Genomic DNA, 58,608 nt, shown 5'->3' on the forward strand with positions numbered 1-58,608 from the left:
TGTTATTAATCTAAAGGCAAGGCTCCATAGAAAAGGCAATTCAGCTTTGTATAATAAGACCACATGAAATTATGCAGGCATTAAGAGCTTCTTTGTCATCACAGAGTTGTAGGATTAGGCTGCTTTAAGTAGCTAAAGGTAGTCAAGTCACTGAGACTCTCCAATCCCACATATCCAATCCAATCCAATCCAATCCAATCCAATCCCCCAACCTGTAGAGAAGAAACTGCTTGAGCACTTTAAAAAAAGTTACGCCAGTGTATAAGGCTGTATATGAGGATGCATTTCTAAGGAAGTGCTAATTCAAATGAGGCTTGAAAATGGTGAGAACCGGGATCAGTTTGATATATTTTAAAATAAGTGGCATAATCCAAATTTATTTCCCAAGGCAGTTTTGTCCCCTGCACTTTTACTCCCTCCCTTGGGTAGACAGTTCATTATTTTAGCAGAAGTTGATTTTTCTGGGGAGCCATGGCCACAAAAGTATGTTGCCTTCCAGAAAGTTGCAAAATGAGGTCCAACACATGAATGCAAATGCTGATCTCAACCCTGCTCCAAGGGAATTTCTGTGGCTTTTGGGTGGTACTGCCTTGGAGACCAGCTTTTGAAACAATAGCTGCTGCACTGTCAACTAGACAGATGTTTACTCCCTTCATAGGTACAGGCTGTGAACCCCAGATTTGCTCAAAAAAACAGATTTTTAAGTAAAACTTCACATGGAAACATCTTGTTTCCCTAGCAGATATCTCCATGTTGTCCTGTATCATGGAAATGCCACGCCCCAGCAGCAGCAGCAGCATGGAAGAGTCACCAATCATTTCCTGCATTCTTCACAGAAACAGGTGAAGAAAGGCTTTAATCAGCATGGTAAGAAATAGGATCTGTTGGTCAGAAAAATTAAATTTGCAGTGTCAGTGATCTTCAAGTTGCAGGAGAACAAGATCCATGGCTGTCCATTTTGGACCAAAATTACACAGAATTTCTTTTTGTTACTTCTGACATCCTTGCTGTGACACCATTTTTAGTCTTCTCCATGATGAGCAGTGCAGCAATCCCAGGCACTGATTATACTGTTTTACTGATCTGATATCTATTGATCTTATGTCTGGCTTGTCCATTAGATTTCCTTGGATTGGAAGAAGTTTTGCTGGCTAGATCCCCAGCAAACTGCGTCTTGGTGGACAAGTTTTCCATATCTGCATTTCTTCCCACTATAAATCAGGCATAAATCATTCCTTTATCTGGCAGGCACTTCAATTTACATCTTTTTTTGACATAATTCTCACATAAGTGCAGTGTGGCGAGAGCAGGCACAAATGTTGCCTCTGCTGTACCCTCATGCTCATTACATTTTGCAGTTTCTGCATGGTCCTCATTGCACAAATGTAGAAGTAATTTCTGAATACTCTGTTAAAGGGAGTTGCAGGCAGGTTGACAAAAAAATTGTTCAAAGAGCCACCATTCTGCATGGGCATCCAGAAAGGGTTTCTAGAGATCCTAAAGGCTGTGGATTTAACAGTGCAGAAAAAACAGGTGCAGCATACATCCAAAACAAGAAAAGTAGCCTTCCCCTTTCAGTGTCAGGGGTCAGCAATAAAACAAGATAAGCAATGTGACAGTAACAGAGTTTTGTAAAAGCCTCTTTCAAAGATAAAACTTTTAAGTGAAATATCTCATCTTAGTGAACCCTTCAACTTCTTTACATGTATCCTCCCCCTGTACTGATGCAACTGAAAATTATTTGTACAATTAGAGAGCTTAAAAGTACCACTACCTTCTACCACTGCTTTCAGGAAAAAGATGCCACTGTGTTTTGAATCCTGATTGAATGTTGGGAATCTGAAGGTTAGTGCTAGGTAGAAGCAATCTAATCCTCTAAAAAATGAAACCTTGCCCTGACAGTGATCCTTTCAACTCTTCTTACTGGATGTTGAAATGTACTCAGTTCAGAGCTGCTGCAGCCACTCCAAAGACAGTCTGTGTGCAGAGCTGAGTTTTCCCTCCCATACATGAGAACCCTGCAATGGTGTTAAAGCTTTACAAATCCCACAAGTTTAAGCCATTTTAGCTCATGACTCCTGAATTGCCTTTTTTCTTCATTGCAAATTTATAATTGTTTTCCCATCTACTGTTGGCAATGCCTTTCAGAGAGAAACTAGGCAAAGTGCCACTCCAATGCTCCTTCCTTCCCTGTAACTTTCACTTGAGCTGGGTGAAGCTGCTGCCCAAGTCACATCCCTCTCCAAGCTTTCTGTGCACACACTTCTGTCCCCCATCTGCCTCTGTGCCACGCTGGCTTGATTTGCACTATCCTCCTGTTGTACTACATCTCTGCCATTCCATATGTCCTCACACATCTTTCCAGACTGGATTTTGCTGTTTCCTTCTTTTTTTTTTTTTTTGCTCCTTGCAGCTCTTGTTTCCCACACACTCATGTGTCCCCTGCATCCCTGTCACATTTGACCCTGAGCATTAACTGCCCTCAGAGCCAGAGGAGGCAGCTCCAGGTACCCACAGCTCTTCAGATCCATCAGCACAGGGCACAAGGCTGTCTGCAAACCAAACTATCCTTCAAGGGTTCTCAGAGGCTTGCAGCTTGTGGAAACACCATGAGGCTGCCATGGCTCTCTAGTTAAAGAAGCAAGACAGTATTTCTTATGGAGAATCAGGTGGTCATTCTGTTTTAGGGTGCATTCAATTAACAAACAGGTTTTATATAAATACGTACGGTGTTAATCTGTCATTCAAGTCGAATGTCCAATACCTTATTTTACTACTAATGATAGTGGGAGGTTGTCTTGGTGTCCTATATAAAATTCCATATCCATACATATCCGTACATTAATCTTGAACGTAAATGTTACTTGTTGGATTGTTTTGTCTGTTACGATGACTCTTACCTATTTTATATTTCAAAATACATAAATATTTACCCTGACAAGCTGCTCAACATCTTGCACAATTCTTCAGATCTTAATTTTGAGCTACAGCTGAACTGGCCATGAGCCCCTTTGTGGAGCTGAACTTTGAGACTTTGCTTTCAGTTAAGATCCCTCTCCCAGAAGAATTTTGATTGTTTATGTTCCAGGCTTTTGTTTCTACTACTCTGCAAAGTATAGTGCTAAGTCTCCGCAGGAAGTGTGAAGATACACCACCTCCAGAAGCATGTAGTACCAAATGTGTGTTCTTTAAACACATCAACAAGATCAGGAAACAGCTGCAGGGACCGGATCGCAGCACACAGCCAGGCTAAATGAACAGCCACTCTCCTGATATAAGTTCTTCATTAGCTGACGAAGCCAACTTAAGCCTACTATATCCAGTTTTAACTGCAGATCAGACATGAGAAGTCTAATTCAGGCAAGCTATAAATTACACTACATGCTCATTCTTTGTCATAATCTCCAATCTGTTCCTCCAGTGAAATCTTGGAAATATTTCTTTCAGTACTATATTAAGCTAAGAAGATGGTATGGATTTTTGTACAATGTGTAATGATCCATTTTGCAGGCTTATGCATCTGTATAAATGCTGTATTAGCTGCCTGGAAGGTCTGTCTTCTAAACTGACATTTTCCACAGCATCTGGTGTTCCAGAAGAAAACAATGTGTCTGCTTAGGCCACATACAGTTCTGGAGAAAAATAAGATTTCCTACTGCAATGCCATCTTTGACATTTTCCTGAGGCTTTAGGATTAAATATAGCCAGCCTTGCTATGAATTCGTCTCAGTCTCAGCTTTTCCAAATTTAAATGTTCCAGAAAGTTAGCTTCGAGATGTAGTAAACCTATTCAGTGGCACTCACAGGGTCAACTGGATTTTCCAGCATGTATTAAAGTTAAGAAAAGCCTATTAAACTGTCTTATCCTGCTAAGATCAAATTCAGCTGTAGGTGCATGCTTCCCTAAAATATATAGCCTGACCTTCTCATTCTCGTCAGCCAATACTAGTCCATGCACAGAAGGACCATGAACTTGCTGGTGCACTGAGTGAGAGAGGAGAGAGCAGGGAGGGTTATTTGAGCAGAGGTGTAGTAAAAATTCCTGTTGCACTATTCTCCAGAGGCTTTTACCCTGCAAGGATCTTAATTCTCCAGCAGCTTGTTTTGTACTCACCCACAAAGCCGTTGTCTGCATCTTCCTTGCTGCCAGTTTACACCTGACTGGAATTTCTCCATCAGCCGCAAGGAGAAGTAACTAGTCTGAATTCCCAGGGATAAAGCACCTCTCTGAAGCAATTAGCAGAGCTGCTGAGCTCTGGCCAGCTATTACTGACCGTTCCCTTTCCAGCAGCCAAGGCACTGAGGGGTCTGTGGGTGAGCTCTCTCACAGCTCTTCCAGCATCAGGTTCGTACAAGCCCTCATAAATCAGAACCAAGGTTTGAAAACCGAGTGTCCCGAAAGTTATGTCTTATGCCTGGAAAAAAAATCCACATGAAGAAGGAGAGGACATATGGCACTTGACAGTAACAAGGGACAAGAGAGTTTATTCGTAGTCGATGCCAAAGACAGTTAAAAATATATTAGTTTTCTTCTGGAAGAGACTGTTTATATTAAACAAAAAATAACTCTTCTAATGTATCAAGAAGTTGTCACGTACAACTTTTTTTTAAATACAGATCTTGCATTTGTAAATACCTTGCAAAAGGATTCTCTGACCATTGCTATTCAGAAGAAGTACTGGCTGAGCTTTTATATTTCTGTTTTGCACGTGTGCTGGTGTTTTATCACTCAGGCAAATAAAAAGTGAAGTGCAAATGCTCCCTGACAATGACAGTATTTGGAGAAATGTTCAGTTGGACTTTTCAATCTTTTTATATATACTGTTAGAAAAAAACCCAAAACCAGTTAAATTAAATTACCCATGCTGTTCTGAGCCCACTGATAGTGAAGTCTGTCTCTGCTCCCCAAGAAAGAATTGCCTTTCAAGGTCCAGGCTAGGCAGAAAACATACAGAAATTATATCCTTCAGAAAACTAATTTCAAAAAGCAGTGTTTGAAGGGAGAGGATGCTAAGATTTCTCTTGAATTTTTGTGCATCAGGGGGCAGACAACTGCAAAGTTTATTGCTGGTATCAACAGCCTTTAAGAGATCCACAGTCTTCCAAGTTCTGAGTAACTATGATTTTTAAATCAGTAATTGATAGTGTCTTTCTCTCCCTCAAGTGTTCACAAAATGCTGAAGCCTTGGCAGCAATGCAGATTGGAATGTTAACTGTTTCCCAGGACAGGCTGCACTCATTTTTTAGGCATTTTATTGCAGGTCAGGGTAATTTAACTTCAGAAAAATGCTCATGATCACTTTTAAAGAGCTTATTGTCAGGAAATGTCAGAAAGCTATGAATATTTTCATGAATGTAACAGAGATGTTTCAAATCACTTTATGAACTGTAAATAAACTTTAAAAAGACTGCCAAGGAAATAGCAAGTTAGAAAATGGTGGTGATGTGACTAACTTCTCCTATTTTGTGTTCCCACCAATCTTCAAAGAACTAAAAATACTTATTTTAAAATTAACCTTCTGAAAGTAGTTTTTCAGCATATCCAATTTCTTTACAAGTTTACTACCCAAATTAGACCTTTAAAATTCTGATCTTGGAAGGAGAACAAAAAGGATAACCACAGCATTTTTTTCTGAAATTTATTCTGATTACACTCCTTACATTTATATTTATGTTTTGGTGACTTGGTACTCATCCTCCCTCAGCAAATCCTAAAATGATATCGACAGAGTCAGTTGCCAACTGGCTGGACAGGAAGACTGAAAACTACCTTGAAACCACCTCCAGTTGTTACTGGTGTGACAAGTGGCACTGGCCTTGTCCACCACCCCTCAGTGTTGCCCAATCCACATCTCCTTGACCTCCTGTCCCCTCCTGCACTGCCCTGTCCCTGTCCACAGCCCTCCTCCAAATACAAGGACCATGGCCTGCAGGTCACTCAGGGAAGTGGACCATAGTCCACAGGGCATAAACTTGGTTTTCAGGAATGCCAGTGTTCTGAGGCAACCCACCTCACAGGTTTCTGAAGGAAAGGTCAAGTCAGTAAACATAGAGGCATAGAAATTCTGTCAGAATCCTCCTGTCTCGGCAGAACATTTTGCTTGGGTTTATTTTCAATGGGAAAGATATTCCTCAGGGAGTTTCTAACTGGCTGACCCTGTACATCTTCATACACACACACCCCGTTCATGGCACCACTGGTGGAATTGGGATTTCACCAGATTGCATCTGAGAATCTGATTCATCATTCAAGGATGGCCTGGATCATGATTCTGGGAAGCTGGATTTGTTTCACTCCCTGCAGTTTGCTTAAACTAAAGAAGGTGCAGACACATTCCTTCAGAGTTCATGCTGCTGTTCTTCAGCTTTTCAAGGTAATGTCTTTGTGGCCTTTCCTTCAGCATGTGATTTTGACTCTAGGCAGCATGTTTTCTTATTAAAGTTACTGTCTACCAATTATCAACTTAAATCCTGCAGTAAAACACAGCTTTTCCTCATGCTGCATGAAGAAATCTCTGTTGCTCTCTCAGTATTACTGGCCATGAGAGAAAAAGCTTATCTGTTTTTTTTGCAAGCAGCCTTCCAACCCCCTGGTCCTTCCACTGCTACAAAACCTCTAACTGCCTCTTTACCAAGGGAAGTAGTTGAACATTTACTTATTTATATGAGTGATTTGAAATTAGGCACATGCTGGCAGATCTTCTGGAGTGAAGTTACCCACTGGTACAAATCATGTTCATAAAACCAATTTGGGTCAGTAGCTTTGCATCTCCTGTAGTTATCACAGCAAAGGCAAAGCAGGTCACTCCTGAGTTTGAACAACAGTGTTTAAGCCTGCCACACTGGAAAAGGCAATGTGAAATCTAGCTCAGTGGGCTAAAATCGGAAATAAATTAAGGGAGTTGGGAAGTTATAATTTACACAGCATGAGTAGGCTTCAGTCAAGGCAAGATATATAATTTACTTTTCTCCAACACTAGTTGTCTTTACACTTTGACCAAATTACTTTCATTTTCTTGCTTTATTGATATGTCCTTTCCTTCTGTTACTTTGAAGCCCGCATGGCAAGGACAAGAAACAGACTTGCCAAAGAAACTGCCAAAATAACACTACCCAAAGTGAAGTATGCACCTTTTTCCTGGGTCTGGATTTGTTTCAGTCTAATGGAATGAAGCCCAGTATTCAAACAGCTTGTTGTGAAGGTCATCCCACATTGCAACGTTTAATTAGCAGCATGTATACATATATATATACACATATATATGCATGTCTGTATACATATAGATCTTTATATGTATATATGAAATCTATATATCAGAGGATGGGAGATAGCAACTGGAACAAATGCTTAGTAGGAGTGAATAAATCAGCTTGTAAAAAAATGAAAGAACCTCCTCATTCTTGATTACTTGAAGCCTCTGGAGTCTAGAATTGGATCATAATCAGGAATCAGGGCAAGGAGCATCGCTGAGAGAGACTACAAGGAATTAATTGCAAGCAAGAATGTTCTGATGCAAAATTGACTGCAAACACAAAGTCATTAATTTTTAAATATAAGAAAAAGCATGACAGGATATTAAGTCTCTCAGCACAGTAGAACCCAAAGGATCTTTGTTTAAATTCCAACAGCAAATGTTTGCAGAGAAAAAATTGTTTTAGTGCTTTGCTGAACAGTTTGTATTTCATGAATTCCGCTCTGAAAATGATGTGTGAAGGGTACAGAATAAACCAGAGACAATAATTTCAGTTCAGGAAATGTAATTTGAAAAAGGGGAGTGAAAAATTGTGCGCTGTAGATATGTGTATGCACTTGTGAAAATACACTTACTAATGATAAGCTGTAAATTAATTATAAGTTATTCCGAATCATTCATAATCCATGATTCATATTTTGGACATACGTCAGTGGAGGTTACATCCAAGAGGGCAGGGGAATGAGCTGATTTGTAGGCAGTTTTCCCTTTGTGGTTGTGGCTGTGCCCTTCTCCTCTGTCTGTCTTCCTCAGGACGTGCAGAGCTGTCCTGGGGACATCAGCACTGCTCTGAAAGCATCAACCCCTGACAGCTCCAGGCCCTTTCCTGCAGGGCCATGTGGGCACTGAAGGTGCTGTGGAGCAGCTTTGCAAGGTGTCTGTGCCAGAGGCTCAAGGTGAGATTACATGGATTTGCCATCCTCAGCTCCTTCCCCAGCACTGTAGTTGAAATTTTGTACTAAAGAGCAGGACCCTAAAGAGTATCCTACATTACAGATTAACTGATGTAATCCCCAGAAAAGTGCTGCTTTGGATTATCAATATTCTATTAAAAGCCTTTAATATCTATAATTGAAGTCATTTTGATTGCACAGTGCCTGGCATTATTTAATACTTTTGCCAATAACCCGTATGATAGAAAAAGCATTAGCTGATTGAGTTTTCAGGTGGGAACGTGGGAGGAACTGCAATTGAGTAAATACAGAACTTAAAAGCATCTTATCAGAAGCATGAGCAGAAGATAACGAGATGTCTTAAGAATGAATGTATTCAAATCACTTTAATTTTGTGTTTTAGTTACTTAATATTTTAATCCCACTTACAGCAGCTTACAAGAGTAAGGATATTTAATAGACATTTTCATAAATTGTAGCAAATCACTGTGTACTGTAAAAGAATAAAGCAGACAATTTCTAATTGTGATTTATAGTCATCTGTAATACCCTGTAGTGTACTTAAAATACCATGCACTGATAATGCCCATAAATAACAGGACCATACCATCTATTATCATCTATTAAGTCATCATTCTCAATGGTTGGGGAATACTTTATGAAGAAAGATAGCAAAAGAAAAATTCTGATGAACAATTCAAATTCTAATTAGCAAAACTTACCCTCAGAGACCCTTGTGGAGAGATATGCAGGAGCCAAATCCTCCACACCAATGCATTGGCTTTATCAGCTTTCCAAAAGGTTTCTCAGGAAGTTTGCGCAGTTACGTTCCCGCCTTCCCCCTGTTTAGCAGGGGAGCACTGATTCCTGGGATCAGAGCTGTTGCACCTGATCAAAAGTGTTGAAATAAGGGATTCAAATAAAAGGATGTGTTGGCTGGGAAAATGATCCCGCTAAAAAACATGTGGACCACAAGCTGTGAGTGATCTGGTCCCTCTAATTGAGATGTCTGAGAGGCTGGGCAAGCCTTAATTGCAAATAGAGCCATTTGAACTTTAGAGCTGCTGGCAAGCAAAACAGGAGCTAATTCTGCATTATTTATCCCCAGAAAAGAACAGTTTTTGGGAACTGTTGTGTCTTTTCAAGAATCAGGAAGGCTCCTCAGTGGAGGGAGATACATGACTTCATACAGGTAGGATACTTTTCTTCCTTATGCTGCACTAAGCACATCCACTTGTCCTGAATAAAATCAAAGCAAATATTTCTGACTCACAAGAAAAAAAAAGAAATTAAGCTGTAAAATGGCATTTAATAAGGAGCGATTTTGAAAAATAGGCATTAAAGTTATGTGAGACAACAGCTCTAAAAACTATCATTTTCCAAAACAAAGCTGTTTTTGTCGGATGGTGTTTTAACAATTTATTATAAAGACAGAACAGAGACTGAATTAACATTGTGTCCCCTTGCAGTGAGAAGTGCTAATCTGAATAATGTGCTCCAGGGGAATTCTCCTTGCCATTTATATGAATATGGGAAAAATGAGAATATGATAATTATCACTGGGGTTCTTTCCAAGCAAAGATCTCTCACAGAGAAATGCTCAGCACTGATTTGAATTTTTCCTGCAGCTCCTTTTCCCTCACAGTTGTACTCTGAACTCAGTCTCAGGAGATGTTAGACCTGCAGTACTGTTTCTGACATGGGGTCTATGGCTTTCAATGCCCTCTTCAGATTTCTAGAGACTCCATCTGCTTTTGTGGGGCTTCCAAACCCACTCAACACTGAGCAGAATTCTGCCCATTTGGTAGGAATGGTGTTGGATTAACGCCGAGAACTAACTCAGCCCCCACCTTTCACATCCAGCACCGGAGCAATTCAGATGCTGATAAAACAGATTCTCTCTACTAAGCTTTTACACAGACTTTGTCCTTCCTTGTCTGCTTTCTGCCTTGACCAAAAGGTAGTAATTTGTGCTGGAAGGTGTATCCTTACTAGGGATTGCAGGGAAGTGTGGAAGGCCCTGGGCTAGCAGGCTGGAGCGAGCCAGGGTGCTGGCAGCACTCAGGGCACAGCTGGAGCTCTGAGCCATGGCTTTGTCACGGTTAGGCTCCATCTGATCTGAAGTGCATTTATAATTAAGCAGCTAGGTAATTTATAATTAATTACCTGCAACCCACTGAATTATAACATACCCAGAGGTCAAAAGATGGCAGAAAGGAGATGGGGTGATGAGAATAGACATTGTGAAACAAAAACCTGAGATATTCCAGGCACAGAGTGCTGTAACAAGCTTGGACTGGGCTGAATCACCCCCTGAGTTACCCCCTTCTTCAGCAAAAATCCAGATATTTATCAACAGAAACCCTGCACAGAGTGTGTAGGACTCCTGCACACCAGTGAACAGGCAATAGTAACTTCTTTTTCTGTTTATTGTCACTGGTAGGAGTAAAACAGCTTAGTAGATTGATCCTTTGAGGTGGTATTTGTAGCTACTAGAGCATTTGGTAACAAAAGAATGTAAAAATATTCTTTTTAAGTGAATTCAGGGAAAATCAGCAACAGGAATAATTAGGCACTGGGGAGATGCTGTGACTGTTACTTTAAGAAAGTGTTGTAAATTCTCAATATTTCCAGACAATTAGCACATAAAGGACTTTTTCTGGGACTTGAGCAGAGGAAACATGTCAATATCTGGTTTTTATTCAGAACTTCTGGAATTTGCATGGGTGTGAGAGGCAGGGGGGTTTTTTAATGCTCTATAGCTTCCACAACCAGGCAAGCAACCATGGGCGTAAACTTGTTGTTTGGCAGTGACATTTAGCACTTTAATAATACTATCTAATTTAACAAGTTAAATTTAACTTTGCTAGGTAATGAACTGAACTGCAGTATGACCATTTAGGAGATCTTGCTAACAAACAAGAGAACCTGCCTTAAATTGGTTTGGATCAGATAGAAAAAGACACACATGTGGGATCTGACCTCATAATCAATCCTTTGCAATCTGATTTTTGCAGTGACCAGAGGCCCTAAGTTTGCACAAATGCATCCAGATGAGCAAGGATGGATACAGACTGATGCCACCCATCCTGCATCCAAGTTTAACAGGCAAGCTCAGAACAGTGTTCTGTTCTTAATCATCTGGAGGAAAAAACCACCCTCTCCCTTCCTGATTCAAGCATGGACCAAAGGTCTGCACAGTCTTACAAGCAGTGCTCCCTGGAGAATATAAATTGGTGCACAGAAAGTAATTTTCTTCTTCTATAATATATCTTGCCATAGAGAACAGTAGAAAAACAAATTGTGTTCGTGACCTTCAGCGCATCATGGAATTTAAAATAACTGTCTTTGACAGTGCCATAGAAGGAGCAGAGAACTAGAAAATTCAGCCTCTATTTAGTACTGACCAAGCCAGGCAAATCCTCATATGGTCCTTCCTAAAAATATATGCATCCTCTAAGCTTTGTTTTGTTTCCTTGCATTAAAATGAAGTGAATAACAAGCTGTAAAATACTAGAATAAACTGGATTTTATAATTGGAAAGTAAGATTAACACGTCCAAGCAGTTGCCTGTGAGGAAACTAGCAGACTAAAAATGAGACTATATGATCTGGATTCAATGTGAAAACTGAAATTCTGTAAGGAACTTAGCAGGACATAAGGACTGGGTAACATTGTAAGAGTCTGAGCACAGGCAGGTCTGTGATTTGGTGGAGATTTTAATTAATCTTGCACATTCACACCAAAGATGCTGCACCTTCAGCTTCAGTTTCAGCTTTCAGCCTCGGCTGACACAAAACCGGGAGAGCCCAGCATGGTGAGCTTGGATGATGTTACCCCTGCACTCCCATCATCACTGCAGTGCCACTGTGTGTCCCTCAGCAGAAGAGACTGGACACAACAGCCCTGATGATGCTGAGGGGATCAGAAACCAGATGGGTGGGGAGGAAGAAGGACTCAAATGCAGGAAGAGAAATATATAGAAACAAATCTCCACCAAACTTCAAGAATATTGAATATTGTAGCAGAAGACTGCACTTGTCACCCATTATCCCACACAGCAAGAGCACTACCATTCCCAAGAGCACCACCATTCCCAGAAGAGCACTAAGAGCACCTGTGGAACAGCAAGTAGGGTTGGGAACAGTGCATCTAAGGCATGAACAGATCAACAGCAGCAGAAGGGAGCAGCTGCAGCTCTGAATCACTGCCACAGCAACCCCAGCACCCTGCTGTCTGGATGAAGTCAGTGTTAGCTCCTGGCATGCCATGCGGGGACAAAGGAAAGACAAAAAGATGCTGAGCTATCAGACAAGAAACACACAGACCATCACTGCTTGATTTGTGAGTGTTTAAAAAATTGCTGTATGATTTTTTCATGTCATGACTACTGTGATCTTGAGCCTGTAGGAGGTGAGCACTCACAGAGTGAACTCAGCAAAGGGTGAGGGACCTTTGTTCTCTCCAGAGTGTCCTGAGGGGCCATTCATATGGAGGTGGCTGGGGAGGTCTCATCTCCTGCTCCCTGCTCCAGACAGGGCTGCCTGCCAGGTTAGGACAGGTTGCTCAACACCATCCAGCTGAGTGTTGAGAATAGTCAGGAAGGAGATATGGGCAGCCAGTGCTTCACCTCTTCCTGAGGAGGTTTCCTGTTTCTGGTGGGGTCAACCTCATTGCAGTTTGGGTCCTTTGCCTCTTGTCCTTTCATCGTGCACTGGAGGGAGACTCTGGCTCTGTGTTCTCCAGCCCCCACATCTGCTTGGCACCACAGTGTAGTGCACAACAGTTCATCTGTCAGTCCAAAAACTGACATTTCATCTTTGGGGTGTTTCATTTGCTCTCTAATGACTCTGGGGTACTGGTGGCAAGTAGGTTGAAGAGCACCCTCAGTCCAAATCTCACTGATGCTGACTCTTCAAGTAAAAAAGAAAAAAACTAGACCAAATCAAATGAAATGAAATCAAAAGAAACCCAACTGTTCAACTTCTCAACAGCCCTCCTTTGTTAGGGTGAGGAAGCTGAAGCTCTGGATGTGAATCATTTAAAGTTGCCATGGAGTGGGGGGTTGAGTGGGCAGCTGAAGAGACCCCAGCACAGGCTGCTTGGGTCAGAGTGTCTGACACTCTTCCCGCTCAACAGTGCTACTTGTTGGAGGAGCACAGATTCCATTGCTGTTGATGTACAACAATAAATTGCTCCTCTTTGCACCACACCATTTTTTCACATCTGTTTCCCCAGCCTCCCTTGGGCTGGGAAATAAATCTGCAGTGTAGAAGTTCATTTCCATTAGCCCTAACATCCTTCCTCATTTTTCTCGTGCTCTCCTGTGATTTTTGAAGGGTAAATCTCTGCGTGTAGGCATTGTTCTGGTAGTAGGCACAACTAACTCCCTGCTTGCTGAGTTAGCAAACCAGTGCTTCAGGTAGCCCTGAGTTAGCAATTTCAAAGTATTATGTGTACATTTTGAAGGCTAAGGTATCTTGATTGTTACGGTCAAAGTTATGTTTTCATTTTCAGTAATGCTTCCATAAAATCCCTACATGTCCCCCATGGGTATGAAGGAAAGCATAAGAAAAAAGTTCCAGAGTGGGAATATCTTAAAATATAGATGCAAATAGAGCTTTGGTATGGGTTTGTTTTTTTTTTTTAAGTGAATATCAAAACCCTTGAAACTAATACTTTCTAAGGTATCACCTATTTTGGACAGCCCAAGCTAATATATGGGTTTATTTTAAAGATGGAGAGGAGGCAATTTTCTAGCATCAGCATAATTTGGAAATATGATTTGCATTCACTTTCTGATGTATTTCTTGTAACACTTCACGACTTCCTGCACGGCACAGGTTTTTGTAAAGTCAAAAGGAAAAGCAGCATCATGCTGCTCAGATCTTTGTCAAGGCAGGTGTGCGAATCACAGAGTGCAGGTGGAGCATGGGGCAGGGGAAGTTTGTGGAAAATATGCAGAGAAGTGAAAGCAAAGGCACCTTCAGGGTTTGGCTATTGATGTGTTTGTTTGTATATCCAAATATTCACATAAATATATGTATGAATAGGAAAACATCTTTCATTGCATTATATGCCCAGCCTGACGTAGATTCAAATCAGCATCATTTAGGAAAAGAAAAACTTGCTATTCTATACACACTTCCAATTTTTAAAAATTAAACTGTATTTGCTTCACATCAGGAGAAAAAGAGAGCTTGAGGCCAAATAAGAAACTTGCCTTAAATCCGTAGGTAAGAAATACAGGCTTAAGTGATTTTCAGCATTTTGAGTTACATTCTGCCTGAGATCTCATGAACAAAATCTCAGCCTTATCCCATTTGGAATGGATGAAATACTAAACCTCAGATAGGAGGGATTATCTTGAAAGCCCCATGTCACCCACAATAAATAGCTAAAGGAGCTGTTGCGGATCACTGACTTAGTGGACAAATGGGGCAACATTTAAGGGAGCTGCTTCCTTGTTAAGATTCTGTGTGTCTCTTCAGGAAACTTCTCCAGCCTGGGAAGCACTTTGGGGTGAGCCTGCTCCTCCCTTTACTGTCAAATTAACTTGCATTTTATATTCAGAAGCCTCACTGTATGTTAGAATTTGGAATCTTTTACAGACTCATTTCTGCCAGTACACACCAGTTCTCCCCTGTTACCACTCATTTTAATGTCAAGGAGGAGTTTCTGCAGAACTAATTCCAGTTCTGCCCTGGAAGGTAGATGATTAAATATTGTTGCTTATGTTGTTTTTTTCACAATAAATTCTAGGCTTGCACTGACAAACCAATTAATTTTATGCTGCTACAAGTGCTCTGGGGAAAATAAAGGAAACAACTGAATTTGGGGACAAAAAGAAAATGTATTGACCCCTGGCTGTAACACTCCCAGACACATGGTGTGATTCTTGGGGTTGTTCTGTGTAGGGCCAGGAGTTTGTGTGAGGGACTTGTGCTCTCAACTGCTCTCAACTTGTGCTTCTCAATGAAGTCAGGACTTTATTTTGCTGCACTATGTTATGGGGAAAACATGAAGAGGTCAGGGACTTGCTCTCAAAACTGACATCTCTCTACAGAGCACTGATGTCTACATCAATCCCCATCTACAGGAGCAGCACTACATCTATTTTGGGGTGTTTCATACTCCCTATCACCCTCACAGGTGCTGCTACAACTTTCTGCTGTAACTCACTCATGCAGCCAGCACCTGTGCAGGGTTTGATGTGGGATTGCTGTGGCAACCTGTATGAAAAACCCTGTGTCCATTTGAGCGGTGAATTTAAAACCTGAGGATGTCTCTTGAGACACAGAAAGTCACGCTGCATGAATATTTATCTTTATTACCCTTATTATGTTGGGAAAAATATTTTATTAGCAAGCAACAGCCTGCCATATGGAGAAAATAGTGTTGTCTTGAAGCGTACACACAAAATCTATGTTTCTTCATAGAAAGCTGTACATTCCACTTGGATTTTTCCTGAAAATAAGGGATGCTGAGGAAAAACCTAAAGACTGTTTACATATGATAGCAGGGAATGAAATGAGGTGGCAGTAAAAAACAAAACAAAAGCCCTGAAAACTGTACAGCATATTACTGTACAGTTTTCCAAGTTGCCAAGCAATTGGATTGTAGAATGTGGCCCCACGGATTTCTGGGTCCAGCTCTGCTGCTATGTCTGCCTTGAGACCTGAAGAAAGTAATTTCTTTCTGTATGTGGGCCTTTTGTCTTCTACATTTTGTCCAAGTACTTACATTGTATAAACCAGCGTTAACCCTGAGGTCAGTAAACAAGGTTTAGCCTGCGTTATAGCAAAGCAGCAGCAAAGAACAGCTAAGATTTCATTAAAGAATTGTATTTGTTGGGGATTAGGAACAAGGGTTCTAGGTTTTCTCTCAAAAAATCCAGAAAAAAAGGGAAGGAAAAGGGCACAAGGAGTTGAAATGTTCTGTGCCATTGCAGCTCACAGTGGAGAATTATATTTGGAAATATACAAAAACAATAAAACCAATTTCTTTTAAATAGATTGGTAAAGTACCATTTTTTATAAAAATATTTTACAAAAATTATATGTGCTGCAGAGGAATTCCTAGTACTTGTGGTAAAAATATAAACCATAATATACATTCATATAAAATAAGGGTGATACAAATGTATTTATGTCTTTACAAAACCATTTAAGTTTATTTCATGCATATGATCTCTGGAGACTAGACTGAACATTCCCTTTAATGACAACAAATCATTCAGAAATCATTCAGCCCCTCATGGTGAAGGAGCTGAGAGGCCTGCCTTGCTCTATAGGGATTTTGTTAATTATTTAAATGTTTGACCAGGACAACTGCTCTATAGGGATTTGTGCCTTAACATAGTCTATTTAATGTTCAGCTACAAGCTGCAAATATGCCACTAATGGGAAATTGTGGTGCTGGCAACATCAGGTCACCTCTTCTATCAGAAAGATGCACAGCTTATAGGGCCATGGGACTTATCTCCAGAAAATAGGGGTTTATAAAGGAATTGTACTTTAAAGACATGCAGGTGAAGCTAATAAGTGAAAATGTATATTATACCTTTTATGAACAAAGAAGGTTTCAGGAATAAGTTGTTTTAGGATCAACTCTCCTGTGAAAAAACATCTTGTAAGTGGATTACAAAAATGGTACCATTTTTTCTAACTGAGAGTGTTTTGTTCTCAAGGTCCTTCTTGTTAGTCTTCAAACTTCATGAAATGACACTGATGGATAGAGAACATTCTCCAGAAATGCAGCCTGCTGTCCCCTGTGGCAGTCATCCTTTCATTCTGAATCTTGGGAAGTTTCTTCTGGACTCCCTCACTCATGGCACTGCTATAAACCAACAACCAGAGAGGAAAGTAAAGCCCAAGAAAAACAAGTGATGCAAAGAAAAGCAGTTGCTCACCACCAACAGACTGTAATGCAATTCATGTTTCTTCAGAAGGCATAAACCTTTTACAGCTTTTTTGAAATACTTGGATTTAACTTCTTAATACTCAGGAAGAGTGAGGAGTTTAATGTATGCTCAAGCAAAGTCAGACCAGGCTGTCACTCATCACTAATACAAGTAACCAACACAGAACTCTTGCATTAACTGGAAAGTTCTTTTTGTAATCATCCTCTGGCAACTTTCATTAGCAAATTCAGGCCACCTACTTAAAACCTGGTAAGAAAGGGGAAATAATTTGTTAAATGGCTATTTAAGCAATACATTTAGATAGATTGTTGAAAATTGACTGAATAAATCAAAAAGATGCTCTGAGAAATCTGACCACATTAAAAAAGCAATCTGCATGTATTCCACGGGTTTAATTAATACAATGGATTGTATATTCAAGGGCTGTATATACCATCAAGATTAGCAATGCAAAGAGCAGAGCTCCTTTTGAATTTACTTCCTCCTGAAGGAGATGCTTTCCTCCTTCCATCACTCACTGTGGCACATTCTGTTCCTCTCTGCAGGCAGACAGCTAAAGAGGGAAAAGAACAGCAGAAATCAGAACAGAGCAGGAGCATTACCTTCCACTCCTTGCTGCTTGGCCATGTGCTCTCCTCCCTCCAGTGCCATTACTTCCCATTCCTGCATCAGTGCTATTTTCCTTCCTCTCCTTCTCACTGGGGACTCTGCTGCTTCTGGTTGTTCACAGTGTTCCTCCTGGAGTGAAGTCCTAAGAGTGACTGCCTGTGCCCTGCAAAAACATCTTTGGTGTCCTTCCCACTGGGTCAGCAATACCCAGCAAAAGCATAAGTCAAAAATTAGGAAAAGGGGAAAGCACAGTTCTGTTCTATGTCTGGAAAACCTTAAGAAATGGTCCATGGAGGGAATAGTTGATCTGTTATAACGAGATATCATTGTATCTATCTCACTGCTCTGAGCACCCATGCCACATCACAGGGAAGTTTTTTCTGTGATACACCCTAAAATATCAGCCTAGACAACAGTGCATTTCTGAGGCTGGATTTTTAGTGGGGTCTGCAGACATATTCCAATACCAAAATTATTCTCTCTCCAAATATTTTCCACTGAGTTTTGAAACTAGGTGTTCAGAATGGACTTTATTAAAAATACCTTATTAATGGAAACACATTAAAAACAAGGCATTATTAAAAAAAAAGAGGTTAAAGTTATGAATATCCAATCCCTCTAAGTAACCTTAAACTGAATTCTGCACAGGTGAGCTGGCACTGGCACACCCTGACACCAGCAATTTCCCTGTTCTGAGCAGTTACGGATGTGCAAAATGTACAGGGCTACTGATTCTTTATACATATATGTGTGTGTGTGTGTATGACCTGATACCTCTTGAAATTACCTTCAAGACATGACTAATCCCATAGAAAAACAAAAACAAGAGTTGGATCTGCGGATGAGTGCAAGACCCTTCCTAAATCTGTGTCTCTTTCGGGACAAACCAATCCTTGAGCCCTGAAGTTTCAGATCTAGAGAAGTTAACTCTAATTTGCATTCTTCCTAGGTCAATGAAATATCCTCCAAAATAAACCTGGAGACACTAGGCCAAAATGATCACACTCTTTTCCCTAAGTTTAGACAAACTGCATCCAGCAAATGTGTACAGATCCTGCAAGGCTTCTGATTTCTAAAATCGGTTTGTGACTCATGCAGACACTCACACCAGGCACACACTGAAAGAGAGCCGTACAGAACACAGCAGCAAAGAAGGCCTCCAAAAATACTCAGACCTCTGCCTTGGAGATATTTATGCAGAAGCTGCAATGAGCAGGCTTTCTTGTGTGCTTTGATGTGCACAGTTCTCATGTACCAGCCACCAGAAGAGGCTTTTCTGGGGTTGTTCAAAGATGATATTTTAAGGTGGAGTTATGTCAGATGACTGAAGCTGTATTCTGTGTCTCCATAAGCCCCCTCAGGTTTATGGGTGAGGCTATTTCCCCCTTCTAGAAAACACTGAGGAAGACCTTCTAGAAAACCCCTGGCTTCCTCTGGTCAATGGGAAGGAGAGATTGCCCTTTGTAGAGCGGGACAGGGAGGTGGCCACTATTATACCCATAATTGTACCTGACCCATACATTGCCAGTGAAACCAGAAGCAAAGTTAATGTATTTATAACTCTGTATTTATTCTCTGAGAATCACTTTTCCATGTTTGCCCTTTGGTGGGAAGATCATTCAGCTCAAGAAACACATCTGAATTTTATGAGCTTTCCTGGATATGTACCTTGGACTGAAATCAGCTTTCACTCCCCGGTGTTATTTATAGCACAGTCACAGTAAATAGTGGCTGCAAGTAGGATGGGGAAGGAAGGAAAACAACATCACTAAAATACACGGCTCTGCTAACTCCGGGAACGGGTTGGTGGCTCTCCTTTCTCTCCTACTGACAGAGCATCCTGGCTTGGCTCGTCTCCTCTGCCACCACATTTTCCTGCTTCCCTTGAAACCTTTTGTCAGTCTGTTAGCAAGCAGTAACTACTTTTGGATGGTTTCTTCTCACACTTCTGTGCGATGGCCACCTGTCACAGCATAAATAAAAGCTTTCTAATTCCCCAAATCTGCCAACTAACATTCTTGAGTTTTACTGAGCTGTGAGGGACAAGCTGTACGCACTTGCAAACAAGCAAAATGGCAAAGCTTTAGCTTGACTTAGTTGCCTTCAACTTCCCAGCTCAAAGAATCCTCCTCTGGGCTCTCTTGTTACAACAGAGGTGTAAAATCATCCAGGGGAGGAGGAGGGAGATGCTTTGGCAGGAAGCCAAAGGAGATTCAAAGAGAACAGGAGGCGGGACCAACCCCAGACTGAGAACTGAGAAGTGTCAGGTCGTGGCCCTCCAGGCACAGTCCCTGGTACAGTCCATGCTACAGTGATGTGCCAGACCTGCCCAGGTGAGCAGGAGGGAGCAAGGAGAGCTTTCTGCTGGCTCCTGCAAATTGAACACCCAGCGTGAATAACCCATGTTTGACAGAGGAGTGCAGGAATTTTTGGTGCACCCAGTCTGTCACACCTGGCTGAACATTCCTGCCTCTTAAAAGGCATTTGGAAAAGGATGCAACACTTAGATGCCCTTTTCTTTGCAGTGTCTCATAGTAACATTTAACCACTCTTCTCTATTGCACAGACTTTTATTCTTCCTCTTATCAGTGTTCTCTCATTTGAAATAAAGGTCAATAAGATGGAAAATGTGTTTGCTCTTTGCTCACAAAGAAACAAGCAAGGTACATTAAAAAAAGGTCTATGAGCATCAGAGGGAAAAAGTAACTTACTGTCGGATACAAAGGCAAGGGCAGAAATCCTGGCTGTTTTCTTGCAGTCCTGTATTCAGCTGAAATTCATGGGATATAAAGATAACTCAATTACAAGTTGTTTTCTCTAAAGACTTTGAGACAAAGGCAGGAAAACTCCACCTCCCATTTTTCACTGTAATTACAGTGATAAAGATGACCTTAGCTATTTTTTTTTAAATTCACCTGCTATCCATACTCCTGCACTCTTGAAAGGCTTTAGTACGTGATACATCCAAGATCAAAACCAAGTCACAGCCTTTATCTCCTCTTTCAGAAAAGGAGAAATTTGGGCTAAAGTCCATCTCTGCTTTACTCAGAGCTCTCATCATGCTATTTACAGTGTTACTCTAAACAGCCTCTCGGAGATCTGTGCCCTGTTTTCTAATGCTCCTGTAGGTGTCATTGCACAGCCTGTAGCTTCAGAGCACAAGTTCACTGGAATACAGCTGGTTGTGTGATTTTCAAAGCAAGATAATCCTTATTTGCTGACATTCTGAGCAGTCACCTGCAAGTTCTGTTTTTTTCTCCAAATTTTCTGTAAAAAAATGAAGCTCCTACTCTGTCCAGAGGCCAAACTGGCTTCATCCACCTCAAAAATGTGACACAAACCTTCCTATTCTGCCCTAAGTTGCCTGTAACCAGCATAAATAGATGTATTCAAAATTCCAAAGGCTCTTTTTGGAAGACCTGTTCCATGTCTTTAATACACATTTCCATTTTCCTTATCCTAATAATCACCAAAACTTTAAAATTACGTGCTGCATCTTCTACTCCCTATTTCTGACAGAGACTGTTATAAAACAGCTATGGATGGAGGGGCTTGCTTAGGATACTGAGATAACTTCTTGTACTGTTTACATGGCTGATATTTTCAGCAACACTTAGCTGTTGTTAATTCTACCTTCTTCTGACTCTCTGCTGCTAAAATATCCACTAAACCTGATCTCTTGTGTGTTTTTCCTACTGTCCTCACAAAAGTAATTTCTGCCTAACATACTGTTCCCTTCTTCTTCATTAAAGCCAGTGTGGAAATAGCAGCAGTAGAATGATCCAAACGTAGATTTGAAAGTGGTATTATAACACAAGATAATTCAGTCCTCATCCAGCACCCTTTGTAACAATTTAAAGAAAAAGAAAAAGGAACAGTTATGCATTCAAAATGAATAATGAAATCTTGGGGTCCCCAGCATTAGAGAGTTTGACACAGAGTCAACTGCTGGACCATGTAAATTACCTGTGTTGGCTTTTCCTATTAATGTATCAATCACCACTTTCACACAGAATAAATCCAATAAATCCACAAAACAGCACAGCACAGTGCTGAGTGACCTTGGTGCCACTACTGCACCTATGTTCAGCAATGCAAAAGGTTTCCATTCACTCATATACATGCTCATCAAAATGAGCATGATGGAGTTCAGTCTTTGGAAAACTTTATTACATAAATACGTTAATGAAAGGAGTTAAAGAAAATTAAATGAAGAGTGGAAAAGTTCAGCGAAAGAAAGGTGAAATCTTTAGCCTACCGATATTAACATCAAAGGTAGTGCTGGTTTTCACAAAAACATTATTTTATACTCTGATGTGCTGGGAGTCCTTCCCCACTAATATATTCATTTTATTCAGAGAGATTCCCAAGAATGACATCATTCTTAATGCAGTGGAGTGTTGGGGTCCCTCCTCCCGCCATGTGGTCCTGGGAGAGGGGCCCTGAGGGGAGACACGGGCTTTCCCTGCCCCTGGTCAGCCTCATTCCCCATTGATTGGTTTGTGTTCCCCTGCACGGGCAAGGACCCTCGGGTCCCGTGATTGAGCAGTTCCTCGTCAGATCCCGGCCATGCGGCTGGAGAAATAAACATCTCTGAAACATCTACCAAGAATCTGTCCATATAGATTTCTTTTCCACAGGCCTCGTTGTCTGATACACGTGTTGCAGTATCTGCACTGTAACTAATGGTGGATAATGCGAGCAGAACGATCCCCGATCCCTGAGGGTAGCGACTGTGATTTGTGAGTAAACTCTGGATTTCTCTTCTTGTTTTTGTTTTGCTGTTCCATCTCTAAACTATGGAGGAACCGTGGAAAGACTCTTGGCTCTCAGAGCCGCATATGGACATTTACCTTAAACTTGAAAAGATTCTTGAAAAATGATTTGTAAATTTTAGCTTAATTCAAGCTCAAAAGGAACTGAAACAATTCCTGGCATGGTTGTTTAAGAACTTTTTCTACATTTCTTGGGATTTAATTCTTACCAAAGACTTTTGGAAGACCGTTTGTACACAGTTAATTTCTGAGTCAAAATATATGCCGATGGAAGAATATTTTCGTGAATATTATTTAATTACCGAGACTGTTGAACAATGTCAGCTGTGTCCTGGCGAAGGGAAGCCTGCCTCAGGGACCATGCGACCCAGACCACGTGCGCCGAGCGCTCTCCGAGCAGCAGCGAGGCAGTTCCCATGTGCAGGCGGAGTGACGCGAGCTGCAGTGTCGGCAGCGGAGTGAGGCACGGCGGGAGCGGTGCAATCTGGTGGTGCCTGCCTGGCCCCGCGCAGCGCGTGGTGGAGCGAGCCCCGTGAGAGGAGTGGCACGCAGGCGGCGGTGGCGGTGGAGCGGAGCCGCACCCAGGTGAAAAGTGCACTGGAGCAGGGCACGGGGGGGCGTTGCTCGGGGGCCCGGCCGAGAAGTGAGCACGGCCCCAGGCAGCGGCAGCGCAGCTGAGAGCAGAGGAGACGGCGCGCAGGGAGCTGAGCGGCGTGGCCCAGCCTGGCCCGGCCCACGCGGCCCCAAATGTGACCCCGGGAAGAGCGCGCAGGCACGAGCAGCCCCGGCAACCCCGGCAGCACTGGCAGTTCCAACATGGGAGCGAGCGAAAGAGAAAGCAAAAAGCAGTGAGACTGAAAACAGCAGCCACTTGTAAAAAAGAAAAAATCATCGTAGCTAAGGTTTTAGGAATAGTAAAATGGTATAATGTTAAATAAAATTATGGTTTTATAACAAGATGTGACAACCAAGAAGACATATTAGTTCATAGAACTGCTATTAAAAAGAATAATCCTGAAAAATATATCCCAAGCTTGGGAGATGGAGAGGTAGTGGAGTTCAAAATTGTGCAAGGTAGAAAAGGGTGACAAGTAGCAGAGGTTACTGGGCCTGATGGTGTTCCTGTAAAAGGCAGTATATATGCTAAAAATCGTAGTCATGTTAGACAATATCTCCATTATAAGTCCCCCCCACAGTCTCCCTTTCCTAATCCCACCTTTCCCTTTTACCCTATATCCTATTACCCCCAGTGTATTCCCAATCTGTTTTTTCACCCATGGTTTCCCTCACAAAACCATGCCTTTGCCAATTGTTTCCCCAAAAATCCCTTTCCAATGCGGAGTGGGGGATGAAGAGGAGGGAAGAAATTAACTATTGTTGTTTAGAGTTTCAACAGGTACAAATGGAAGAAACCCTCTCCTGCCTCAGTTTCCCCACAAAGCATGCTCGGAGAGTCCTGTCTCCCTCCTGTCAGCCTTAAGATGTTCCAGAGAATCTGTTTGGATGTTTAAAGACTCAGGAGGGTGGCTTGTTTTGTTTTGAAACTGCCCTTGTTATTTCATGTTTATCCAGTTGCTTTCAATGTTAAGTTTTAAATCTCTTTTTGTTAAAAATAAACAGGTGAAATGTCAGGGTCCCTCCTCTCCCCTGCTGTGGGATACTGGGAGAGGGGCCCTGAGGGGAGACACGGGCTTTCCCTGTCCCTGCTCAGCCTCGTTCCCATTGGTTGTTTTGTGTTCCCCTGCGCGGGCAGAAGGACCCTCGGGTCCCGTGATTGAGCAGTTCCTCGGCAGAGCTCCGGCCATGTGGCTGGAGAAATAAACATCTGTGAAACATCTACCAAGAATCAGTCCATATAGATTTCATTTCCACAGGCCTCGTTGTCTGATACACGTGTTGCAGTATCCCCAATGTAACAGTGGAGTGTTTGATTTCAATGTCTTGCATTGGAGGGTGTCATGTCCAAAAGCAAATCAATGAACACAGACAAATTACATGGTTCACTTTGGGCTTCGGTTCCATGAAAGCATTGATTTGTTTGAAGTTAGCTCTGTGCTTATTGCTTTGTAATTTTGAAGACTTTTTTTTTTCCTTTTTGTGCAAAATGTGCATGCTTTTCCTATCTAAATTCTTTAAAAATTACAATTTTTAAAGTTGCTTGCAAAGTGGCTTTTCCCATTGAAATACTTTGGCCAAGTCAAAACCAGGGCATCTACACTTTCCTAACCTGACTGTCTCTATACATTTGGCAGCCGTCTTTAAAAGCTGTGTTTGTTGGTGGGTTTAGACAGGAAACATAATTCTGAGTCTAGTCATCTCCAGAGATTTGTTCTCAGCTCCCTGGTAAGCAAGCAGCTCTGTTGATGCTGACATGAGCAAAGAATAATGTCCCAGGCTAACAGATATTATACATTGTTTTTTAGCTCCCTTCTGCATGTGTAGGTCACCCTCATCCATCACTTATATGGGTGACAGCAGCAGAAATAATTAAAGGAGGTCTTTCTAAGATGGAATAAAGGTCCATATTTATTTCAATGGGACAATACATGGGGAAAAAAGAATACCGTGACCTGCACGATTTCTAAGGAAACAGGGCTGCTTTCTGTAGCCAAATTATTCAAAACCAGGCAGGGGCTTTGCAGGAAACCAGGGCCACTGCCAGCCTTTCCCCGTAGCAGCAGGGATGTTGGGCAACCCAAGGAGAGAATGTTTTTACACTCTGCAGAAAGCTCTGGCTCCAATGAATGTGTTTGCCCTGAAATACTTAGGTTTCATCGAATCACCTTTTTTTTTTTTTTTCTATGAAAATCACTCTGAGGGAAATGTTATTCTTTTTCCATTTCATGCCACGCATCCATGTCGCTAAGGATATTCACACTCAGGAATTATTTTAGTCCCTCACCATATGAAATGTTTCCTGTTTAAAACAAAGTGGGCTGATAAGAAGAAGGCAGTAGAATATTAACACAAGTATATAATAGTCTGTAAAGTGAGATATTAGGTAACAAAAGGTAGTTACAATTAACACATGACTAAGTTTTATGTAATTAGGAGGTAACATGAAATCGTGTCTCCAAAGCTAATACAGTAAAACACACAAGCTCCTTTCTTAACAAAGTTTTGCTGCATTTTTCCTTGCCCTTGTAACTTACCATAATCATAAAAAAGTCTCCTAACCAGGACACAGCCTGAGCATACATCAAAGTCTGGTCTACAAAGCAGAGTTAAAAGCTGAGGTCCCTGTTCCTATCTCACTTGTTATGGCCACAAAACCACGGTAACTCTCCCTTTCTGAAGAGAAATATCAGAAATCTGCCTGCTGCTTTGACTGCTAATGTCAAAGTGAGCCCTGAAATCTGTCTTTTCCCTTGCCATTTTTTTATTTTTAGTGCAGAGAAGTGCACTGAATCTCTGGGAGAAACTTAAAAGCTGAGAAATTAAATAATGCTGAGGCACTTTCCCAATGAAAGCAATAATGAATTCAGAAAAAAATGAAGCCCCTTATCTTGAAATGCTGTAAAAATATTGTGTAGTATATAATAATTACAGCAGTGTAATAGGAGCGTGCTGCCTATTGCTTTGAAACTGCTTCAAAATGTTCACTGTTCCAATGAAACAGTGAAAGCTGTTGCAAAATCATCACTAGGAAGGCCTGTAAAATAGAAGAAGTGTTTTCTTGTTCTTCACCAAAAAACTGCATATGCCAGTACTGACATGGGGCACATTTTGTGTAGAAATGTGAAGTTGTGCACAAGCTCCAACAACACAGGAGTCTCCCCTGTAGAAGCAGTTGCTTAGTCTGGCTCCCATTTCTTCAGCTGCAGGCTGAGTGTCCGCAGCATCCAGAACTTTGGGACAAGGGAGTAAAAAAGTGTAAAGGGAAATCATGCATGTACCAAGTACAGTGTGTCTAATTCTCCTCACAAACACGAGAAGCGCCAGAGACTTTCCCTTTTCTACATCCACACAACAGAAGAGTCCTGAGAGGTAAAACAGGGTCAAACACCAAAAGTTTGGGCGTCACCCGTTCTGTTTTGCTTTGATTTTTTATGCCACTGTTAATAATTAGCAGTACCTAAGCCCTTCAAAGCTGTATTGTCATTTGTATTTACTGCCTTCCTTAAAAATGCACACACTGTGTTTTCGTCACCAATACACTGCATAGATACATTTTTGGCTGTGGTGCATGTTTTTATTAGGAAAAAAAAGCCTTGAAGAACACCTTGCTTTCTGAATAAAGCATACTGAATTTCAGATGGTGCTCAGATTTTTGCACAAATCTGTTTTGCAGCCACAGAGCAGTCTCCAAGGAAATGTTTGATTCTGTACCAGTGAGTTCTGTGCTTGCGGAGAACAGATCTGCTGTGCCTGACGAACGAAGTGGTCAAGCATGATGATGGTCCTTCAGGTGATGTTTTTAAGCATTTAGAGCTGGGTCACCCATGATTTTGAATATATGGAAGATGTCTAAGATATTCTGTGGTAGACAGATTAATAAGGAACTCATAGTAGCTTATGCAGCAAAATCCTGTGCTAGCTGCTATTTTCTCAACTCTGGTGGCTCTGTGCCCAGATGTATTTTGGTGCTGCTGGGAGGTGATAAAGGCAAGCATTACCAAGTCCTTTCAAGTCTTGACTAAACCACAACCCCCCAGAACTGAATTATTATGATTTAATTCCAGTATATGATAGCACTTAAGTCATGGGATTGGTGTTAGATCTATGAATAATGCAAGTTTATTTAAAGGAGCAGAAGCAGACCAGATTATTTAAAAGACACTGACTGCCAGGGCTGAATATAAATTTTTCCAAATGTCTTCATCTGTTAACAGAGCTGTAGCCAGAAGCACAAGGAAATACTAGTTTTGTTATGTATTATGAATGACAGAGGAGTTGCTGTTTATCAGCATGGGAACTGATCTCCTCCCCCAGCAGAAGCAGTGGGAGATGCTGCTGCAGACATCACGGACGGACAGTTTGCTATAAATAAGGAACTCTGTATTTATAAACTCCAGGCCAAACTGACTTGTTTAGCTGAGCGTCTTTTAGTTTCCTTACCAAATTGCCAAGGTACAAATAATTTGATCCACAGTCATCACTGAATTTCTTCCTTGCTGTTTGTTTAATCAGACATTTCTCCTCTGGTTGAAACTGTGGCAGTTTTGGTCTGGAGAGGCATGGATTGAGCTTTTATTAATCAGAAGTGTACAGTTCAGACCTGCAGATGTGGGGCAAGTATCCTACCTGATACTGTATTTTGTAGAGATGAGCTGAACCATGGGAATGAAGAGGGAGACCTGGCTGAACAGCAAGGTGAACTGAATCCATCTGACCCTAAAGAGAAGGCTTTGAGGTGACCTAATTGTGGTCTTCCAATACCTGAAGGGAGCCAACAAGAAAGTTGGAAAGCAAGTATTTACAAGGGTCTTTAGTGACAGGACAAGGGGGAATGGCTTCAAACTGAGAGTAGGTTTAGATCAGATATTAGGAAGAAATTCTTTGCTGTGAGGATGGTGAGGCATCTTCTTCATTCAAGAAGACGTTTTAAGAGAGAGATGACAGAACAGTTTTGGTTTTTTTAGAGCAAGATATTTTGTCAATAACATCTTACAGATCGTTGGGGATGTTTTGATTTTACTACAGAGACCAAGAATTTTCACATGATGTGTATCAGAGTATTGGCATACTTTTGTTCAATATATCTGATTTCAGATGGTCCTTTTGGCCTTTATTCCACTGCTTGTAATAATCAGTCACTGTGTATAAATATTTCATTTTCACCAAGAAATTTGCTACAGTGAGGAAAGCATTCCTATTGCTTCTGTCTCCCCGTTTCCTTGCTGCTCTGCAATATCTTTCCATCCTCTGTTTGGCTTTCTCCTACAGTTCTGAAGGAAATGCTAGGGATTCTCTTCTACAGGAGCGTGCACTTTCTACTGATTTTTTTTTTAATTATTACACTGCTCTTCCAGAAAAAATGGGGGATGAAGGGGGATTTCCTTCTCACATCTTTTGCACCTTCTCAAATGAGCTGCCATATGCACTCCTCCTTCCTGCACTGGGGAAGGAAATATTTGGCAGGAGCAGCAACAGGAAGCACACCAGGTCCCTCTTTTTGTGAAAGCAAGTGGAGGATGGGAGAAAGATAGGGCAAGGTGTTAAAAAAAATTAACAGCTTCCAGGGCAAACTACAGAGCTTGTACAGCTGCCCAATGTTTTATGGCAGCACTACCAGTGTTGGGATACTGAACGTCAGTTCATCAGGGCAGTGGCTAACAGTGCTTTCTGCTTTGCCCCAAGTGTTTTCATGAAAGACACCGATGGAAAGCGTGTCATTCATGTTTATGGAGTGTTGTGATCATCACAGCAGTGATACTCCACCATCACTGTTCCAGTACATCTATTATCAGTGGCTGGTGCTGTTATCTCTGCTGATGGCATTTAATAACACCTCCTGGCAGCAGCACAAAGGAGTCCAGGCTTCACTGACTTCATTTTCCCCTTGGAAAGCACTAATACTCCTGGCATATCCAAGTTATTGCAAAAGTGGCTTTACTCATTTTTGATGAAGTTACTCAAAATGATGTACCGGTGAACTGCAAGACGCCCCATTAACCAAAATTGTTTTAAACAGAATGTGAACATTTTTCTGAAGGACATTGCCATTGAATGGGAAAACCATAGGAGCACCTCTCCTGTGATGGAAGGCTGAGAGAATTGAGTTAGCTCAGCCTGGAAAAGAGAAGTCTTTGAGGTGACCTAATTGTGGTCTTCCAATACCTGAAGGGAGCCAACAAGAAAGTTGGAAAGCAAGTATTTACAAGGGTCTTTAGTGACAGGACAAAGGGGAATGGCTTCAAACTGAGACTAGGCTTAGATTAGATATTAAGAAGAAATTCTTTACTGTGAGGGTGGTGAGGCACTGGCACTGGTCGCCCAGAGAAGCTGTGGATGCCCCATTCTTGAAAGTGTTCAAGGCCAGGTTGGATGGAGCTCTGAGCAACCTGGTCTAGTGGAGGGTGTCCCTGTCCATGCAGTGGGGCTGGAATTAGATGGTCTTTAAGGCCCCGTCCAACCCACACCACTCTATGATTCTAATTCTCATTGCTTCATTTCAGGATACTCTCCACATCCTGACATGTGAGGTGTGCAATGATCCTAATCAACTGGCTGTTTTCATTTTCAACTTTTTTCTTTCTTAGTCATTCCTTGAAAGACCTTTTATTAATGAAGCCCAGCTGAAGGGGAGAAAAACATGATTTTTTTCCCCTCTAAGATTCATATGACTCATTGAAAATAAGGTTAAAAGTTCCATTCTTGCTACTGATTCTTTAGTGCAAGTTCCTGGGGTTTTTTCTGATGGTTACCTAATCTTCCTCTGGGGAATACTCTATTTCTAACTGCTAAAATAAACCTTTACTTTCTCAAGGCTTACTTTGTGGCTGTTTTTGCTGACTTGGAGTTTCATTAACAGCTGATCAGCCTATCCCTTGAAACAGTTTTCCAGCTGAGATACAAACTGGTAACTGTCTTCCTAAAAATGAATGCACTTCAACAAAATGGATCCTTTTGTACACACTAAGTCTGGTTCTGTGTCTAATGCAATATCAGATCTAAGGTCTAATTTTGCCTTTGCCTATGACACTGACATAGGAGCTAAATCCAGGTGGAGGGGACAAAACATGGACATTGCTCTTTCAGAGGAGCAGTGCAGAATCTGGTAGAGGCGAGAGAACGCTGTTGAAAAACCTTTGAGATGAGAGGTGAGTTTGAGAGAGAAGGGAAACCTTCCTGACTGTAGAATCATTCTGGAAACGAGGGTAGACATTGCCAATGCATGACAAACAACCCTGCCAGTCAGCAACTGAGAATGTTGCAGAGAGAAAAAAACACTGGTTTTGCTCAGTCTCCACTTTTACACCCAAAATCCTGCATGCAGCAGTGACACCAGTGAGGTGCAAGGCTACGAACACGCCTGGTGTTTTGGATGGGGTCCTTGCAAACTCCAAGGGTGAGAAGCTGAAGTGATTGGTGACACCACCACCAGGCATCTATTTTACAGTTTTTCTTATCGTTTCTCACCTCCATGTTATTCCTGTGGCTGTGCTTGCACTTGGCCTTCATTGAGCCCAGCTCACAGAGGAAAGGTCATGCTGGTGTCAAGGCAGAGGCACAAAGGTCAGTACCTGGCTCTGTTACTAAGTACTTCTGAGTATATTCACATCTTCATGGGAACAATATCAAAGATCTTCTGAAAATGTTAGAAAATGAAAAGGGCAAATATTGCAAGTAGCTTATGCTGTTGTCCTGCAATCTTGAACATTTTGAGGAAAGGGGAAATAAAAAAAAAAATAAATAAAAAAAGAGAAGATTCATTGAACATCAATATTCATAGTAGTATCTTGGCTTCAATCCTCTTGTCTCATGGCTAATCTAAGATTCACTGCTGGCAGTCAGGATGGTGCTGCCATGCCTCTGCCTCTGGGGACACCTGCTTTCCTCCACAGCCACTTCCCCTCTTTCCCAGCCACTTTGTGTTTGTGTTTGTGGAACCCCACGGTGCCAACAACGCCCTCGGTGGGCTCAAGCCCACCCTAGTCACACCAAGGCAAGGAAAAGCGTCACACTGATGGGCACATTGACTGTACTGGCTCGAAATGCATCCTTTGTGAAGTTACATAAGCAGAGAGATCATGTAGGAGGACTGGAAATAATAAGCTGTTAGGATGATTTGCTGAAGCTGCTCTTCACCTCGGCTCCCACGGAAACACAGAAATAAAAGTCCAATTTCCTCCGTAGACAGAGATCATTGAGGGCAGAAAAATTACAGAATGAAAAGAAACATTTCCCTTTGGTATTTGCTGCCAGCAAAAGCGGTGCTGAAGAAGATACGGACTTATAGCCACAAGGATGTAAGGTCAAAATTAGGTGAAAACTTCAGTCAGCAAAGAGACAATGAAGCACAAAAGCAGTAACCTGTTTGCAAGCTGTGAGGATGGGAAGAACATGCCTGGCATGTACAAATAGGATGGAAAGGGAAAAGCTGAAAATCCTCCTTAGGCAATAGTGAAGCTCAAGAACTATACATTCCATAGACTAGAAATATTTTTCAAAGTTTATAAACAGCTCATGCTTCCAGAATATCCATAATATCTATTCAGAGCTTCTAAATAGTGATATCTATCAATTGCCTAAAATTAGGGCAAGCTTAATATTTACATTCACATGCTCATATATGTTAATCTTTTTGGAAAGATACATTGACCAATCCAATTTCTATATAAAGACTAAAGGACAACTGATAATGTTATACATCATTTGCTGACCCATTCCATTCTTGGAGAGATATAGCAGAGATAAAGAGCTACATCCTAGATTTTATTAACTGTAAAAGACATGATTTATTTCTTGATGTAATAAAATCTTCAATGATAACAATGCCTCAGAGAAATAGCCACATTGTGAGTACCTCCTGCTGTGTTTTCCTTGGTGAAGATAGGTATATTTGTGCAAGACCTCACAGAATTGGAATTTCTTCTGCCCTTTCTCTAAATTTAGAGTTAATTTGGATGACATTGCAAACTGCATTTACTATGGTATCCCCTGGGTAACAAAGTGAAGTGAACAGATGTGCTGTGGATAGTGAGGGAGTAGTGGGCTAAGTCTGCCCAGGAACTCAGCTAGGAATTGTTCACCCTTTAGACTTGAACCTTGCTTGAAACTCAGCTATAGTGCTCCAGCAATCTTCCTGTTCCTTATCAAATTGTGCTTTCACTTTCCTTATATTACCTTTACATATTTTAGCCATTAGACAACCTGAGAAAAACACCACTCTAAATAGTTGCCTAACTTGATATTGCAGCAATTTAACAAAATGTTTGCAAAATCAGCTTGAACCATCTTAAGACCAGGTCAGTATTCTCCTCACATACCCAGCTGTGTGTGAGGTTTTCCATGTGCTGTGTGACCCTACAAGGTCCAGCATCTTGTCTCAAACAACCAGACTCCCACCAAGCACCACTTCTGGGTGTAGCACAACAATTTTCTAGTAGATTACCTGCTAAATGGGTAGGGCAGCAGCACTGCTTACCTTAGCAGCTTCATAAATTAAGCAAGTGACCAAAATTCTTTATCATCTTCTTGGCAAACAACTGAAGTGCCAGAGCAAATTCAGAACCTGCGGTACTTTCCAGCTGAATGGCATTTCCACCAGACCATTTTATCGGGGCTGGGGATCAAGCATCAATTTCTCCTCCATAACTTGGTTAATTTGTCCTGAGTCATAAGTTTTTGCCAGCTCATCCTTAGCTGATTAGGCAAAGCATTCCAGTCAAATTCACACAGAAGAGCCTGCATTAATGCTGTTTTGTTATTATCATCATAGCAATACCACTGCCAGAAGTTTTTACTATTTGTGTTACCACCTCAGCTGCTTTGGAAGGGACTGGGAGGCAGCTCCAGTAGAGATGGGGAGGTGATTATGGAGGCTCCTACATTGAACCAGTCAGAATATGGTCACAGCACTACTGTGCTTAATTCAAGAATGTCCCAGATACTTTGTATGTACTGATACAGCACTGTCTAATTCCAAAGACCATTTTTATTTCATACATTTACCCTCTCTTTCTTGCCTACCAGGAACAAAGACCATGGTCTTAAATTAATTTTACTTTGATGGGGGAAGGTGGGGGCAGATGTTGAAAGCGGAATATTTTTCTTTGATGTTGTAGGGTCCTGCAATTTTTCTGATGAATCCTGGGCTTTCTTCCAGTTGTGATTTTTCTGATTCTCAAGGAGTCATTTAAGATGTTTTTCATGGGCACATTTATCGCTGTTGAAGTAAGTTTAATACATTGCAACCTAGCCCTTAAAAACCTTCTGAGCAAGGTTTAGCTGCGGAATTCTCAGGAAAAGGCTTGATTTCAGTGAATATTTCAAGTTTTAATGGTAGTGAAAGAGAAGGTATTCCATTCTTTATCCATCACAAATCACATTTATTGCCACCTGGAAACTGCCTTGTGTTTCTCTGGCAGGCATCTATTCAGTAGTCTGCAAGTAGCACCTGGCATTGCAGAGTTCATCTGAAGTGAGCTGACAGAAAAAGCCCTTGGAAACACCTGTCAGCACAGGGTGCTGCACCCTGCCAGGCTACAAAACCACTGGTTTTCCTGGGGACTGTAATTTTCCCTTCTTCATACAAATGTATCAAGATAAGTAGTACAGCAAATCACCATTTGCAGTTTCAGCTGACACATTTCAGCAGCACCAGCTCGTGGTCCATTCGCTATTCCTCCCACACAGCAGCTTTCCTGGTGATAACCCTTCCTACACCTACCTAACTTTACCTAGTTGCACACATTTAGGACAAGCACACAAGGACTGGAAGTCCTTGGTCTCTCCTGTGGCCACCTAGAAGCTGTGATTGGCTTCAGGAAGGTGCCAGGGAGAGTGGTGCCTTCTGGTCACTTTGTTCCCAGAAGGATTCTGGACTTGGCTTTGAACCAGTGGTGGTGGGACTCCCCATGACAAATGCTTCCCAGCAGGAACGTGGCAAGAATGCTGAAAATCCTGCTGCAGTCCTGAGGACTGAAAGAGCTCCAGGACTTGTCCCCGTAGGAGGAAATGCTGTGTGTTGAGTTAGCTGCTGCTTATAAAATCCTGCTCATGTTAGTGGCATCAAACCTCTAGTGATAAAATGCACCATGAGATAAAATCTGGAGCCAAGAGTGATAAAGTTCTGTGCCTTGTCCAACTGATGGGCAAACTTTTTTTCTCCCATCTGCTCTTCACTAAGTGGGAAAAATCAGTACACTTCCCGAGCAGGGTTTGGGTCTGCTAAACTTTCTCCATCTCAACTGGCTGATAATATCTCTGCAATATCCTCTTGGGATTGCTTTCTTCTGAATGAGGATGTTTGTTTACCTGGTGTGTTTATAGACAACCAGATCTTCTCTCTTCCCTGTTCTTCTAGACTAAGCAAACCACTCATCTTTTCCTGTGTGGTGCATTTTCATTCACTCCCTTTCATCATCTTGGAAGGTCTTCTCTGAGCCTGCTCCAGTGTCAGTCATCAGTTTTGCAAACTGATGTAGAGGATGCCCAAAGCAGCCCAAAGGAGGACTTTGCCAATAGCTTTGCACAAGTGCTAAAACAGAGATGAGACTGTCCATCCCATTATGCAGAAGAATTCACAGAGGATCTGCCCAGCTGTGTGCTCCCAAGGACAAGTGCACTTTTCCTGCACTCCAGCTGGATCAGAAACCAAGCCTGCACTGCTATACCCTGACCTCTCTGCAAAGACTCTGGGAAGACACTGAATTTCAGCTGCACCTCCTGTGGGTGTGGGGCACATCTGTCCACCTGCAGAAGACTCACAGTCCCAATGGAGAAACCCTCCACAAATACAGAGGCATATCAGCACTTCACAGCTCTTTAGCATATAAGTATCTCAGGCAGATTTGGACATCAGAGAAGTGTCACTTTTGCAAACAGGTCTTGGCTAATCCCTCCACTTTAACTAGCACACCCAGAGTGCAATACCCTCTCAGGTTACCATTATCCATTAAAGTTTCTCTGGAATGGGGCAATAATAAATTGCACGGATTATTTTTTTTAAATAATTTTCCATTACACATCCAGAAACTTTCTGATTTTCTGTAGCACAGAAGAACTTGATGGAAGTTGGATCTGCTTCCAAGATGTGCCAATTTACCTTTCACTTGAGCAATTAAAACATCCTCTATGGTGAAGCCCCCTTTTTATTTCCAGGTTCTTTTAAATGCACAATCCAGAAGTAGCAATGTAACTGAAAAATACCCCTAATCTGTTGGACATTAAATTTTTCACATGAGAATGATATTTAACGTTATTAGAGGCAAGCAAATAAATTATGAAAAAGAACAGATGTTGTTGGGATATTCCTCCATATTTTTGTTAGCGCCAGGCCATCATTCAGACATCAGCACTCCTGAGCTGCTCTGTAGAATACATTGTCTTTTCCTGTTGTCAGCTGGTGAGGAGAGACACCAGCTGACATCTGCATAAGAAAAACACCATTAAATGCTAAATTTTGTCAGGGCAGCAGGATGATAGATCTTGATTCAAATTTTTACTTCTAAAGGAATCCTGAGCCATCCCAGTTCTGGCTTCTGGCAATACTTTCAACACCTGATTGAGAGACTAAGTTACAATTAATTGTCTGAGTGAAGATTAACTTTTTCTTATCTTGTGGGCATAAAATGATTGTGTTGCCTTGTGAGACATCCTGACTCCAAGAGAAAGTCAGCCAGCACCAGACCCTGCCCCTCAGGCAGTGTCCAAGCTGGATACAGACACTGCATTCAGCAGAGCAGCTGTGTATCACAACCACAACTAAAGACGGCCAGAGGGATGACAATTTTTGGTGTCTCTGAATGTTATTGCAACATTGGAACAGGAAACAGGAGCTAAGTGTCCCTCCCCACTGCCCATGATGGTTTTACTGGGACAAAGACATCACTCCTCTGTGAATTGCTGCTGAGGTTCTCATCAGCATTTTTGCAGTCATGGCATAGGACATAAAAAATGTTCTTCTCTCCTTATATCAGATATGCAGCTATAACAGCATATATTATGCTTATTTATGCACATGAAAGATCTTTGCCTTAAGAAACATCTAGAAAGTCCTTGACTCCCTTGGCTGCAGTTCTCCAACCGGGGGCCATCTGTTTCCCCTCTGTAAAAACCTCATGGGCTCTTCACTTTAATTGCACATCACTGGCTTAACTGTAGACAGAGGTTAAGCCAGCAGGCTGACGTTTAAGTTACTCCAAAGAATAAAGCTGGCTCTCTAATCACCAGTATCACTCCTAGCCCAGCACAGCTGCAGCTGCCTGATGGATGTGGGTGACAGCAAAGTGGCCACCACCCTGCAGAGTTTCAAGTCTCAGGGTAAGGCCACAGGCAAGGGATGGGGACAGCAGAGGGGGTGGCTCAAAATGCTCACATGATTTGTGCCACCATCACAGGCAAGCTGCAGTCCCTGATCCTTCCATCTCCCATCCCAGCACCCCTAGGGGAACAAATGCCTTCCCCTGGGATAATCCCACTAACAGGCTGGGCTTTGCACTGATATGAAAATGGATTTGTTGCCGTTTCAGGAGCCGGGAAATTGCAGCAGCAATATTTGCTTGTTTCCTAGCAGCTTCCCAAGGAGGGATGTGTGAATCTTCTGTTTTCACCTTTGAAACAAACAGGGGAGAGGGTAAGCAAGCACCAATTTAAACCTGATTTTTCGAAGTGAGCTGCTAAAAACTTAGCTAAGCCAATAGAAGTAAGGCAGAGAAAGAAAAAGGAAGAGGAAATCATGAGGTACTGTCTGAATTCTGAAAAACAATTTAGGTAACTTCTTCCTCAAAAGTACGTGCCATTTCTTCACGAGCACTTTGGAAAGCTGTTCTATGGTTCTCATAGGTGTCAACATGCATATTATTTTGACAAGGAATCCACAGAATTGACTGCATCACACTGAGCTGGGAAATAAATTTGTGTTTTTTCTTTGCTGCTGGCTCAAATTCGGCTGGAATGATTCGGACCCTGCTCTCAGTAGCACTGAACAAGCTCTGCTGGAGAGCAGCCAGACTTGGTCTGAATTTCTGTTGGGTACAGAAACTGGCATCTCAATGTATGCTAGCTGCAACTGGAAGGAGGAAAAAAAAATAATAATAATAACAATAATAGTAATGATTTTGCTGGAAGGCATCACACTGTGACAGAACATGATTCCAGAGAACAACCTAAGGTCCTGTACAAAGTTTCAGAGCTCTTCCTCCCTTCCCTCAATGGGTGCATGTGAAAATATGTCTGTAGTGTTAGTAAGAAGAGCAGGCTAACACACCTAAACAGAAAGGGGAAAGGGGAAAGGGGAAAGGGGAAAGGGGAAAGGGGAAAGGGGAAAGGGGAAAGGGGAAAGGGGAAAGGGGAAAGGGGAAAGGGGAAAGGGGAAAGGGGAAAGGGGAAAGGGGAAAGGGGAAAGGGGAAAGGGGAAAGGGGAAAGGGGAAAGGAAAGGAAAGGAAAGGAAAGGAAAGGAAAGGAAAGGAAAGGAAAGGAAAGGAAAGGAAAGGAAAGGAAAGGAAAGGAAAGGAAAGGAAAGGAAAGGAAAGGAAAGGAAAGGAAAGGAAAGGAAAGGAAAGGCTCACTTATCAGCATAAATCTACAGTAACAAAAAAATCAACCCACCAAAATGTAAAAGAACACTTTATATAATCTCAAAGTCAATCATTTCCCAACTGCTGCTTGCTTCAGTATCCAGAACTCAGTAGTTCACACAACAACACCCTGAACTTACCACTTGAAGAGGATATAATAAAGAGATATATCACGTGGTCTATTTACAAAACAGTTCTGATCCGTGGCAGGTTGGCTGATGGGACAGAGAACATCATTTCTCGGGGGATGTTTGGTGTTGCCAGAGTGGTGCTACCACCTCGTGCTTACCCCTTGTGAAGTGTATGGAGTGATGTGAGTGCACAGCTGGCACTGACTGGATCAGCAGAGCATGTGGAGCAGCATAGCTGGGATAAATGGATGTTTTGCCACCACACATGCCAAGGAAGAGCCGTGGCAGTGTGGCAAAGCTCCAGCTGTTACCCTCCATGCTACTCCTGCTTCAGGCATCAGCATAAGACCAGACCTTCCCAGTTCATCCCTCTGCTATGGCACTTGAGTGCTGAAAATTAAATATATTAAAATCCAAAGGCGAAAAGAAATCCTGCATGTGTGCCTTGGGTATATTCAGAAGTATCAATGCTTTATCTGCTTGTGTCTGCTGGGCTGGGAAATACTGACAAGCAAAGCCAGATTAAACATTTCCCCACTTCAACAGTCTTCAGCGAGCCAAGGAAGCAGGAAATAAAGGGAGCTGAGACAGACACTCTGCATCTACGGGTAGCAGCTCAAGCTCAGTTCCTCTGGATTTCATGGCAGGTTTCCTCTCTCTAGCTATTTAACAGGCATGCTTGATAAAATCCAGTCATTCCAGGTACGCTGCACACACCATTGCCTGCTCCATAACCACACTGAAGCCGCAGCTGCAGCAGCAAAGACAGGCATTTAGGAATAGGTATATAAAAAGAAGAACACATACCAAATATTAAAGCCTTGAAGCTGTGAGTCCATCCTGTTGCTTTTATAGGAGAGCACATTTCTCTGAGCTCCCTTTTATGTTCCTGTGATTCACCACGATGCTGATAAAGGTGTCCTTGTTACCTGTTTGCTTTATACATCGCAAAAATTTATGGCCTCTTGCCATCTGCTTCAATTAAGAAACTTATATATAGATCTGGGTGCCTTGCCCCGTAAAATACTTTCGGAAAGAGAATTTTATAGTCTGATAATGGGCCAGATCTCCAGCTGGCATTCATCCACATGCTTCCAGTAGTGTCACTTGATTTACTGCAGCCAAGCAGTCAGGTAGGTAACATCACATCAGTAAATTCAAAATGTTATTCATCTCAGCAAAGCCTTTTAATTGCAACACTACTGACTGATGCTTGCAGCAGATTACAAAATAATCTTCAACTCCTGTTCATGTTGAAACTAATTATTTTAGTGAGACATTCTTGCAGCTCAAGCAAATATGATTGGATCTCTTCCCCAACACAGACTGCAGACAATGGCTCCAATATATCAAATATACCTTTCCATTTTGCATGGATATAAGAGAGATGTCAATCACAGCTTTCTGGGAAGGGCTTTTTGAGGTCGTTCCAGTAGCAGTAGAGTATTCATGAAGTTAAAACAAATGAAACTAGAACAACTTAACGTGTGACATCCCTACAGATTATTGCAAACTCCTCTACCTCAATCAAAAAGCTACCACTTCAGCCAAAAGGGGATAAATGCTGCATAATTTAACATCAGCTACACCACTAGTGCCACCTACAGCATCCAGCTCAGAGAAACTACTCAGACTATCAGCTGGCTCAGGTGTGCATACATTTCTAGACCACTTTTATTTGGCGTCCAACCAGTCAAGAAGACATTTTCATAGAGAAAATATGCATTTGTGCAACACAGGCACTAAACTACTTATTTGCAACATGCAATTCAGACACATAGCTCAAAAAACAGATCCTCCTGGCAAATGCCAATGGCACATTAGGAAACCAGACAACATGTACATTCAGTCCTGACAGATGAACAGCTTTTACTTGTTGCATCTATTTTGTTTCGTTTGTGCTGGAAGTGCTTGCCACCACTGGACAGGTTTTTTAAATTCTGTAGTTTTTCTGTCTCCTGCTTCTTGAGCTATGGAGCAGCTCTTCCATCAGTTATCTACAGCTGCATGAGGTACTTTCAGCTTCAGCATGGCTCAGGACACTGCATAGCTGCAATTCACAAGTGCCACGCTGATGGCTAGCCTTTGGCACATAAGCTCATGGAAAACACCTTTATTGCAGGCTGGCTAGTAATGTGCTTTTGGGACCAGTTCCCACAGCTCTGTAAGCATTAACCTTCAATGAGGCTTGTCACTTCCAAGATTATTTCGTGGTTTGGCTGATCCATTTTCTGCAGCGCTCACAATGCAATCTGCAAAGGCTCCTGTCTTTTCCATGTCATTTTTACAAGAATCCCGGGGGAAATCTCGTGTCACATCCTCTCTGAATTTTGTGCTGCATCGTTTCCTGGTCGCTGCACACCTGCTGAAGGCTTTGATGTGTGTTCCCCCAAAAGGCTGACTGTAGCTATAAATCCTGGTGAGGTGAAGAGAAACAGACCCGTCTGTACAGCTCTAAGTCTTGGCAAACAAAGATTGTCAAAAATAGAAACTCTTCTCACCTTAAAACACGCGTTGAACCAGAGCTTGTAGATAAGATCATACTAGGTGATCAAGGAATTAATTGATTTATTTTAATAAAGAATATTTCTGTGCCTTACATTTAACTACTTTCTTTAAAAAAAGAACCACCTCTTGTTTACATTTCCCTGACTGTTTCTCTTTTTTTTTGACACCTCACAGGAAGCACCTCAAAATATATGAAAAAATAGCTCACTTCCACCCTTAATTTTTTAAATAGACGGCACTGCTGAGGCTTGGGCTCAGGAAACCAATATGTTTATCCTTGTATGATTTGAAGCAGAGAAGCAAAGGGAACCCTTGGTAGGATTGTGTCACCAAGAGCTGTGTCCCTGCTTTTCCACCCTTGCTTGAGGAGCACCCAAGCTCTGAAGGGTTCTGGCTGCAGCCAGGGCCATCCTCCAAGCCCAGCTCTTCCTGAGAGAGGATTATTGATGCTGACAAAGCCTGTAGGTCTGCATGTCCTGCACCAAAGTAACGCAGGAGATTGGCAATTCATTTGAAGGACAGTCTGCTGAAGTCAGAGCTCAGGTGGCTGAGCACAGGATGTTTATCACCCTGACAAGTGTTTCTCTTGCCTGGCTCAGGTCTGACCGCAGCGTCACAGGGACAGTGAGTTACAAGCAGAGGGCTTTTCTGGCTCTTTCTGCACAACTCTGCGGTACTCAGAAGCAGCTCCGTGCCACCCCAGCACCCCTGTGAGCCCTCTCAGCCATCATGAACTAGTCTCACCTCTGACACAAATCCTGTTCTCTCTCTTTCTAACAGGGTGTGGAACCAGTGACTGTCTGCCTTGTTACCTTCTCTCCTCATTCCCTCGGTGGCCCCTCCACTTCAGGCAGACATGCTTCCTGAGCTCATATCGTGACTGGCAGCTTCAAAGAAGGAACTGCTTCAGCTGAATGGAGCTTAGATAAAGAATTTTCTTCTGCTGCTTCCACAGCCAGAGTGTTGCACAAGCACATGGTCCAGCTCGTCTCCTGGGAAAGTCCACTGCTAGTGGCACTGCAGTTTGTTCCCAATTTGAGATCAGACTGGCTTAACCCAAAATTCATACCTACGCACATATCTAGAAATGGAATTTTAAAAAGCAAAAGTCATTAGATACTTGTTTGGGATTCAAACCCAAATGAATGGAGAATTGAGCGAGATGGGTAACTGGTGTGTTCTTGACACCCAGGTTTAGGCTGTGGCAGGAGATCTACCTGGAGTTGCACCATCTCCAGGAGCTCCTCTGACAGCCCTGCTCTCAGCTGAGCTGGCTCGCCGAGCAGCTCTGCTGTAGCCTCCTGTCTCAAGGGCTGGCTGTCCCAGCTTAAAGGATATGAACAGAATAATGGGAGGCACAGGGACAGCTAAAACAGAACTCCTGGCTGTTGCTAAAGTGTCAAATTAACATTGCACACTACAGCCGATCTGGGTATAATGATCCCACAGCAGCCAAAGGGCACAAAGCTGATGGGTACTGTCTGTAAGGGAGCAGTAAATTTGTGTGTGAAGTCACAGAGGACTTAATTATAATCCCTTCATGCAAATACAGATTCTAAATCATCAGTGGGCATGTGGGGGTTCAAAAGCATCACTCAGTGTGGGGCAACGCTTGGAGAGGGAAATGGAAAGAATGCTACATCTGACGTGTTCTGACTTTGCACCAGACATCTCTTTTCCCCGTTCTTCTGTCCCCTTAGTAATTAAAACAATTCTCAGTGATAGACTGATGACCGGCTGGCTGTCTTCCCTGATGCCTTCCTCTGCCTCTCTTGCTTGTTGAGAAGGTTCAAAACACCTCAGGCTACTCCTCTGTTTATCACAAACTCAAATGTTGGTTTTCATTAAGCAGGGTGGGAGCCAGAGTGAATGTTCCTCTTCCAATCTGCCTTCCTGCTCCACCGTTTGCTAGAAAAACTCCTGTCCCCTGAGTATGGTTTCACCACTCAGCTGCTCCTAAAAGTTTTTGTGCTCCAAAGGATTTTGTAAATTGTACTGATTAATTCAAATCCCACCATGGCCTGTTAATGGTGACTGTAATGGATGTTGGCAGATTCAGTGAGAAATTCAAATATATTCAGATTAAGAGCAGAGGGTGCTTAGGCTTGGTGAGAAATGTTTGTTCCCTTGCAGTTTCAGAAGGTTTGTGTGGTGAAGAAGAGCAAGTTCATGGCAGACAGAGCTAATGTAGTCCATAAGTGACAGCTCATGACATTGATTTTAGTATCTTAATTGCTATGACTACTTGCAAAAAAAAAAAAATTTTGTTCAGCTGCCTTGAGCCTTATTTCAACCTTCTGAGGCTTCCCATCCTTACTTGGAGCTGCTGGCATTTCCCAGGAGTTAACTATGCCCTAGGGTACAGGGCTCAGGAGAATCAGACAGGGTGTGGATCTCCATTTGGTTTGGAATCTCAAAGTATTTTGCAGTCCACGTAGCTCAGAGCAGAAGTCTGTAATGAACAACAGAGCCTGTGTACATCACTGCAGAAAACAAGTGGTTCAGGAGAGCAGAAAATATTTTGAGAGGATAAGAAGATCCACAGAGGGCTGGGCATGTCTCTGCAGACATAGATACCTCTCTGGCTGGAGACTATGCAGAGCCCGAGAAATAAGTGGCTACACTTCGGACCAAGGAGCCACAGGTGCCAGAATTCTCCTTTCCACTACCAGCCACAGCTCCGACTGTTTTGGGTTACACTGCTCTTCATTTTAGTGATCTGAATGTGAAACAGGTTTCAGGAAATAAATAGCATTAATAAAAAGACAAGAGTGACCTTTTAAAATGAGTAACTATATTTAATTTAACATACTGTTTGCATTTCAGTTGGCTGGAATTAAGAACATTTATTTTCACTGGAACTGCATGCAACAGAAATACCGAGGATAGGTGCACTGTGTGAGTAAAAGTATTGAGAAATTCTGACCAGGGAAGAGCAATTCCACATCCCCCTTGGAGACATCAAAATACAACATCAATAAACTGCATATGAAACACCTACCCAGCTACATTAAAACACAACACTGTAAAAAGCTATTCTGATAATTATTTTTAACACTGCAAAATTATACATGATCATGAAGGATTGTATTTTATCAAACACCTAGTGAAATAATCCTTTAACAAACATGCAGAACAATTACAGCCCTTTCCCCTCTCTCCTCATCACAGATGACTAGTTAAAAGGTGTGGTATCACAAATTATTGTCATGTCCCCAAAGGCATAATAATACATTGCAAATTTTCACATCAGTGAGTTTTAGGTCTCCTCCTAGAATATGCAGGAGCATAAAGCCAAGGAGTTGGGCTGTTTTCACCGCGCATTTTTTGCACACCATTCTGTTAATGATGCAAAGTTAACAACCGGCCCCATGGGGCTGTGCTATCTTTAAATGAACACAAGATTGCACCAGTCTCAGAAACTTCAAACGGATAAATCTCAGCTGAAGCAGCATAATCAATGCAGCCCAAATCCTATGCCATTCCTATGTACTGAGGCTCTTTTTTTATAGTGCTGGAACTGTTTTCCTGCTGAAGTAGGGAATATTTATGGTTCTTCCTCCAACTGCAAATCAAAAGCTATAAATAGGTGCTTGTCCCAACATATGTGGAGGGAGGGTTCATAGTTGCTGTTCCACATCATCTCCAAACCCCCAAGCAGTAAATGTAAATTAGGAATATTAACATTGAGAAATAAAAGGGTTTTCTTGATACAAGCAGAAATCCTTCTTCATCTTCTGTGTTTCAGATTCACGGATTTTCAAGGCCAGGAGGGAGGATGAGGCCAACTGGTTGAAAAATGCTGCTGTTTTTCCTGAAAAAAAGCATGTAACAATCAGATGCTGAGTCAGCACAACTTGGGCATCATTAGAAAACTTTTTTCTGCAGAGGTAAAGTAAGAGCAGCTGCAGGTCATCCTATGTCTAGTGCTGGTCTAGATGCCAGCTACACCCAGGACATGGAAAAGAAACACAGTATTTCAGTATCCCAGGATTTGCAAATCATATATAAATCACATAGTCTTGGTTCTGCCACCTCAAAAAACGCAGTGGGGCCACCAATTTTTTTTTCAAACCTGAAGACTGCAGTATTCTCAGGGCAACCCAAACACAAACCTCAAAACCACAAGGCTACACAGACTCTCCAGCTGGTGTTTTCCCTATAGCATAATAAATGGGGATTGCTTTTCCTGCACACAAGAGAGGTTCCAACAACAGAAATGAAGTGCACCTTAACAGCAAGCTGAGAAGCCAGCTGTGTCCCAATTTCCCAGCTCCCAGGCAGGAGCTCTCACCACTACTCTGGTCCCTGGGGGCACACACTGATGGTAGCTAACATACACCTGGGTAAGACTGCAGAGGTGTTACCTTCTAGCATGGTTTCTTCCACTTAAAATACTGTGGAAAACCAAAGCAGTCTGGAAACAAATGGGCTGTGCAAAACTGAAAAGGCTGAATTCACTGTCCTGAATTCTGGATGGATAATCAGCCACAAAAGAGCATTGTCTGCAGCTGCACTGGAATTATGTCTGATCACTCCCTCCCTTTCAAAATATAAAATTCAGATCGTGTTCAGATTAGAGGGATCATAATAAATACTGAATGCATTTCTATTATCCTGCATTAAAAGATACTTGGTTTTTTTCCTCTGTGATTCATGATTATTATAAATTTCATTTTCCTGTTCTAGCATCACACAGCTACTTTGCACCAACTCTCTGAGGGACAACACCACCACAAGACTAAGACCAGGGAAAGCCCTTAGTCCCCTTTTATGCTGATACTTAGTTTTGGGCAGGCTCATTAAGTGCTCTATCTTACTATGATATTTCTGTATTTGTCTCACTATGTCCCCATATTCTTGCAACACCCAGCTCTACTCTGCACATGTAACATAGTCCAGTTATTTGCATAGGGACTCAGTATCACTTTTCTGACTTGGGCTGAGGAATCCTTGCACAGTAATAGCAGCACTGGATCAGACCAAAGCTCCCCAGCTGGTAGCTGGTGGGATGTTTTAGGGGCTGGAAGAAGAAGCAGGAGGATGTGCAGCAATACTTCCATGAAAAGCACACGCTCTGTGGCTCCTGAACACTGCTCCTGTGTGTGAACACCTCTGTTGTTAACAGGTCCTGGCAGACCTCTCTTCCCTGGATGAGCTCATTTCTCCTGGAAGCCCTTTGAATGTTAGGTCTCCCGTGGCTGGTGGCAATGAGTTCTGCAACTGAATTACGAACCACATGAAGTAATACTTCATTATTTTAATTTTAAACCTGCCACCCAGCAGCTTTGTGGGGTGCCTCACGACACTGCTCTTCGAGGATCAGCAAATGAGCCTTCCCCATCTTACTGACTTGACTGATGCTGAGAAGCCACAGCCTGTTTAATTACTCCTGTTTGGAATGCCATTCTTTAGGCTACCCTTCCCCAGACCTTTCTGGTTTTACTTTACTTGTACCACACTTGGAAAACCATGCACCAGGAAGCAGCCCTCCCCCTTGAAAGGACATTTAAAACCAAGTAACACCATCTGGATTTAAACACCTTCTGCTTCTAATAAGCTATGCTAAATTTTAAAATGCTTGAAAATGAATGGGTTGTGACAATCGAGGCACAGTATCAGTGTCAGCTGTGTCTGATGTCTTGTGCTTGGCTTCCCACATTGCCTTCACACTGGCAGAGGCAGGACCTATGAGCTCCTGCAGGCTCTCTCCACTCTAAATCCTGGTTAGCCATGTGTTCACCAAATCTCTCTCAATTTAGTCCAGCAGTGATTGCATACAGATGGGTTTTATTAGAGCCTGGAAAACAAACATACTAACTGGGACTGCAGCTAGCATTTGGGCAGATTTCTACCCAAAATGGGATTGCTTTCTTCCCCCTTCCCCAGTAATTCTTCCCTTGACACCGGTCCACCTGGCACAGGTTGAGATATAACCACACTGGTTTGAGGTCCCACACCTCACTCATGCTTTTTTTTCTTTGCAGCAATGAGGTAGGGGCTGTGATGCAGTAAACAGGAATCAGTTGCCATACCTATGGAGAAGACTGGTACCAGATAAAACTCCCAATTTCCTTCTTCTTCTCAAAGTCTTCATCAAAACCACAAGACTGTAGAGGCTTTTGAGATGTTCAGTACTTGAAGAACAATGAGGTTGTGGTTCCTGCTACGGCAGCAGGGCAGGGTCACTGCTGAGGCTGCTCCTGGCACAACAGCAGGGCAAGACCATGCTGTGGTGGGGCTGCAGAGCAGTTTTTTTCTACCTAAAATGAAAGGTCAATTTTACTTATCAGGGCAAAGGACATTGATGCCATGACTTGAAAATATATCCCTCTTTTAATTTCACATCTCTGGGAATGGCGAAGAGAGAAAAGTTGGAGATGGAAGATAGACACTGGTGGTCAAAGTGAAAAAATACCTGATGCATGAGAGCACTGTAAGGACAGTGTATGCACTACTGAGTATTTTGAAACCTGTAAGGCTTGGTGATTTATCCCTCACAAAGAAGAACTGGCCACTGGGTTTTTTGTGTTAAATAGCTGCTGTGCTTCACAGTCAGCATGAGAGATGGAGGCAGAAACTAAAGCTGAGGCTTCCTCTGCTTTTAGCTATGTTGTCCCCAGTGTGGGATAGTTACCTGGTGCTCAACATCAATTCACACAGCAAGGTGAGGTATTTCTAATATTTTTTTTCTAGTTTATGCAAAGTAGGGAGCTGGGTGGCAACCCACAAAAGGCTGGCTCCCTGATCATCCAAACTTTACACTAATTAAACATTTTAACAAAGGCATCAGCATCCACTGGTTACAGATTACATAGCTCTTATTAATCAGCACTCAACCCCCTGTTTGCTAGTTGATATCTCTCATGCTAATTAGTCTGCATGCACAGTTTTTCCTCCATCTGGGGTCTGTTTTGAGTAGGTGGTCAATGGGTTGGTGGTTGTGGTCTCCCACTGCCAGATTTACCTTTCCCCAAGTTACTGCTCAGTTCTGCTGACTTCACTCCTGGTGGCTCTGGTCCAGACTGCCCATTCATCTTGGGACTGTCTTCCCTTTCCCTTAAAACAAAAGATTAGCCAAGAGCACAAGGTTCACAATACAATTGCTTAATCAAAACTGTCCAGCTATTGCTACTGATTCATAACTAAAAAAAAAATTGTGAAGTTTGGCTCAGATCTTGAGGGGCTCCATATCAGTGATGCATGACAGATGTGACTGCAGGCAAAGGTAATAGTTACTTCATTATTATTATTCACTATTAGTAACTGGAACTGTGTTTAACTCTTCTACAGGCCAATCTCACGATCATCACCGTAGGGACTCACTTGATGGAAGAGTGAAGACTGCAGAGACAGCAACACTTCGGTGGTTTTCAGCCGTGGCTAGACCCTAGATGGGTCCTCCAGACTCCTCTATGGATATGCAGTAATGGACAGAGCCCCAAGGAGCTTTAATTTAAAAAACCCCAAAACCCAAGCAAAGCCAGCAATGTGAACTGCCCTGTCTCGCTGCCAGCACCTTGCCTTCTCCTTCCCAACCCTTCCACCCAAGGACCAGGAGTGAATATGATGTTTTACCCCTATTTAACACCCAATTAAGCAAGAACAAATGCACCTCCATTAAGAAGTGCTGACTGCTGTTTGATAAAGCAGAGTACATTAGCACACACCAAGACTGGTCACGAGGTTGAGTCCATTTTTCCACCAGAGCAAGCTTCACTATACTTTGCTTAGTCTTTGGCCAGATATCACAGAAGCAGCATAGCTTAAAAACTCTACTAGAAGAGATCCATAGGTTGTGCAATACTCTGGTTAATTAGTGTTTGTAAAGCACTTTCCGGAGGAAAAAAGTGCCAAGGACGATCAATATTATCAACAGTGTTTTCTTTCATCAAGTCCTTGCCAATAATCCTCTCAGTTTTTGTTTTCAGGATTAAATTAAGCACTTTTGTAGTTCTGTTGGGTACAGCCAAGCAATTATTGCTTTTCAGCTCAATCCTTCCAGGTTTGGTTTGATTTTATCTGGGCTTTGTTTTATTGCTGGCTCCATTCTGTATTAAAGGAGCAGTTGAAGCTGATGACCTTTCCCTGGCTTATCCATATTTAAGATAGTGGAAAGAAGTGACTGAGAAAGGCATTAAATTAATAGGACTTTATGGAGGATTGAGAATGAAGCTGGAATGCAAGAATAAGTGCAAACCTATACACAAGGGAACGAGGGATGAAGTATAGAATAAAATTACTAAAGATAAATGTTATCTCTTTCCTGGAGAAGAGATTGATGGGGTTTTTTTCCAAAACATGATGCACTACACCTTATTTTCTTGTGTTTGATGAAGAGCTTCGTGAAGAAATTTTAGCTAAGGCAGAGAAGAGGTTCAGCATGAGAGAGGGGACCCACTTGAAGAGTAAATGTTAACACCCACAGGTAAAGAGAAACTTCTGGGATGAAGAAAGGATCTGCTGAAGTTTTTTGTGGCTCAAGCTTAGAAATATTTATTTCATATTTTGTTTTCATGCAATACTGTCTCTCCAAAAAGAAGAAGAAAAAACAATCTGGTGAGAAAGAACTTCCTTCAGCTGCTGACAGGACTTGCTGGCAAGAATCAGAATATGCTACTGGAAGAAACAGATAATTTTGATAAATACAGTCTAATAAATTAGTTTAATTGTAAAGTGCAACCCAAAGAGGAAGACAATACACTTAGGAACTGCTAACAAAATTTTCTGATTTAATTAAGGTTATCATCAGTGGGAACTCATGAGAAGGGGAAAGACATGAACATTATGAAAGTACCAACGAGCATGCATGAGATACCTTTGTGAAGTTCCTTCAAGTACATTTCTAGCCTTCAAATTGATTAGAGGGTATGAAAATGCAAATCTCCAGTACTTATAAATCAGAATAACTTCTTTTTAATATCTCCTTATCTTTCTGGTGCTTCATTCATGTGTCACACCCTTTATATGTTGAATGTGTAGTTAATATATCCTTCTCTTTGTTAAATTCAGTTTGGAAATTGAGATAAATTTGCTGTTAAATAACTGAAGGGAGAGAATTAAGAAAAATGGGAAAAATTTGAAGAAAAAAAAGGAGAAAAGATAGCAACTAGCGGGTCAGGTCTGCATTTTCACTCAGCCCATGTGAATCACATAAGAGTGATTCAAAACAGTGAATGACTCAAAATAATTGCAGGTGACCACACTGTTATATTGTCTTCTTGTGAGCTCTGGAGGTTAAATTCCTCCTCTGAGTTTTGAATTTTGCTTACAGAAGGGATTTAAATGTATTTTTTATATTCCCCACCATCTACCTTGTTCTGAGTGTTGTAGAAGAGCAGTACTTGACATTCCAGTAAAAAAAAAGCTCTAGAATTTGAAGTTTCCCCCACAGCTAATCAAGGGGCTGTCCAAGTCATAACAAATATGAAGCAATAGAATTGAAGTGCCTGGCTGTCATGGTTTAACCTCAGATGGCAACTAAGTACCAGGCAGCTGCCTGTTCACTCCATCCCCTCTGGCCTGGTGTGGTGGGTGAGAAGGAGAATCAGAAAAAGATAAAACCTGTGGATTGAGGTTCAAAGAGTTTAATAATTGAAATAAAGTAAATTATAATAATAACAACATTAAGAATGATGATGAAAAGGGAGATAACAAAAAGAAAGAGAGGAATAAACCCCAAGTAAACCAAGTGATGCACAATACAATTTCTCACCACCTGCTGAACTGTGCCCAGCTGGTCCCTGAGCAGCAATCAAGCAACAATTAAAACATCAGTGTGTTATCAACATCATTCTCATCCTAAATCCGAAACAGTAGTGTACCAGCTGCTAAGAATAATTAACTGTATCCCAGCTGAAGCCAGGCCACTGATATTCCTCTGTTAGGTCAATTCTCCAGCTTGACATGGAGCCTTCATCTGTTTTTACTGGGCTTGGCATTTATGTGAAAGGCAAGCTGGATGTTTCTGGCTGACTGAGGTCAGTGGTGCTGGAGCAGCACAGCCCCAAGAGGTAGCAGCAGCACTTTCCCCACGGCTGATTGATGATTAGGTTCCCGTGTGACTCAGAAGAGTGGGGGGTGAGAGGCAGGCAAGGCACTTTTGGGAGAGCATTTCCTGACTCTGAGCTGAAGAAGCCAGAGCCAGCACAGGCACATCAAACACAGCCCTCCTCCCACGAGAGGTTGTGGTCAGACTGACAGTTCTTGAAAGTCACTGGGTATTCATCCTGCACTAACAGGAGGCGCTGCAGAAGCAAATAAAAACAGGCAGAAAGCTAATCAATGGGAAGAAATTTTATCTGCCTTTATTTTGAGAATTATTTGGGCTCCCATGAAGCACGAGGCTTCTCTACACCTCTGACAGACAGTTATCAAACTGTCTTAGGCACAGTCAATACACCACCACAGAAGCAAACATACTCAATTTAAGAGCCCTTTCAATTTGGTTCATAACTTTATTTTTGGAACAAAATTAGAACTTTGTCAGCCTGAAAACAGCACAATAAAACCAAGATCATTACTCTTTCTCTGCTTGATGAAAGCTTTATGGCTCACACAGCATGTCTAATCCTTTATGTCCTGTCGCTACAATGCATCTAAAGAATAATCTCCCTTTCTCCTCTATAATTCACTTGACAGCCAAATAATGTATTTTTTAAATCACACAATTTCTTAAGCAGTGTTTTATCTCCCTTATGCCCTCCACACATTTGCAGTTAAAACCTCCTCTCTGTTCCAATACCTTCTTTCCCCACCCAAACACTCCCCTGCCTCCCCAACAGTGCCAATCAGCCACTTGTCTGCCTCCAAAAAGCACTTTTGCTGGCAGCCTTGCTGCTTGCTCCTGCTTTTTCTCCTGGGGCAGGACATGCCTTCTCCAGAAACTGTCTGCAGACTGACACCTGCAGCCTAATGGCATTGAGACAAAACCACATTAATTCTCATTCTTGTGCAGCCCAGGTGTTCAGCAGAACTGAATACCTGCAGGGTACAGTGACTAGCAGTGAAGAGTAGTGCTAGAAGTTTAAAATGAGAATATTCAAGTCTTCCCAGAGAACCAACAGCTTTCTTCTACCGTAAAGAAACAGAAAAAAGGGATTGGTTTGGGGTTTTATGGGCAGAGTTTTTATGGGCAGAGAGAACAATTTCCATGAAGATTTGGTTTTAATCAGTCTCTTGGCAAAGTGTCCCAAGGATGAGCAAGATTTATTACCTTCACCTTGAGGCTGATACACAGGTAGTCTTAGTTACCTACAGCACACAGATTTGTAACAGTGGGATTAAAAGGGTTGTATGTCCCACTTCCCATCATCTCCATTAACAACCTAAAGTTCAGCAGGAAAATTCCAAAAATTAGTAAATACTGAAATATACTGGTGAGGCAGGGGTGTCCTAAATTCATTGAAACAGAGAGACATAAATTACAGAAAGCTGTGCCAACACCAGCTTCGAGTATAGGGGAGAAGCAATCCTGCCCACAAATTGTCCTCACAAAACCATACACACATCAGCTGGGCAAGTTAATAGCAGTCTAAGAGGGTACATGGTAACTACTCACAAATAATTCTAAATAGTCTAAGATGTCAATTTTAAAAAATGCACAATTATTCAGGGTAGCTTTGGGTGAGAAAGGAAAAATGGTGAAAACCAAAGAGAAACAGATCAAGTTTAGGAAGGAAATCTTTGACTATTGAGAAGATTTCTCTATACTGAAGTACCCAGGTCTGAGGCTTTACTCAGGTTCATATATATTGAAATGAACAGATATGGAGCAATTTCAAGCCCTAGCATCCAATACATTTGCAGGTGGAGCGATGTTTCTACTGGGAGCAGAGCTGCAGAGGGTCACATCTCTCTAGAGACTTGGGATGGACGCTCACAGCTGACCCTTACTCTCTGTGTATGCACACCTTTACTTGCACTAAATGGTGCATTTTTACTGTCTTCAATTAACTTTTTGACAGTTGATTTCCTCTCCAGCTGGAGAGGGAGTCTCTCACTACAAAATATTCAAACAATAACTTTCATACAGACCCCTGACACCACAGAGAATTTTCTCAAGCATAGGAGAGACAAGTTCAAGCACAAGTTCAGCTCTCCACAGCTCCTTGGCAAGACCTCAGCAGCCAATCTTCACCACCACAGCTGCAAGAGACAGTGCTGCCTTGAAGGAAAACACGCCTGAGAGACAAAACAGTCCTTCATCCCCTCTGAATGTGATCCAGCAGCTCCACCTCAAAAATGTTAGAATGGAGATGAGGGAAGAGAATGAAAGGAAAATGCATTAGAAATTTACTGTAACACTTCTACAGTAATATTACTCATAATATACACATATATAGCACCCACTTTCACAGTCAGGTCCATTTAATAAAGCTGTAGAAATTGTGTTTTAGAGTGGATGCTCAAAGAGAGAAAGAAATTCATACCTAGCTCTCTGCAATCCTGGCGTGCCGCTGGGAGCCTGGGAAGCTTTTCCGCTCTTAGTACAACTGCTGACATCCAGTTCCATGTTTTGGGCTCCAAAACACACACCTGACTCTCCCAGCACACTTTAATTGAAGATCTGCCTATCTTAGCCATAGCCCTGTTGAGCAGAAATGAGATTTTTCACCTTTATTTGTGCTGGAGGGAATGATGTGAGTAGGTTTTCGCCATTGATTAATGGGAGGATAGCCACTTTTCCCTAGAGTGTCACCTTTCCCTCTTTCTGTCATTCATTGGGTGATGCTGGGAGAGGCTTGCAATCAGTAACTTGAGGTGTCAAGAGTACTTCAACAAATCCTGGAGTTGCACAGTGCCCTTGCAAAGCCATGAGAGCCTGTGTCCTGCCATGTCCATTAGATGCAGGTGTATGTTGGCAGGCCAAGGATTCTTCTGGCAGCAGGTTCAAAGCAAGTGTTACTAAAGGCTCCTTACTCCTGAAGGGCACATCCATTCAATAAAGATATATGTGCTCCCTTTCTCTTATGCTATACCTAGAGTCTAAATCATACAGTTTTATCACAAATACAGTAAGAGCTGATATTCCTCTTAAGGTTCTATTTAATTTTCAAAGTACATTTCTTTTTTTTTTATGTTTCCCAAAAACATCCATAAAGTCCAGTCCTACAGTTCTCAGCAAAAGAAGGCCGATAAAGGAAACCTTTTTATTCCTTTTAATGAATCAGGGGGAGCTGACATACGTTTCTTGAATGCCTGAAGATGGCAAAGATTAATGAGAAAGGGAGGACAAATAAATCATAAGTCCTTTTAAGTCCATAAGTATTTTATGAACAAATGACAAAGTTTTGAAGAACTTTTCTATTCTTCATTTCAGCAACAAGATTAATTCCCAGCTCCTTCTGCAGGAATGTCCCCCTTGAGTTGCGTGGTGATTTTTTTCTGTGGGGAAGATGGAACAGAAGGAAGAAGCGGAGGAGAGGAGAAAGGAGGAGACAGTGAAATAGATTCCAGGTTTAATTTCCAAATTTTTTTTAACCTTGGCAAAAAAAGATTGGGAAGGTGCTATCAGTGAATTTCTCTTCCGTTCCCCTACTTGAGACATTTCTCTGAATCATTTAAAGCCCTCTGGATGCATTATGTCCGACAAGGAGGCTGAAGCAGCTCCTCCCAAGAGCTGTTTGGGGTTGTGGACAAGGGACATGGCCCACACCATGGACTGCACTGCAGAAGTGTCCCCCAGGCCATGACCCAAACTGCTTCATTCCCCCTGCCCAGTGCAGCCCTGCAGAGAGGCACAGGGGGAGGCCTGGGGGGTTTGTAGCCACCCTGACTGAAAACAAGGCACCCACAGGGAGCAGCTCTGTGGAGCGGAGCTCCAGGCACCAGCGTGGACATGGACACTCCAGAGCTGCCCCTGTGTCACACTGAGCCCACCACCACCACCACCTTGGGCTGGCATTGCAGGCAGAGAGCTGGCTCAAAAGTCTCACCCAGAGCACTGAAAGAAACCAGCCAGAACAGCCTTGCAGCCCTCTATGTCCCATCACTCTGGTGTTTCTAAGAATAAAAGACTGGGAAAACCACTTTGTTTCTGTTTTTAAATTTCAGAGGCTTTCTCGTGAATAGTTCTCCCTTCTCCTTCCCCAGTGCTCTGCAAGAGGAATAGGGAAGCAGGGCACAGGATTGTTCTGCTGAGAAAAGGCTCCTGCTGTGATCTTTGTGGAACTCAGACAGGTTTAGATGGGTTATTAGCACCCAAAATACTGCAGCCAATATGTATTTCATCTGGAGGTCCCTTCAAGGTTTGTGCAACTCCCTTGGAGCTGCAATCAGGCACTCTACTGAAACAGAGCCACAGCAGAACTTGACAGAGAGAGTTTCCAAGTGCACAAAGCTTCTGCAGGCCTGTGACCATGGTCATAGGAGCAATTGGAAGAGGCTCATTCACAATCCCCTCCAGGAAACTGCTGCAAGGGGAGCTCCACAGCCACCTGTGCTGCTGCACCTCCCAACAGATGCTGGTTTTTAACAGCAATTTCCTTTTCCACTTCTGAATGGCACCAGTCACCATGTAAGCTGAGACCAGTTTGCCAGTCTGTATCCTCAGGTTGTCTTTTGGCTTTCTCCCTTATTTTTCAGTGTCTTTTATTCCTTCTTGCAGTTTAAGTGTCTTACATGTAGCAATTTATATATTGGACAATGAGGCATCTAACAGTTTCCCTTTTTCTCCACTGTCTCCTTATTTATACCATGGCCTTCTCCATGGTTGCAATGTGATTTATATATATCTTTTTTTTAACTTCCAATATTTGACACAGACAGATTGCATTATTGTCCCTGTCACTGGTTTTTAAATAGGATGCAAATTACTAGCAAAACAGATGCCGCAATACTGAAATTCATAGAATCACAGAACATTCTGAGTTGGAAGGGACCCACAGGGACCATTAAAGTCCAGCTCCTGGCCCTGCACAGGACAGCCACAAGAGTCACACCAGGTGCCTGAGAGTGTTGTCCAAAACTTCTTGAACTCTGTCAGGCTTGGTGCTGTGACCACTGCCCTGGGGAGCCTGTTCAGTGCCCAGCCATCCTCTGGGTGCAGAACCTTTCCCTGATATCCAACCTAGACCTTCCCCAACACAACTTAATGCCATTCCCTCAAGTAATTCATCCTTCACTCCCTTTCTTGAAGAGGAAGCAGGGGGAAAAACAGAAGAATACTTTTGCACCCAGAAAACAGGGTTGCCCAGGGATTTTCTAAAGATTTTCCATGCCTCTCTTGAAATCCCTGGTAGCCCCTCTGCTTCCTTCCAAAAACTCTGTTGTAGTTTGTGGTCTGAAGCCATGTCTGTGACCCAGCCCTACCGTGGACAGCCTAGCAAGTGTTTGGACATGGCACCAGCCAGAACCAAGGACTTCATATTTCTGATGTCTCTCCCTGTGCATCCTGTTTTCTCTCTTTATTTTGCCTTGTTTTCTCTATTTCTTAGACACGGGTCTAGACTGAAATTGGGAAGAGCTCCACTCTACAAAAGTACAGTCACAATATTGAGGAGCCCAACATGAGATTTAGATCAAGGAATATCTTAATATGCTGTCAAATTCAAAAATACTACCAAAACGTTTCTGGATTATAAGTGCTTTCACAAAAACAAATAGTAAGTACTAAACAAGAAATCAAACAGTAAGTATAAAACAACAACTAATGTCTGGAAACTTGAGCCAGGCAAATCTGAATTAGAAACTTGATGTACATTTTTAAACTTGATTAATCACTGCAACTTACTGAAGTCTTTCCAAAAGTCATGCTTGAGTTAGACTCAATGTCTTAGGCTCCCCAGAATAATCATTGGATTACATTCTACCTTTACCTGATGATCAGAACATCTCCTCTGGTCCTAAGTGACAATGTCTGCATTAGTTGAATCAAATAGAACAGAGATTTCATCAAGACAACTTTAATATTTCATTGTTTTATTAAACCATTGGGGTGTTTGCTTGCCTTTTCTGCCAGCAGCATATTGACTGTTTTAGGATCCAGGTTCCTATGGCAGGCAGTACACTTTCTTTTACAAAGCTGTCCAAATTGTGTAGCTGTCCTTAGGGCTATGAGTACTGATCTAAGTCAGAGGAAAAAAGTTTTGGTCCAGATTCTGAACTTCCAGCCCTATGGGATGAAGGCAAACCATGTGACTTTTATATTGCACATTGGTCATTAGGAAAAGTGTTTCCAGTTGATTCTGCAAGCAATCTCCAGCAAAAAACAATTTTGCAGAACCACTGACACAGACTTTTTCTTTGTATTTAATGACATTTTATTGCTCCTGTTACACTGGGACTTACTTCTCTCTACAGTGCACAAGAGGCAGTTTTAAGTCAGTAATGGCTATTTTCTTGGTCCCTTCTACAACTACATTAAATAAAATTCCAGTTTTATTTCCCATGTTCTGTACAAGCAGGGCAGTTTACAACTCGGCTGAAGCAAATCTAGTGGCTTGGTTCCACTTTCAATGTTTAGCAACAAAACCTTTTCCCTAAAGCAGTCATTATTTATTAGAGGCAGGTTTATTCTGATTCTGAGAGGTCAACACATGTCCATTGTCCTTAAAATATTCCCCAGAGGAGGGGGGATTCTTAGATGACCAGATATCTCCCAGTGGATAAGAAGTTCTGTTAATATTTCTGAAAAAATAATAGCAATGTAAGACTCCATGTCGTGATCTCAGGTACTGAGATACCTTGGGTTTTCCATTGAGCATAAAAACCTCAAAAACCTGACCATGTTTTAAGGCTTGGTGTAAGAGGCAGACACTCAGCAGTCATTAGTTTAATTACCAGACTGTGAAGGAATTCTGATGTGCTCAGTAAAGATGGAGGAGAAAGCTCTGATCCCTCCTGCTGTCACATTTTGCTGATTTTGGTGAAGCTGCTTTTAATTAATTATGTGAAAGGAGTCCCTTTAAGGCTCCCACCATAAAATCTCACTTGATTCCTCATAAATAATGTCTCTCAAGCTTATTCATAGTAATAAAAATATATAGTGCACTGATTAAAACTGTTGTAATTTATATGCATTAAAACCTCGATTTAAAGATGTATTAAGGGGCAAAATTCCTTGACCATGACACTCTAGTTTGCATTTAATTACAAACTAAAGATTCAGGAAATGAGATTGCCATGTACTGGCAAAGAACAATAAAGCTCAATGAAATTGTTTTCCTATCCTTCTATGTTGGGAGCAAACCTTACCCTGAAAAAAAAAAAAGGCAATAATACTGTTTTCCATAGATTTGCAAAGATGTTGTCAAGGCAAGGTTCAGGAGAGCAAATAATCCACCTCAGTGTCCATAATGATGATTCAGATGGTCACCACAGTAATTTTTAAAACAAAGGCTCACTTTTCTGGTTCATGTCAAAAGTCTGAAGGGGAAGGAAATTGCAAACTCCACAACCAGCACCATGCCAGGTCCTACATCCCATCAAGCTCTTCCTGTCCTTCTAATGATAACAACCACAGAGGTGCCCAACACTTTATGAGATATCTTAGAAGAGCAACCTTTTTGCAATGTGTCTTTCAAAGCAATCGCTTTGCCTTCATCTTAAGGAGCATTTGACAGGTTTTTGCCTGTTTTGACAGTTCATGAGTAGCCCACAGCATGCAGGAGCAAAAACCCTGCATTAAAAATACTTGAGCCAAAGCTGGTGTTTCACATATCAAGGGCTGAGATGGCCAACAGTCTGAATGGCAAAAGCAGCACAAAATTCCAGGTAAGGTCCTGCGCCTGCTTCTCCCCTGGCATTATTCAGTTTATTATACCAGTTTATTTAACTGACAGACCATCACCTGTGCCTTTCATGCTTTCCATGCACTCAGGTTAAGGATATCTTTTCAGTCTGAATGACCTTGGGTTGGAACAAGCAATGCTGAGAACAGAAATAGGATTTCAGAGCAAGAATTTGCACAAGCACAGGACTCCCGTGCTGCTGCCTGTAGCAGAGCAAAATGACTTTTTCTCTGTACACAAGCAGAATCCTCAAAGGCACAAAGCTGTCGAGGACGGAAATCCATTTTTAATATGTTCAGTAGCTGTAAACAGTATTATCTGCTAAGTTTAATCATTAACTATTTCTTCCCCATTTGTTCAAAGGAAGACAAATGCAGAAACTGGAAATGCAGCGAGACTGTTCCATCAGAGAGCACTTCATGCAGCCAGCACTGTAAATGCATTTCACATTAGCTGAGAGCTCATCTCAGGAAGGCCGCTAAAAGCCGCAGTAAGCTCTCATAAAACAAAACACAACAAAGCAGAGCAAAAAGCCCCATCATATTTTACATTACAGAACATTCCTGGTGAGCCACACTCCGAGCTCCTGAACATTAAG

General features: G+C 42.0%; 1 long non-coding RNA gene across 2 annotated transcripts; it reads right to left on the bottom strand.

Moving 5' to 3' along the window:
* Window positions 1-43,050: 43,050 nt before the first annotated feature.
* LOC116441378 lies at window positions 43,051-55,162 on the bottom strand. 2 transcript variants are annotated; one of them, XR_004239047.1, is made up of 4 exons: window positions 52,710-55,162; window positions 47,246-47,337; window positions 46,314-46,537; window positions 43,051-44,092 (listed from the first exon to the last, which is right to left on the bottom strand). It is a non-coding gene; the product is annotated as an uncharacterized LOC116441378 (long non-coding RNA). The 2 variants fall into 2 exon arrangements; XR_004239046.1 differs by having other exon boundaries at window positions 47,246-55,162.
* Between the last annotated feature and the right edge of the window lie 3,446 nt (window positions 55,163-58,608).

This window comes from Corvus moneduloides, chromosome 3 (genome assembly GCF_009650955.1).
Source record: "Corvus moneduloides isolate bCorMon1 chromosome 3, bCorMon1.pri, whole genome shotgun sequence".
Classification (NCBI taxonomy): domain Eukaryota; kingdom Metazoa; phylum Chordata; class Aves; order Passeriformes; family Corvidae; genus Corvus; species Corvus moneduloides.